Below are 72,089 nucleotides of genomic sequence, written 5' to 3'. Positions count from 1 at the left end.
GGTTTTCAGGGGGGAAACGAGCAAGGGCTTAAAAAGTCTGAGAAGCCGTTAGATGCAGATTTGAAACGTCTCACAGCCCTTGCTGCTCAACAGTGGAGAGAATCTCCTTAATAATCTCAGATTTAGCATCCTGGATTACAATGGGTTTAGTTTCTCACGGCCGTTGTGGCTATTTCTCAGGATTTTCCCGCCCCGTCAAGATCAAGTGGAAAAGCAGAGATATGATAGCACTCAGAGCATGTGCTGAATATGACTCTCAGATACTACCGCAGGGGCGATAATAGGATCTGAACTTTAGGGGGTGCTTAGCCCCCAGTACTGACAATGGCTCTTGGCTTGAACAATGCACTCCATGGTGTGGTTTGTGAGAAGTGCAAATATTCCCAGGCAGTCTCCCATCCGAGTACTAACCAGACCTGAACGTGCTTGACTTCTGAGATGTGATGAGACCAGGTATATTCAGGGTGGTTTGGCTGTAGACAGGAAGTCAGTCACAAATAGGAGTTTTAAAGGATCATAGCAAAGACTAAATTTAAGAAACCAGAAGTTGCAACATATATCTATACAAAACACGCAAAACAAGACACAACTAGACCAAAGTCCATGCTCAATAATCCAGGTATAAAATCCAACAATGTTCAGTCAGGTCATCTGGACAATTTCTTTTTTTGTGCTGAGACGTTTCATCCGTCATCCATCGGACTTCTTCAGTCTGTGGAACCACCAAACAAAACTGATTCTCCACCAACAGCGTACTCCAAAAAGGAAAAATCCAGTTTGCTGATCTTAAGATGGCCTCTGGGACACGTCCTCTCCCTCATCGACAATCATGTCCAAGTGGTTCAAAACACCAAAGTTCATGCTCATTAATCCAGGTTCTAGCTTTAAGCATTAGCCTTTAATTTAACCAGTAAGCATACAAAGTAATTATGACAGAAAATGCAGGATTTACTGTAACTGCTTTTTTAGATTTTTCTACTTGGATTATTGCGCATGCATCAAGATACTTGCAGTTACCTTCATACAGATGAACATGTGGTACTTCCTGTTTATAACTGTCGTATTCAGCTGATCATGAGGTCGGCCGCCGGCCTTTATCCATCTTTTACATTTTTCCAGACTCCGTTTAGGTTTTGGAAATGGAATAAACTGTATTACATCCTCTAAACACTCAGGGGTCACGTGTATGAATGACATGTTCCCCACTGACAACGTTTAACCATTTTTTTCTGATGATTTGTCACGAAATCCATCTGACCGCAAAGCGTTCGTAATGCAAAACCCCGACAACGTTGTTGGAAGAAAAGGGGGTGCAGCTCCTGGGGCGTTCACTTCAAGACAAATTGAGATCGCCGATTGGTCAGTTACTGACGAGCCTACTGGATTGATTGACAGGCGGCGTCAAGGATCAAATTAGTGCAAAAAAAATCATGGATTTTACTGGTCCATTAAAAAGTGTCATTTATTCCATATTTATTCAATATTTTGGTGAATCCAATGTTTTTTTTTCGTTCAACCTTTATTTAATTATTAAGGTTCGAGAATAGAATTTCCTTACAAAATCCTAATTATGGTTTCTTTACTTTTCAGAGGTGCCGAGTTAAAATTTAGGGGCCACTTCAACACAGTTTGGCTCAAAATCTACAACACCGACAGAATTGTAGCCATCTTTGTTTTAGCTTAAGTCAGTTATCTGTGGCTGACATCTTAAACTGAGCCCAGATCTTCTTGAGTAGAGGTTCAACATTCACTGATCACTTTCTGAGAGTTTCACTAACTTCTATCCAATGTTTCAAGAGATATTTTGCTAATACTACACACAAACGAACAGCGGCAGGTGGTAAATATTCTGAAACCTCAGCCTGGAAGATTGTGCTGGCCCGATTTACAGTCCTGAGGAACGCCTGTTATGTGGAGTTGGCCTGGATTTTCAGCTTTAAGAACAAAGTAGCTGAAGTGTGACCTGGATACTGGGTCTGCTGTGGAAAAAGCTCCTCGGGCAAATGTGGAAGGATCAGACCAAAGAATGACACTTAAACACATCATTTAAATTGTTCAGATTTGCGTCAGTGAACAAGTGGTGATAGCGTTTATTTTTTCTGCAGCGTTAACAAAATATCTCTCATCCCGGTGGATAAAATTGAATGAAACCATCAGAAAGTAATTAATGGATAAACATCTGCAACTGGTTAACTTTTGGAGTCAACCCAATTTAATCAGTTAACACAAAATGGTAATAACTCCATGAATTTTACAGATCGAGCACCTTTGGCAACCAACAGTCCGAGGACTAACACGGATCTCCCAAATTTCTCAAGATTGTGCATAACCTGTTTAGAAGGTTTGACTAAAACAGCTATAACTTGGTCCTTTCTAAACATAAGAGGATCTCAGTTTAAAACTCGCCTGAAAGGTGGCAGGCGATGTGCATTCTTTCAAGGATTGCAAGGCCGTAAACTGTTGCAGCACCGAGGAGACACTCCAGCACATCACACAAGAACAGAAACATGTTTATTCATTAGAAGATAAAAATACTTTTCCCTTTGTCGTGAAGGAAAACCCCTCATTTCTTTATGCGTGTTGCTGTCGGGTCAGACACATTCAGCTTCTGTGAGACGAGGAGTGAAGGTGAGGGAGACGGAGCCGTGTGTGCTTGTACGTGTGCATGTGCGTGTGCAGAAGTAGGATGGAGATGCTGTCACATCTCCACCCCCATTTACACACATACACACTCTGTACTGCTAAAAATAGAACAGGAGACAGCTGGAATGGCGAGTAAGAAACGCACACGGTGCATTGAAATGCACATTGATTTCCGCCGCACGTTTTAGTTCTTCCTCCTAATTTCATCCATGACTCCTCCCTCTTAGCCTCCCTCCCCATTTATTGAATCTACTCCTGGCCATTTCCTTTACAATGCCTCCTCCTGCGTTTTTAAAATTTTTTTTTTTTAGCCTTATTACCAATTTGCATTAAATATCTGATGCAGTTGCTCTTCTGCAAAAGACTCCAGGAGAGGGGAAAACCACTCCGATTGTGGGAAACGATGCCTTGGCGTTCCCCTCTTCATCTTTCTGCATAACATTTTCATTTATTGCTTTCCTTTTCTAAAAATGAGAGAAACCTGCCTTTGTTGCCCCCTTTCCTTTGGATACCCTTCAGAGCAGTCCTTGTGGACAGCACACCCATTCACAGCTATAAATAACTCACTCCCTTCCTCTTCACCTCCGACCAGCACCTCCCCCTCCTCCTCCCCCCATCCTCATGCATCCTATGCTCATCTCGGAGCACAGCCATTTGCTCCTGGACCTGCTGTTGGGGGCTCTCTCCTCCTTCCTTCTCCATGCTGTCTCTGTGGTTCGCCTCGCCGGCCCCAGTTTATAACCTGCCAGGATCTACGCTCCGCCATTGTTCTCGTCATATTATGCACTACACCAGGGCAAATCAACTGGCGGCCCGCGGGCCGTAACTCAAGTCTGGCTCGCCGATGAGCTCATTAATAAAAAGAAAAGAAAAACAATCAGAAAAAAAAAAATCCATGTGAGCGCTTTTAACAATTTGAAAAGCCAAATATAACAGCAAGGAAACCCCGTTCTGTCCATATTATAGTTCAACCTTATCACGAGCGTACAGACTCTTTAAGCAGAACCCCCCTCCCTGAAAGCTTGGACACGACACAATGCCAGACCAGGCCTCACCCTGAAACCTCACCCTGAAACTTCATTCTTCAGCGAGTATAATGCCATGAGTATAACGTTGCACAGATAATTTACACAAGGCTACCCAGCATGCTTTGCAGCTCACACAGTCTCTCTGGGACTCAGAGAGAGAACGTGGCGAGTTTGGGGTAAAATAAAATAAAGTTAAATAGAGGCGCACATCTTTGCTTTGATCGGTGGCCTACAAATACCTGCGTTTTTGTATTTATAATGTTTAATTATAAGAATTAAATTATTGTAGCAGCAACACGAGTCAAAAGGCTGCACGCTCTTTCTCTCTCCTGTTGTATGAGGAGTTCTGATAAACTGATCATATCAGCGTGTGATCACCCACAGATCAAACAACAACAAAGATGGAGGAATCTTGATGAGGACGCACAGCAGCTTTGTAGTTATTCTAAATAAAATAGTTAACCACAAATAGGATGGATTAAATGAGTTAATTCATTTTGGTTAACGACACGAAGGAGTCGTTCGACACACATGGTGCTCACCTTCAGCCCAGCTGAGTTCTGCTCCTCCTCTTTTGGTTCTGCTCAAAGCTCACTCCTGAGCGGGACGTGGACGCTTCACCTGTGATTTACGTTTGAGGAAGTTCTGGTCTGTGCAGAACTGGTTCTTAATGGACCCACCTGGAACAGAAACATGTCTGTCATCCAGGGAACATCTATCCGTTATCTTTGTTCAATCGGGCGACCTTCTCGCTGAGAGGCACCAGCTCTACAAACTGCAGCACCTGCGCCTCAGAGAACATCAAAACCATTTTTTTAAATTTTGAAAAACATAAAGATTTGTCATGTCAGAGATGTCAGAATAATATCTGTGTTCAGTAGGAGGCACAGTGTGTCATTTTGTTTTTAATATCGTTTCACAGAATATCACGACTGTTATTGTAAGGAAATAAACCTTGAAATGTAATTTTCTTTGAATGACACTGTTGGGTTCTGTTTATTGCATTTATAATTCAATGCAGCAAAATAACAAAATTATAAACAGATCATTGTAACACTTGGTTTATTTACATAATGACTTTAACTTTATTTATATAATTACTTTAATTCCTGGATGTTTGGCCCCTGAGCTGCTGGCTTACAGTAACTGTGGCCCCCTGATCAGTTCAGTTGAATAGCTCTGCACTACACACTCATAAAAACCTGCTGGGTTTTCCATCTGTAGTTATTTTGCTCTATTCTGATGGTAGAGAATTAAGCTGCAATCAGGACATTCCTACAAAACCACTGACTTTTTGTTTCAGTTAGAATGGGTCAGAACTCAGACAGGACAAGGCATAAATAAGTTCTGTACTTGTAACTCTGTGGGTCTGACTATTCTCCAAAGATACATAATAAATGTGATTAAGCCACCCCTGTACGGTTTGTGAGTCAACCACAACCTCTCTGACGGTTTATTTGTTTAAATCAGCAACAGCTGGCATTAGGCCTGTCACGATAACAAATTTTGCTGGGCAATTAATTGTCTCAGAAATTATTGCAATAAACGATAATATTGTTTGAAATTTGACAATAATTAGCAATTATTGTAAAATTTAAGAAGAAATGTTGGTTAATTTGTTTTGATTGTAGTACCTTTTTTGGACCACCGGATGGCAGTATAAGACTGAACCGAAGGATGGATAGTGAGGGAGCAAGCAGTGTGTCTCTTTAAGAAAAATGAGAGAGAGGCCCCTTGATGTGACATGGGCTGTCTCTTTCCTTTTTTTCAGTTCTCAAAACGACGACGGACGCTCGGTGTGGTTTGAGCTCTTTAGCATAGTATTTTTCACACAGAGCTTTTAATAAAAAAAAAAAAATCAGTAAACAAGTTCTCAGTTTCTTTTTGCTGAGAAAAACAACTGTTTACATGAAGGCACGGGATTCAACTATGAATTTTAGAGCTCGACAAGACGGATGTTTATTCCCAAGGTCAGCCTGTTGGCTTAGCTCGCAGCTTAGCTTCTCAGCTTAGCGGATTTTAACGATCCAAAAACACAATTTTGGACGGTTTAAACAGATTTTAAAGAGAAAATAGAAAGGGAGGGGTCTTCAGTAGAAAGAGAGACACGAAGAAACAATAAAGCCGATAAATGAAAATGAGGTTTATAATTTTTAATTTATCATGCGATTACCGGTAATTGATTTATTGTTTATCGCAACAGACCTACCTTACACCTCTAAAAGTGACATTTCAAATCTCTTAAAGTGGGGTTCTAGAGAAAGGTTTATGAACAAAAACATCTTACTTGTCGCACATAGCTCTTTGAATGCCCTCAGTTTGGAGAAATAGTTTAACTTGGACCTGATTCCCTTAGTTTAAAGTATTTAAAAAACAGGGAGAAATTGAAAGAAACATATCAAACCATCTCCCTTGTCTTCCTCCCGCAGATACTCCATCCTGGTCATGGTTGCCCCAGTTCTGCAACCTTCGAGAACTCCGTCGTCGAGCCCAGCTCAGGCAGCTCGAAGACTCCAGCGGAAACATGGTCCACATCAAGCAGAAGCTCTACCACAACGGCCACCCCAGTCCCCGACACCTCTGACTCTAAAATCAAGAAAGAAAAAGTAGTCCTCCTCCTTTCCTTGAAACTCCTTCAACACACCACAGCCCCTTCGTGCCAAACTTCCCCGTGGCCAAATGTTGCCTCAGAGACCTGGAAAACTGCCCTCCCTTTGTTTATAATGTGCCCCCCCTTTCACCCCATTGGACAGGGGTGAACCCTGTCTCTGTCTGCACTTAAAAAAAGTCTTAAATGGAACAAGATTATGTGTTGCCACTGAAATCTTGAGTCTATGTCCACCATTGTGGGAAGAAGAGGAAAAGCATTTTTAAAGGTGTGTTTTTCTGTATAGAGACATTTTCGGTGTTTATTGTTCAACTTGGCATGCTCTCTTAGAACAGGGTACGATTTGGGCAGCGTATGGAGCGGGTGGGAGGCGATACAGGTGTTTTTATTTTTCTCTATTGGGTGGGCATGGGGGGGGGGTTCTTGTAGGGTTGGGGTGAATGCGGCTGCCGGGTGGGTGAGTTTTCACAACGATTAGACTGCTGCTTCTGTAAATAGTATAAATACAGATAAGTTGGGATTCAAGAAAATGGGGGGGATGAGTGGGATGGAGAATTAGATGTGTGGAAAAAAAAAACCTAGACTGTTTGAGTAAAAACGAGAGGGAAGGAACAGAAAGTTGAGTGTTTGCAAACTGGATGTGAAATGTGATTTCTGCTAAAAAACAAAACAAAAAAACAAACAGATTATTAGCTTTGTTACTTAGTGAATTAACTGAATGTATTAATTTTTCCTGTAAATATGTGAGGGGGGGCGGGAGGAGGGCGTGTGAAGTGGTGGTCCAGGTTCTCTTTGCTAAATCACCGTTTTTGTTTTGTGCACGAGGAAGCGCGAATACCAACCAAAATGAGTCTGTTAGCTCCGTGTTTCCTCAAGTTAAGCTTCCTTTAATCCAATTCTAACTACGGTAAGCCCTTTGAGTATTTATTCCATGTTCTCGATATCAATCCTCCATTTCACCCACTGGTTCATGATGAAACTACACTAGTTACATATTTGCTGACTCTTACAACAAACACTCTTACTAGTAACACCTCTGATCAATTCATTGGAGCAAAAGTCATACTAGTTGGCCATTTTGCTCACTAGTAGCCCAAAAGTTTCAACTAGTGAGCTTTTTGTGGCATTAGTATTCCATTGGACCAAACTAAGCAACGACTGTCTCATACAAGTTAACTGCATCTTAACTAGTCAACAAAAATTATGTCTACAAATGAACTAGTGACTGGCAAATGGGCGTGCTAGTTAACTATTGAAATCAAATGAGCTTTACTAGTGAAATAGTAAGGCAAAATTTAGTTTCACTAGTGGACTAGTGTGATTACATTTGGTCTTAATAGAGAACAAGTCAACTTTTTAGGTGCAGTAATCGACTAGCTGACATTTTAGGCACACAAGTTCACTAGTTAAGCCAGAAAAGTATTAAATGGTTAACTAATGAGAGTTTTGGGTGACTTGTTAACTAATGAGGCTAAATTTAGTCACAATATTCTACTAGATATCCATTCATTCAATCAACCTTTATTTATACAGGCTACTCTCATTGAGCCACGGGGCCTCGTTTACAAGAGAGACATACAGAACATATAAAGTACAGACAACAATAAACAATAAACTATAGTAAAACATGTTTTAATTAATTTTTCAATTCAGTTTATTTATATAGCGCCAAATCACAACAAAGTTGTCTCAGGGCACTTTACAGGAACATTCACATACATAAAAAGCCAGTTAGTAAAGTTCTCTATCTAAGGAATCCAGCAGACAAATTGAATCTTCACTTTGTTGCAGTTTCCCATCCTGAGCAAGCACAGTGGCAACAGTGGAAAGGAAAACTCCCTTTTAAAAAGGAAGAAACCTCCAGCAGAACCAGGCTCAGGACAAGTGGTCATCTGCTTTGACCAGCTGGGTTTGAGAGGAACAGGAAGGAGAGACAAACGAACACAGAATGGTAGGTCCAGATACAGGTGCAGGTGTACCTGAAAGACAAAAACACATGTTAAGGATAGAAAAAATAATTACAAATGCAAAACAGGTCGAGCAGAGCAACTAAAGACAGTAGTATAGTGAAAAGATGTGGTCAGTTTGTCCTCCAGCAGTCTAAGCCTATAGCAGCATATCTAAGACACAGCTCAGGAAACCCAAGCCGACCCTAACTATAGGATTTATCAAAAAGGAAAGTCTTAAGCCTAGTTTTAAAACTGGACAATGTGTCAGCCTCACGGACAGAAACTGGAAGTTGGTTCCACAAGAGAGGAGCCTGATAACTGAAGGCTCTGCCTCCCATTCTGTTTTTGGAAACTCTAGGAACTTCAAATAAGCCTGCAGTCTGAGAGCAAAATGCTCCGTTAGGAAAATATGGAACAATTAGATCTCAAATATAAGATGGAGCTAGGTTGTTGAGAGCTTTGTAGGTTAGAAGTAAGATTCTTAACTAGAAGATTAACATTAACTAGTCAACATTTTAGGTGCGCTAGTCGACTGTCATTTTTTAGACCCACTACATAACTAGTGAGGTCAAAATCTTGTCAACTAGTCAACTCGTAAGCATTTTAGAATTTACTAGTATACTAACATTTGTGTGTTAGTCAACTAGTGTGCACATTTGACAGTCACTAGCTGACCAGTAATAATTTTTGTTGACTAGTTAAAATTAAAAAGTGTTTTTGCTGTTTACTAGTTAGTTTGTACAACAAAGTCAACAGCTAGGTTAGTCCAGTGGTCTACTAGTTCCCTAAAATGCCCCTAGTTTGCAAAATGAGTGACTAACTGGATTTATGCTGCAACTAGTTGTGCAAAAGTACCACTACTTGGCAAAAAACTAGTACAAGTAAAAGTGTTTGTTGAACCAGTGCGACCAAATGTGCACTTAGTGCAGTGTGGTAAACTAGTGGGTGAAAATGACTCTTTATGTCAAGGATAAGAAATAAATGCACAAACGACTTGTCATACTCTTTCACTTATCAGGAGTAACCAGCCTATGAGCAGAGGGAACCCTCACCCAGCACCCCCGCCCGCCCTCACCCTCTCTCTGTCAGACATTGCTGTTGTGAGGATGAAATGTCTGTTTTATTAAAAGTGCCACTGAAGCACAACAGTGACCTCTGATGTTTGATTGTGTCGTTCCCGAGCAGCGATGAGAGCACATCCTCCTCACACTGAGAGCTTCTTTCAGATTGCTGATTGTGCAGTGAGGTCCTGCAGGCGCTGCCTTTTTGCTTAATAAAATTCACAGAAAAACAGAGAGCTGCTGACCAGCGACACTTCTGAGGTGACTAAACCATGGCAGTGACTGGTGGAGCTGAGAAAAGCCCTTTGTTCCAGAGAGGGCATTTTAAAACATTGGTTTTTACTTTTCCTGGACATTCTTCAGGTAAATTCACGTTAAGTCAGTCATAATGGGGTGTAAAATTGTATTTAAGTGTGAATGGAAGGTGGAGCAGAAGGTGCATGGATTTCCAAAAAGGAAGAAAAAAAAAGAAGTTAAATCAATTCTAAGCCAGATTTTTTTTTTAAACTGTTGCATTTTTGTTTGGTAAATTAAAATTTGAAAGAATAACCATAGGTCAGCACGGTGGCGTAGATGGCAGAGCTGCCGCCTCTCAGCGAACAGGTCACCGGTTCAAATTCCGATCCCGGGGCCTTTCTGGGTGGAGTTTGCATGTTCTCTTTGTGCATGAGTGGGTTTTCTTTTTTTTTTTTTATTCATATGTTTATTGATATTTTGCATAAGGAACAAAGGTGTTCACATATTCCAGGGTGTAAAAGTGTTGAGTATAAACAACCTGATCACACTATTGACTTTAAGATACATGTCTTCAGGAACACTGAACATATACAGAACACCTCCTTTAGTAAAACATAGTAAAAGAAAGAAAATTAATAGTGAAAAAATACAAACACATGTACACCTCAGAAAAAAAACAACAAAAAAAAACAAAACAAAACAAAAAAAAAAAAAAAAAAAAAAACGGGATAGAAGGAAAGCTGGGTGCGCAGGGGGGGTTTATATTGCTACATTGAAGCAACAAACTCAATAAATGGTTGCCATTTAGAGCAAAATTTGTTTGAGTTTCCAGTTTTTGTATATCTAATTTTCTCCACTTTCAAAAAGGACATGACCTCATTTATCCACATTGTGCTGGATGGAGCTATAGTTGATTTCCAGTTACAGAGAAGGTGGCGCCTAGCAATCACAGAGGTGAAACCTATCACTTCCAACTCTCCTGCGGAGTATTGGGTATATTGCTCCGGGAGACCAAAGATACCAATGTGAGCTGAAATGTCAATCGTTCTCGAAAGTACAACAGACATGGTGTGAAAATAAATTTGCCAGAAATTTGTGAGAGCTGAGCAGGTGAAAAACATATGTGTAAGATTGCAGGGTGAGCTTCCACATCGGTCGCAAACATCTACCAAATTTGGGAAGATCCGTGTCAGCCTAGTTTTTGAATAATGACATCTGAATACCACTTTAAACTGTATCAAGGTCAGGCGGGCACATATTGAAGTTTTGTGAATGGCTGTCAGGGCAGCCTCCCACCAATGATCATCAAAGACCAGCCCTAGTTCACTCTCCCATGCTCTCTTAGTGTTCGTAGTTAGAAAAGCATCATATGATTGAATCGAGTTATAAATCTTTGAAATTAAAGACCTCTGCTGGGGGTTAAGTTGTATAAGTTCACCCCACGGCTGTTCAGGTGGTCGCCGAGGGAAGTTGGGGAATAAGGATTTTGCACAGGCTCTTGTCTGGAAGTATCTAAACAAATGGGAGGGTGGGAGATTGAATTTAGAAGCCAAATCAGTGAAAGAGCAAAACAACCCTTCCCTATAAAAATCCTTAAAACATTTTAGTCCCTTATCTTGCCATAAGGAGAAGGTTGGGTCAGAAAGAGCAGGTGTAAACATCGGGTTTTTTAAAAGTGGGGTTAAGACTATGGGGCCTGTAAATTTAAACAGTTTCCTAAACTGAAACCATATTCTCAGTGTATCTACAACTATGAGGTTGTTGGTTAGGCCAGAGGGATTTACAGAGGTTGGACCTGTAAGTAAAGCTAAGAGTGAGGCTGAAGGACATGAATGTGCCTCTAGCTGACACCAAGGTATATCAACTGAATTAGACCAGAAAGCAATTTTAGTTATGTTAGCTGCCCAGTAATAAAATTGAAAATTGGGTAGGCAGAGGCCACCATAAAACTTACAGTTCTGAAGTATTTTTAGTCTTACTCTGGGTGTTTTGCCATTCCACAAAAAATGACAGATAGCAGAATCTATTGATTTAAAAAAACTTCTTGGTAAAAATACAGGTAGACATATAAATAGAAACAGAAACTTTGGCAAGATATTCATCTTAACAGTATTTATTCTCCCAATCAAAGAGATTGGGAGGGACCCCCATTTTTGAAAGTCTTTTTTAATGTCCACCAAAAGCTGGAGAAAATTTTTAGAGTATAGAGACCTAAAAGATCTGGTTATGTTGACCCCAAGATACCGAAAACCTAAAGGGCACAGTTTAAAAGGAACATTAGATTGGGAGAGCTGCAGTGCTAAATGGTTAACAGGATAACATTCACTCTTGGCGACATTAACTTTATACCCTGAGAACCGGCCAAATCTGTGAAAGAACTTAACAATAGAGGGGCAAGTTCCTATTGGATCAGTGACATATAAAAGCAAATCATCTGCATACAACGATAGCCTTAGTTCTGCATGATTCCTGATGATTCCAGTAACACTGGGAGAGGTTCTCAGAAAAATACTTAGAGGCTCTATTGCAAGTGCAAACAAGAGGGGCGACAGGGGGCAGCCCTGTCTGCAACCTCTATTTAAAAAGAAGTGTCCCGATTGGTTGTTATTGGTAATAATACTGGCACAGGGCAGTGTATAAAGAAGGCGTATCCAAGATATAAAACTTTTACCAAATCCAAATTTACTTAAGACAGCAAACAGGTAAGTCCATTCAACCCGATCAAACGCTTTTTCAGCGTCGATTGATATGACAACCTCAGGCGCTATTGTAGTCTCCCTCGAATAAACAACGTTTAACAAGGTGCGAACATTGTAATAAAGTTGACGCCCCTTTATGAAGCCAGTCTGCTCCTTGGAGATAATTGTTGGGAGAACTCGATCAAGTCTCTGGGCCAAGGCCTTTGCAAGAATCTTTGTGTCCACATTCATTAAAGATATTGGCCTATAGGAGGTACAAAGGTCAGGATCCTTGTCCTTCTTTAAGAGAACACTGATGGAAGCCTGTCTTAGCGAGGGGGGAAGTGAGCCGAGTGACAGAGACTCAACATAGACAGAATGAAGCAATGGGATAAGTTTGGCTTGGAAAGCTTTAAAAAATTCAACTGGGAACCCGTCGGGTCCAGGAGCTTTATTGTTTTGCATATTTTGTAAAGCCGCTTTTAACTCTTGAACTGTCAGATCAGATTCTAGGTGTTCAATCAGTTCTGAGTCCAGAGGGGGAAACCGAAGCTCATCCAGAAACACATGCATATCAGTCAAATCCGGAGGGAGTTCAGATTTATATAGGGACTCATAGAATGATGAAAAAACCGAATTAATAACTTGCATATCCTCCTGTAGGACCCCCGATGCGTCTTTAATACGAGGTATTAAACGTGAAGCTGCTTGACGACGCAATTGGTGAGCTAGTGGGTTTTCTACGTGCACTCTGGTTTTCTCCCACAGACCAAAAACATGCATGTGAGGCTGATTGGCAACTCTAAATTGTCCCTAGGTTTGAGTGAGAGAGAGAATATTTGTTTGTCTCGTTTGTCTCTACGTGTCCCTGTGATGGACTGGAGACCTGTCCAGGGTGTACCCTGCCCCTCGCACAGTGACCGTTGGATATGGGCACCCATGACCCTTGCAACCCATAAAGGAAAGAGCAGGTATAAGATAATGGATGGATGGATGGAAGAATAACCCTAGAGAAGTTTGCCACCCAACGTCAACTTTGTCAACAGAACTTTGTTTAAATTTAAGTTAAGATCTTCACAAATCACTTAAGAAAAAGGTTTGGCAATAAAAGTTTTAATTCAGTTAATTTCAGTTCATTACTATAGCGACAAGTCATAGCAGAAGTCACCTAAGGGCACTGAACAGAAACATTCATGCATAGAAATAATAATTTAACACCATTTATCTGAGGAGCAGACTGCTTTGAATCTAACTCCATCACAGAACTCTCATCTTGATCAAGCATGAAGGCGACAGTGGAAAGGAAAAACTCCCTCATGAGGAAGAAACCTCCAGCAGAACCAGGCTCAGGACAAACGTCCATCTGCTTCAACTGGCTGCGCTTGAAGGAAACAGGAAGGAGGAACAGAAACACAATGGCAGGTCACATGTTAAATATTCACCGCTCAGCCTGAACTTCACTACGCAGCAGTTTTACATCCTGAATACTAAAAGGATAAATGCTTACAAATCAAGAAAAATAATTAGAAAGCTTGCAAAGTGTTAACAGTTGAGGTCATAAAGCTCAAGAGACTTTGAGAGCAAACAAAGCCACTGTTTGAATAAAAAAATAAAAATAAAATAAAAACTGATGAAAAGATCAGCAAGAGGTGGCGCTGCTCAATCCTGCTGCAGAAACAGCCGAATGCATCAAAGGAAAAAAAATGTTTCTACAATCTTCCCAGAAAGCCAGAGGTTTGTGAATGAAATGTTTAATTTTTTTTCATTTTCATTTAGCCTTTATTTATCCAGGTTAGTCTCATTGAGCCACGAGAACTCATTTTCAAGAGAGACCTGTGTAATAAACCTGGAGTGTTGTGAACAAATATAAAAGGTCCAATGAAAATGATGTCAAACTCAAAGTTTTTGTATCAACTTTTAATACATGCAGGAAAAAAACAGAACACACTATTCTTTGAAAAGGATGCCGAGAGCTTGTTAAAGAGGATGAAACTGAACAGGGAAAGTTGTTAAAGTTCAAAACAAAAGCAAAAGTTAGTAAACAGTAGCCAAAATGAGCAAAAACAGTAGCTAACAGCCAAAGTTTTCAAAAAACAGCAGAACAACATTAACAAAAATCACGCAATAAAAACCAAGACTACAACGGTTTAAAGCTAAAATGAGCAAATGTGTAGCTAAAAGCTAAAAATTAATCAAGTACACCTAAAAAGATTTCAAAGAGCATAAAGTTTAAGGATTTACGGGTTTCCCTTTTATATAAGTTACAAAGAACTCTAAGCTAAATGTTTTGAGATATGAATATGAAATAAAGTATGTTGTTATATTTAAAGGTCTAGAACACGTATGGAAACAAAAACCCGGTCCGGGGCCTTTTCTGGGTGAAGTTTGCATGTTCTCTCTGTGCATGAGTGGGATTTCCCCGGATACTCCGGTTTCCTCCCACACACCAATAACATACATGTTAGGCTGATTGGTAACTCTAAATTGTCTCTAGGTGTGAATGAGAGAGTGAATGGTTGTTTGTCTCTATGTGTCCCTGTGATGGACTGGAGACCCGTCCATCTCAGTCTGGTCTTTCTAACTTTATCTCCCAGTTGTTCCACCTGTGTTGTACCTCTGATGATCTCATTCATAATCTCATCCATCCTCGGCACGCCTAAGGAGAACCTCAACATCTTCATTTATGCCACTTCCAGTTCTGTCTCCTGTCTTTTTGTCCATGTCTCTGTCCCCAGACCATACAACATAAATGATCTCACCACTGTCTTGTAAACGTTTCCTTTGACCTTTGCTGACACACTTTTTTTTTTTTATCACAATTCACTCCTGAAACTTTTTCTCTATCCACTCCATCCTGCCTGGACTCTCTTCTTCACCACACTCCCCATTTTCCTGGACAGTGGACCACAAGTACTTGAAGTCCTGCACCTTTGTGACCTCTGCTCCTTGTAGCCTCACTGTTCCACCGGCCTCCCTCTCATTCACACATGTACTCTCTCTTACTACGCCTGACTTTCATTCCTCTTCTTTCAAGTGCATACCTGCACCTCTCCAGGTTCTCTTCCACCTGTTCCCCGTTCTCATCACAGATCATACTAAAATACAAATGTCACAAAAAAAAAAAAGAACCATGAACAGAAAAAGCTTCTATTGTATTTTTTAAATTGTAATTTTAATATAGTTTCTCATATCCGTGCTTTTCTAAATAAGAATGTGAAAGACAGAGGAAGGAAATCTGTCCTGATATGGCCATATAGTTGAATTCAAGGGATATTGTAAACTAATAATATTTATCAATAATCAAACAAGGGCTGACGTGGCAGCAAAACTTACATGTATAACGAGGGATCGTGGAGACATGGAGGAAGACAGAACATGACGCCTTAGAGGAGAATCCGCTGACAGACGAGCAATAAGGAAACACAAAATGCTAACAAGGAAATAATTAGAAACACCTGGAGGAGGACAACAAGGGACAGGTGCAGCAGGAGTTGGTATCATGACGGAAACACACTGAAGAAGACTGAATAGATGACAGAAGACAATCCCGCATAACACACAGCTCGTCTCAAACTCCAGATTAAAATAAGTTCAAACATACATTAATTCAGGTTCATCAGACAAGCATTTGTGGGAAATATGGTCTGAGAACCAGCCAGTGAGAAAATTTACATCCAATCCTTAATGCCCTCAACTTAAAAACAAAACAAGCAAAAATAAGTTTAATGTTCAACAATGTATTGATAAATTAAAAATAACTGGAGAAAGTCACCTAATCCAAAACTTTTGCACAAAAAAACATGTCAAGTTTTATTTAAAGGTTGAGGTGTTCAAAGAAACAAATCCAAGATGTTTCAGTAAAAGAGCAGAAAAGAACACACTTTCTCAACGGAGCTGATATTTAAATATTTTATATCAAAAACGTCAGTTCAGCCAGAAAGGCCCAAAAGCCATCGCTCCATCAGAACACGAGCTAAAAAACATCAAGTCTGTTCCTTTCTGAGCATCTAATGGGGACACAACATGTTTGACACCCCCTCAAGGTTATTAAAAGGTGTTATATCTCTGCAGATGCAACAGGGTGTGAAAGGGGGGGTGGGGGGGTCTGAAAGGAGCCTCAGGATGTGACAGGATTGACTCTACAGAAGGTACACCTCTAAATGAGCTCTTTCAGATTCTTTCTTTCTAATGTACCATCTTATTTTACAGTATTATTGTTATGATCCTTGTACTGTATACTGTTTCTTTCTATACTTTATATTAGGGATGCACAATATTATAGGCATGGTATTGTATCGGCCGATATTAGCGATAAAGTTAAATATCGGCCATCTGCCATTCCATCAAAATAACTCACCGATATAAAAGACACTCTTCATATATATATATATATATATATATATATATATATATGAACGACGCTGTTTTTCTATGACAACCCAGTGACAAGGATGTCTGCAGTGTCAGCACAGCATTATGACATCACACACGCCGTTGAGTTTAGATTTATGAAAATTTACAAATTTGCTCTGTTTGAGTGTTGTCATTATGTGTGTGTGTGTGTGTGTGTATTGTCATCATATGTTCCCATACAATGGAAAAATTGGCTCTCTGCATTTAACCCATCCACCACCAGGTGGAGCAGTGTGCAGCTATTGAAAGCGCCGGGGAGCGACTGGGGATAAGGTGTCCTGCTCAGAGACAACACGAGATGTGCAATGACCGGGGATCAAACCTGGGACCTTCGGGTCCCAAGTCGGCTGCCCTGTCCCTAGACCATGTGTTAGAGAGAGTAAATGCCCTGAATAAATTTGACATTAAACATAATCCAAGTTGAAGTGTTACATCATTTTCTGTCCATTTTTGGCATCTGCATTTGGTAACAGGCCAAACTGACAAAGACCATGCAGAATAATGTAGAATTTAATTCCACAGCAGAGAAAGCTCTGTAATCTCTGTAAGTAGGTCTAGGGAAAAAATTATCGGTAATGAAATCGGTTATCAGCCAAATAAATTTTAACATATCAGATATTGGCCAAAAATCTAATATCGTGCATCCCTACTTTATATTTTTGCTATTTTTGAGTGTAACTGGGACCTTGAGTACACAATTTCGTTCCGCCTGCATGCGATGCGAATGACAATAAAGAACCTTGAACCTTCTTGTCTCCTGAATGTACATGTAAGAGTTTGTGAAATCTTAACAGTGACAGAGGATGAAATTAAGGATTTTTAAGTTTAATATAATTAAACTCCTCTGTACTTTCGTTATGAAGGAGCTCACTTTCTCTAAAGGAAAATGTGTTGGTGAGGTCCTTCCTTAAAGATGGATTTATTTAAAATGTTGGATTTTGGCTCCATTTTATTCACATCCATGCTGCATATCAACAGGCATTTTTATTGCAAGTTTCCCACCTGGGCCTGCCATCTTCCAGCATTTTGTGCGTGTCGACTAAGACAGGTTTAACGTCCTGTTGAACAAAAAGCACAACAGGTTTGTGCAATTTTGACTTTGAACATACAGTATTTTCTGCAATCAAAGATGACCAAGGCACTCTGCTTACTCCCTCAACTATTAAAATGCCATTTCATAAAGGCAACTATAGACTCAGACACCTTTGAGGTTTGAGGATTGAACACTTTATTCACACCATTATGCAACCTGAGCCGGCAAAGCCATCTCTAGAGACCAGTGCTTTCCTTTGAGGTGCTAAATCAACTCTGCGATGGAGCAGCAGCGCTTGCATCTTAATGAAAGACTTACTGTCTTTCTGCAGAGGTAGACTCAACACTAATTCGTTGAAATATAAGCTGGTGTTTCACCGACCGATTCAATAACACTACGTTTTCAATCTCATCACTGTGGGCTGTCAATCGTCCTGTCACACTGTTCCTGCTGGTTGCCTGAAATAGAAATAAAATGACACTAAGCAGATCTGGGCTGTATATTTTTTAATAGGCTGTCCTGCACAGTGTCAGGTGTTGTGGAATTCATTTACTAAGGCTCTAAGGGTGTCTAATTTTCACCTGCAAAGCAAAACTCATGAGTCATGAATATATCTAAATTATAAAACTCAAGGCATCATGAAACTGAACTCACCGTGGCTCACTTATATAGGAACTTTATGTGCAAAGAGCTTCAGGGTGCAGGCAGGGAACATCAAAGAGAATAAACTTACAATCTCCCATGAAAAAAAAAAGCTTTTAATGTAATTAGATGGTAAAGTAACAGCAGATACCACACTATATCTAGTCTACACTATTGACCTCTCAGAGTCAATGTTTGACAGCTAATTCAGAGACTGTTAATGGAGCAAATAAAACTGCCTTTCTCTGGTCACCTGGTGTTTGTTGAGGCACAAACCTCATAACTCCATAACATCATCAATCATTCCTTGAAGGAATACAAATCGCCTGCTGCCTTTCAGGCCAGAGTTTTAGACTAAGACCATTTTATGGGTCAAATCTTGAAAATAACATGATGTTAGCACTTCGTATGTATTGAAAATGATTCTCAGCTACTACAGTACCAAATTTTAGCTCAGCATCTAAAATTATTGGCTGAATTTGAGCCATTTTTGTGTTGTCTAAGGTCAGCTTGCTTTAGCCAACATGGTGAATTTGATTGAGGCCAAATCTTAATCAGCTCAGATGTACATCTAAAGGTTGTTTTCTGGATTTAAAAAAAAATCTGATTCATGAGATATTTTGCTAACAGAGTTTACCCAAGTAGTTAAAACACATATCTCACGTGATTAGTTTGTGCTCAATGTATAGTTGGGAATCAGTCTCAGCTACTACCACACCAAATTTTAGCTATCTACAGTATATCTATAAATTTGACAGAGAACGTGCTACCTTTAAGTTGTGTCGGATATCTGCCCAATAAGGTGCATTAAGTCCGAAATGAATACGTGAAATTGATTATTAAAAAAACGACATTTCTCAAGAAAAAGATAAACGATAAAATATTCAGACTTGATTATTTATTTTTCTCTTGTATCTCACATATCTCCAACTCCTAAAGCATTTTTAAAACGTCAGTATTGGTAGTCTGCTGGATAACCGAGCTTTTGAAGTTATCAGTGAACGCAACACTAATGACGTATGCGGACATTCCGGCCGGCTTCGACCTCCGTTCACAAGTTAGCTTAAAGCGAAATCTGTCAGTCTTTCGCTGTCATCCATGAGTTATTACGGACAAATATTTCTATATTGTAAATAAATCCAGTCGGTAAAATGTCTGTGGCTTGTCTGAGCAGAAATGTTATGGCTTTTAGGCGTCCTGGTATGATGATGGTGAGTACAAAACAAATTCTGAGCTTGTTTTTTGATTGAGTTTTTCTTGTTTTTACATCTGTGCTTTAGCTTTTTGTGCTAAGCAAAAACAGTTGAGTTAAATTAGCACTGTAAACAAACTGAAACGTGACACGTTGCTCTCGTGCCTCAGTCTGCATCTGCTACAGTGCTACAAATGACCATAACTAGAAAATGACAGCAAAGTCAGGATTTTCTGCCCATTCCTATTCCATAATACATAGATATGTTTATTAAGCAGATGAGTTTTGATACACAAACATCGATCTGCACTTCCAAACCAAAATACTTAAGTCGCTGTCCTTCACGTGAATATTTTTGTCCTGGAAGTTAAGTAATCTTTGAACAGTTGTGACGTAACCTTTCTGTTGTTCACCCAAACTACCACTAGGTGGAGACTCTGCACTTTCTAATAGGTACCGTACACTTTATTATACCCAACAATGGGAATCTTTCTTTGTTGCAGCAACAGACAAAAATTCAACTACAGATTAAAGAAGATAGATTTGTAAGCTCAATCATCCAGGTAGATAACAAAACAAACAAAAAGTTAAATCATGTCACCTGGACCAGGTTATTTAAGGGAGAAACATTTCGTCTTCCATCCAGAAGACTTCATCAGTCTGCAGCCTGCCAACCAGATCTGTGTCATAAGTGGCCTTCATTGTAATGTTTCAAGACAACCTCTTGTTGGAATCTCAGAAGCAGGCTTTTAACGCACGCAAAAGGACCCATCTGCCCAAAACAACAAAAGTTTAAAAATTAAAACTACCGTACAATAGAAGTCAAAATGTGATTTAAACTGTGCAAAACTGAGCATTCATTGCAATTTGATGTGACCGATTTCGTGGAGTGTGATGGCTTAATGCAAAGGTGAAATAAAAGTTAACTTGGTGGTTAGTGCAGGTGGTGGTCTTATACTCCTGAGGCTGTGGGTTTGAGACCAGGTTGGGTCATGAAGGGCATCAGGTGTAAAACAATTGTCAAATGTTTCATGTGAGTTTGATCGCTGTGGCAACTCCTGCAGAAGAGAGCAGCGGAAAGTTATGTTTTCAAACATGTATATATGAAGTAATGCAATGCTAACATAGATAAATGTAATTGTTCCCCTTTTTGTGTGTAATTATTTCTTTGCACTTCTCTACAGACGTTTGGTTTTCTTGTTTGTGAAAGATTTAATTGATGTAAATAGATACTTTTATGACATTTTGATTGTTCTCTGCAAATTAGATGGTGCGGTACGCTCAGACTGCAGCCGCTCCGGCTCCTGCACCCAGGATCAAGAATTTCCAGATTTACCGCTGGGACCCGGACACCCCCGGAGACAAACCACGAATGCAGACATACGAAATTGATCTCAACACGTAAGTTATGACTGAATCAAGTAAACGGAAAGAACGCTGCTGAGCTGTATTTTACTTTATAGATTCTCACAATTAAATGCCACCGTTGTGTGTTTGACTGTAATCCTGTGAACACAGTTGTGGTCCAATGGTTCTGGACGCCCTCATCAAGATCAAGAATGAAATTGATCCCACGCTCACTTTCAGACGTTCCTGCCGTGAGGGTAAGGATCTCAAATCTATCTGATCTTGACTTGCAAAGGTTCCCTTCAGGTGAAATGTGAATCTGGATGATCTGAGTGTATTAAGGGTCTAACTATTTATGGGTTGCTTCAGGTATCTGTGGCTCATGTGCCATGAACATAAACGGAGGCAACACTCTGGCATGCCTTAACAAAATCAACACCGACAACGACAAACCCATTAAAATCTACCCTCTGCCACACATGTATGTCGTGAAAGATCTGGTGCCTGTAAGTTTTTATTTTTATATTTATATTACTAGTCATCTTAATGGCTTAAATGATTAAAACTGTCGTGTTCTTGTCATTATTTCCATCAGGACATGAGCAACTTTTATGCACAGTACAAATCCATCGAGCCGTACCTGAAAAAGAAGGATGAAAGTCAGGAGGGGAAGGAGCAGTATTTCCAGTCAGTGGACGACCGACAAAAACTGGTAAATAAACCAACTTCATACTGTAGTCCGAACAGATCCCGAACACGTCCACAACAATCGTAAATGCGATCAACTGGTGTTTGCTTTGGCTTTAATGTTAACTTGGCCAGAATGAAAAGTTAAATCACTGCTGAGGATTTTCTAATTCAATATTTGGTCTTGTACTCAAATTTCTCACGCCTCTAAAATAATTGCCACATTTTCCAGCGTATAAGTCTCAGTTTTTTGCGTAAATTAGCATGCCTGCGACTTATACAGTGAAGAGACTTTATTTACGTTTTTTCCTCCATATTTATAATCCAATTTTTGGTTGAGATCTGACAATTTCATTCATTCCGACATGGAAAATATTGAACACTACCATTTTCAGCCACTAGAGGGCCCTCGACTTATATGACAATTCATGTGTCTCAATCATTCATTCATTCAAATTTTATTTGTTAATAGGTAAAAGAGGCTATTAATGAGACACTTGGCTTGCCATACAAAGCCACCTTCGTCTCGCTCCGAAACTCCTGGAGCAAACGTCAACTCAGCTGCACTTTTCCTCTTTATTAGACATATTTGGACTGATGCAACTTATACCGTGGTGCGACGTGTATGGCAGAAAATACGGTATACTTAAAGTGATGGTGGGATACTTGGACTGTTGTCCAACTGGTTACTGGAGAGAACGTTTAAACAAGTGGCACTATTAACTGAAAAAACTTACTACTATTACTTTTAATATATGTAGTATAATGGTACAGAGAGCAAAGAAACGCTTTTTGTGAGTTGGTGTCAGTTAACAGCAGAAATTTTAAAGTATAATTTAGAGAATTTAGAGATTTTAATAGTAATTTAGAGTATTTGGAGCTACAGAAGGTTAGAAAAACAATCTTTAATTTGTGAGATTAGTGTCAGAATCGCTTTATTTCCAAATGCTTTTGAAAGATATAAAGAATTTGTCCTTGTGTGTGCTTACGTGTTCAGCTAGCAACAGATTACCGGGTATACAATATTTACGTAAACTAGCTATAATATCTAGATACAGTAAAGTACATATTATCTCAATAATATTATAGTAAATTAAACAATAGATAAGAAAAGATATAATGAACAAAAAAATGTTATTTATACCATAACAAAGAATTTTACAAGATATTTAATGGCTAATTTACTGTTAATTTTCCTCATATCTAAGTTTAAGATGAATACAATCTTAAACTGGAGATTTCTTTTGAGGACTGTGTTTGGGTTTATCAAATGAGCTTCATACTGGTATCACACTCACTTCCTGGTTTTATTTTATTTTCATGTTTGCACTCTGCGCCTCTGTTAAATTTCAGGAGGTAAATATTACGGAGCCACAAAAGGCCACAGAGAAAGCTGAAGGTTTGATGTCTGTGTTTTCGACAGGACGGCTTGTATGAGTGCATCCTTTGTGCTTGCTGCAGCACCAGCTGCCCCAGCTACTGGTGGAACGGAGACAAATACCTGGGACCTGCTGTCCTCATGCAGGTAGAGCATTTTTAGTCATGAAGTTTATATTCCAGTCGTTCAAATATAAAATAACCGTCATTATGCAACTATAGTTCAATTCACTTCCATTCAATTTATTGATAAAGCACCAAGTCACAACAGAAGTCATCTCAGGGCACGGAATAAAAACATTCATATATATAAAAAATAAGTTAACACAATTTATCTGAGGAGCAGACTGCTTTGAATTTAACTCCATCACAGACTCATCTTGAGCAAGCATGAAGGCGACAGTGGAAAGGAAAAGCTCCCTCATGAGGAAGAAACCTTTAGCAGAACCAGGCTCAGGACAAGCGTCCATCTGCTTCAACCAGCTGGGTTTGAGAGGAACAGATACACAATGGCAGGTCGAGAATCACATGTTAAGATAGAAATAGTATCAAATGTAAAGTATTCAGTTTTAGCAAATCGTTTAAGGAAATGAGGTCAGTTTGTCCTCCAGTTGTCTAAGCCTATAGCAGCATAACAAGCCAACCCTAACTATAGGATTTATTAAAAAAAGGAAAGTCTTAATCCCAGTTTTAAAACTGGTCAATGTGTCAGCCTCACAGACAGAAACTGGAAGTTGGTTCCACAAGAGAGGAGCCTGATAACTGAAAGATCTTCCTCCCATTCTGCTTGTGGAAACTCTAGGAACCACAAGTAAACCTGCAGTCTGAGAGTTAAGTGCTCTGTTAGGAAAATATGGTACAACAAGATCTCGATTTAAGATGGAGCTAGGTTGTTGAGAGCTTTGTAGGTTAGAAAAGAGATTTTGAATTCAATTCTGGACTTGACAGAGAGCCAATGGAGAGAAGCTAAAACTGGAGAGATATGATCTCTCCCACTAACTCCAGTTAAGACTCTGGCAGCAGCATTTTGGATTAATAGAAGATTTTTACAGACGTATTTGGACACCCAGATAGTAAACTGTTGCAATAATCCATAATCTATAGTTGAAAGCAATCATAAAAGGACTAGTGTTGGTTGAGTTGGTTCAGACTCTGATGGGTTTGTCAGCCTCAGATAATTTTGTTTTGAGTTTAAACCTAAAGTTTGAGTTAAATGTTGAAGATATTTTATCTTGCTGAGGCTGTTTATATAATCATAAGGCATATGTCAGTTATTAGAAGTAAATTAAATCTGTATCACGTTAAGTAGAAAAACCCTGAACTCTGTTGTTGTCTCCCAGGCGTACCGATGGATGATTGACTCCCGTGATGAGTTCACCGAGGAGCGTCTGTCTAAACTCCAGGACCCCTTCTCGCTCTACCGCTGCCACACCATCATGAACTGTACTAGGACTTGCCCCAAGGTACTTAAACCTCATTCATCTGCACTTTTCCCCGCATGTTCAAGAGCTTTGGCGTCTCATCTGTTCGTTCAACAAACTTCTCTGCAGGGTCTGAACCCAGGAAAGGCCATCGCAGAGATCAAGAAAATGATGTCGACCTACAAAGAGAAGAAAGCAGCAGCTTTATAAACATCTAGGAATGAAACCGGCTCAAAATTCTCTTCTTAAACTTCAAAACTGAGCTGGAGGGAAAAAAGACGAGCCAACCTCAAAGTTTTTTGCTACATTAGCACCTTTTAAAAACGTTTTTCTGACCTGTTTGTGTAAATGTTTTTCAGTGTTATTACCTAAATAGACTAAAAACACAAAGAGTGCTTTGTAAATTACCCCAAAGTGAAATGTATTTGAAATAAATCAACAGGTTTGCATGGTTGATGGGAGCTCAGTTTGTGAAATATGCAAATAATGTTTGATCAGAAAACTGCTTTTGCTAATTCTGTTCCACATTAAACATGAATACTGGAACATCTCACAGGAAAACTTTGGTTTCTTTAAATAATTTTGCATCTCATTTTGGTTTATCAAAGGAGGATTACAGGAAACACTGAGCCAACTCATGAATCTACATACAAATAAATTCACATAATGTGATTATAGACATTTATTGTATAAACAACTACACTTAACTGTGTTTTTAGAAACTTTTACTTGAAATAATATGAGTGATGATACTCATAAGATGATTCGTTTTTATATTTTCAGAGTAGTCAAAGGAAAAAAACATCCAAAAATTCAACTTTGGATGTTTGTTTTATAGCAATTTAATCCTCATTGGATGAATATTTAAACCAAATATTGAGAAATTTCAATTATATTTTCAGAAATCATAAACTACATATAGACCAAGTACAAACTGGTGACGTGTGTTAGTTTTAAACTTGTCTCTAATAAAAAACATGTTATTGAACATGATTTGTACAGAACCAACAAAAAAAAAACTACATGAGTACATGTGAAGTTTATTTTTGCAAGTTTACTTTAAGTTAAGTATAATTATATCAAGTATACTACACACCATACCTATAGTGTACTAGAAGAATACTGATTTAATACTTGCATGGACTAAATTGGGACATTTTTATACTATTTTTAAGTATATCAAATAAAGTTTATAAAAAGTAAATTTCAAGCACACTTCCTCATTTTTAATGTAAAATAAGTATACTTGAACTACTTTTTGCTAAGGGTATCCCATTTCCTGCTCTGGATCCAACAAACATAACTGGAAATATGAGGGTGAGGAGTAACAATAATATAATAAATGTTTTTAAAAATGGTGGTATTAAAAATATAATAAAAGGAATACATCTTTACATTTTGTGATTGTTATATTGTTATGACCATCAATATTGATAGTGTATTATAAATAGTTGTTTTGTATTATGCAGCAACAACTTTTTATGTATTTATAAGTTTATAGTACCCATAACAATATAACAATCACAAAATGTATATATATATACTTGACACATTTACTACTTTATATAGACTTTTGATTAGAAAATTAACTTTCCAACAGGAAATGATCTGTTCATTATTTTATTTGCTCATCACAATCGCATAAGTAATTGTTTAAAAAGTTTCTCTGTAACATCACTGTGAACCTCTTGAAACTATATAACCATGTTTAATGGCTGAAATGTTTGAAATAATCTATTCGTTCAGTTTAAAAGCAGAAAATAACGATTTCTCGATGAACGTCAAACGCGTAAGACCTTTTTGGACGTTCAGACTTGCCGTAGAGAGTGCTACGGGTGGCTGTCGTTTTTTTTTTTTTTTTTTTTCTCGAGGTTTTCGAGTTCTGTTGGGACACCGAGCTCCTTTTCCCGGAGGTATGTGGAGGCAGTCATCGTGACAAAAGGATGAACAAACATGGTAGGTGCTTCTGGACGCTTTTAATTCACATTTTTACCCCAGTGAACTGTCGGGACTGTCGTTACTAACCGTTAGCCGCCTGGTGTCGCGCTAAAGTGGAGGGAACCAGGCTGTTGTTCCAACTGTCTCTTGAACCCAGACAGTTATCAAGTGATTTTAAAACCATGACAGAAAAGCTCCTGTGTGTACACAGCATAATACAACTGAAAGAAAGCTCAAGCGTGGTGAAAAACCTCATAAAAACTAGTCAACACTACAACTTCTTGATTGTTTGGTTGTTGATTTAAATTTGATATTTTGATTTGACCTACAAAACAGAATATGATTTATTATGGCTCTACTGACAGCCTATTTTATATTTCATTCACTGATCTCACTACTGTTTGACTACCTTAAGTAGTTTTAATGGACTGTGTGGCCTTAACTAGCTTCCCTTAGTATGTGATCCACAATGTAAACAAAGTCATCTGCTCACCTTAACTATAATTGGCTCCAAAATTAAAGGTAATCATTGCAAATTTTGAAATAAAACATAAAAAAAAAGGTTATCCTGAGATATGTCAAACGGTGCAGTTTGACAGAGTTTGCTACGGTCGTTTTACAGATATATGGGATGCAATTTTGAAATGCGGGTCCACACTCAATATAAACAAAGCGCTGAATCCGTGAGAAAACAAACAAGCGTTAGCTTGAGTCACATGACTGGCCTACATTAAGCTGGCTGTAGTCCCTGTAGGTGAATAGATGTTGGAATTGGACGAGTAGCATCTATGAGATGTTTAGGTGTAAATGTCGGAGTCGATATGTTAATTTGAAGGAAAAGAGAACGATTAAGACAGCTGTGAAGAATAAATAACAGGAATCAAGCAGTGTGGAGCATCATAAAAGCAAAATATACTTTTTTAAAAATATAATATAACCAAGCAAAAATATCTACATATTACCCGACCGATATAGACATTTTGGCTATCATGATACCGATATTGGGAGGGGGCTACTGCTAATAACCGATATATTGGCTAAAAGTTTTGAGCTTTGTCCACCCCCAAGAATCTCTGTAAACGGCTACTTTTAAATCTGTTTTAACACTTGAAGTCTTGAAACGGTCTTCCTAACGTGTGTTCACATCTTCTATCCTCCACTGTTCACCATAAAGTTATCTCGTGTGTTATAAAAAAGAAACAAAGAAACGCCCTTCCCTGTTCATTGTTTAAACAGTCACGTATGGCATATTGACCGCAGCATCATTTTTTTGTTTCTTTGCAGAGAAGTAAAGCTTTCAGACAAACAACGTGTTGGAGAAAAATATTCTTGTTTTATCTCACTTACTCAAAAAGAGCCACGCTGGACAACAGAAGATTTGTAACCGGTTTTTACTTGCAAGGACAGATTTTCAGGACAGGTTACACAGATGTACAGGGAGTACACGCATGAAGCCCAGTCACAAGAATCTGCCACGGGCAGTGTGCGAAGCTTGTTTTTATACCTTATCAGTTCAGCCGAGCTCACACACTCGGAGGCGACCTTGAAGCAACAGCTGTGCCTGCAGCCTCAAATCAGCTCCTCATCCATCTCTCTCTGCTAACTCAAACATACGGTTCATGGGCAGAGTTAACATTCTCAGCCATAGTAGTTAAAAACATCCATAAACTTTGACCAAAAGTTCCCAAACACAATGCATTTCATTGAGGACGACAAAGATAACGTTACTAACACTGATATATGTTACTCTACGTTAGATTTATTGTTCTGCCTAAAGTTTTACGAGATCTGACCTATGATAGGTTATTTAAATATTAGCTTGCTAATGAGGTACGTAGCTAATGACAAGCGGGTTGGAGGAGGATTGAAGAGATTTTTATTTTTATTTTACAGATCAGTTACAATAAATTTACTGTGCTCTGTTCAGCAAAATACGCTACACAGTGTTGCTTCCTGCTTCGGCTGTGCTGTGAGTCGATTTGAAAGTAGTCCGCATGCACCCTCTGCTGGATACATTGCACAATTACGCCATTTGCAAGTAAGGACATGGCTCGTTCCCAGCATTTTACTGGTGAAAATTAGAAGTGTTTATATTGGCGTATACAGTAACAGGCCATTTATCCGCGATACCGATATTTACCTAAATGTCTATATTGGCCTAAAATATCGTTCTAAAATATCGGCCTAAAATATCGTTCTAAAATATTGTTCTAAAATATTGTTCTAAAATATTGTCCTAAAATATCGTCCTAAAATATCGTCCTTAAATATCGGCCTCAAATATCGGCCTCAAATATCGGCCTAAAATATCGTCCTAAAATATCGTCCTAAACTATCGTCCTCAAATATCGGCCTCAAATATCGGCCTCAAATATCATCCTCAAATATCGGCCTAAAATATCGTTCTAAAATATTGTCCTAAAATATCGTCCTCAAATATCGTCCTCAAATATCGGCCTAAAATATCGTTCTAAAATATTGTCCTAAAATATCGTCCTAAACTATCGTCCTAAAATATCGGCCATGTCGAAATATCAGTTGGGCTGTAACTTTAAATGAACTGTTAGGAGAACCAAATCATCAGAAATATTAAAGCTGCTGCCGGTGGCTTCATATGGTCACCATGGTAACCACACCTGTGCTTGTCACTCCCTGACTGTCATGTTAATGAGAGGCGGGAAGAAGCAGACTAAAATATAGGCATCAAACAAAGAGTCGTTATGCAAAGACTTTGAGGCAAATTGCACAAATTCTTGAGTTGTGAGCAGCAGAAGACTCTCAGGGTCAAACGTGGATTTTTATGTCTGCAGGATTTTATGTTAGGTATGACGAGTTAAACAAACCCTTAAGTTCCAGTTTTTGGAGAAAACAGTTTGAGCTCAAATTTAATTGAAGTTTGTGGAAGCGCGGGTGTACACACTGGGGCGATCTGAGAGAAAACATTAACTATGTAAGGAAGTGTGAAAGAATTTTTAAAAAGCCTGCATTTTGATGTATGAAATGTATATGTACTAAAAAAGTTGTGGAAGTAAAAAAAACTTTTTTGCAAAAGTTCAGACATTCTTAACGTTTCAAAAGTTATTATGACGTCGACGGTCAGTTGAACGACCCATGGAAAACTCTCAAAGAATTTATAAAACCCATCCGGTGACTGTAAAAGACATAAAAAACAAATCAATTATGGCATGTAATGTCCTTTTTTGTGTGACCCATTTAAACTTTAAATGTTTCCACTGAGAAGTGTGTCTGAGCTAGAGGGCTGGATTTTCATGTTTCACCAAAATCCCATTGATATATCTAACAGGGTTTTTTGGAGGTACTTTTTTTTAAAAGTCAGATCTTGTGTACAAAATTTACTCTAGTAAATTTGCTCTCCTTAGAATCACTAACACTCTTCTCATGGCAGCAGATTCTGGTTTAATTTCTCTTCTCATCCTCCTCGATCTCAGTGTGGCGTTTGATACCATCTCCCACAACATCCTTCTCTGCAGACTTTCATCCATTGGCATCACCCATACACCCCTCGCTTGGTTTCAGTCGTATCTCTCTGGCTGCACTCAGTTCATCCAACTTAAATCATTCAGATCCCACTCCTCCCCTGTCACTTCAGGTGTGCCCCAAGGCTCTGTCCCGGGGCCCCATCTTTTCATCATCTACTTTCTCCCACTTGGCAATATCTTCCGTAAATTTAACATTCACTTCCATTGTTTTGCCGACGACACCCAGCTCTTTTTATCCACTGCACCTAACTCTTCACTTCCTCCTTCCTCCCTCACTTCCTGCTTAGCTGAAATTAAATCCTGGTTTACATCTAACTTCCTTAAATTAAACAGTGATAAAACAGAGTTTCTACTCATCAACACTAAATCCACCATATCTAAAGTTAACAGTTTTTCCCTCACCATTGACAGCTCCAGGGTTTCTCCCTCCCCTCACGTCAAGAGTCTGGGTGTCGTTCTTGACTGCACTCTCTCTTTTCACTCTCACATCAATAATATCACATGGTCTGCATACTTCCACCTTCGAAACATCAACCGTCTCCGTCCATCCCTCTCCCCGCACTCTGCTTCCATCTTGGTCCATAGTTTGGTCATTTCTCGAATTGATTACTGCAACTCTCTCCTTTTTGGTCTGTCGCACAAATTACTCTGTAAGCTTCAAATGGTTCAAATTTCATCTGCCCGCATCGTTACCAAAACCCCCTCATTTCATCACATCACCCAGTTTTACAGCAACTTCACTGGCTTCCAGTCACTTTCAGAATTCAATTGAAAATCCTGTTGTACACATTCAAGGCCATCCATCCATAACCTCGTCCCTCCCCATCTGTCCGATCTACATTATCACCCATTCACGCTCCCTTCGTTGTTCTTATTAAAAGCCACAGCATTCTTGATTGATCCCCACATTATGGTGTTATACTTCTCCTTTTTAACTTTAAATCTGTGCTACAGGACACAGGACGAAACTTATTTACTGAATAGAAATGAGGGTGCGTTAATGTTTATGCAGTAATTATTTATCAAAACAATAAGATATACTGTTTATATAGTTCCAACAATACATACATATTTTTCCTAAAGTTTTTTTGTTATTGCTAGACTGGAGGAATATCAGTGAAATACCAGAGAAATCAACAAACAGAACCAGTATGGTCCAACATTTCTTGCAGTGACTCTTTAAGATAAGAGATAAGATAGAACTTTATTGATCCTGCAAGAAATGTTTGTGTTTCAGGTTCAGAGGCAGTTTGCACTGTCATGTCCTGTTTGTGAAGGAAGTCCAGTTTCGTGGTATTTGTAGTTGTATACTTTTTTTTTTTTTTTTGCTTTCTCAGCTCAGATGACTTCTCTTGTGTCTGTCTCACCAGCTGTGAACTTGTCACAGTTCCCTTTTTTATTTTCTTGTAGAGTTATTTCTGTGTAACGGTCGGGTTTAAGATTAAAACGAAAGTCTGGAGTGTCAGCGTTTGCCTCAAACCACTGAAACCAGACTGAAAAAAGTTGGGTTTTAATGTTATATTTTGCCGTAAAAGTGGTCTGGGAGTGGTCTGTGGCCTGTCACGATAACAAACTCTGCTGGGCGATTAACTGTCTCAGAAATTATCGCATTAAACAATAATATTGTTTGAAATTTGACATTAATTAGTAATTATTGTCAAATTTAAGAAGAAATGTTTTAATTTGTTTTGCATGTAGTACCATTTTTTGACCACTCGATGGCAGTATAAGACTGAACCGAAGGATGGATAGTGAGAGAGCGAGGTCTGCCTGTTAGCTTAGCTCGTAGCTTAGCTTCTCAGCTGAGCTGCTTTTAACCATCCAAAAACGCGATTTTGGATGGTTAAAAGAATTTTAAAGAGAAAAGCGAAATGGAGGGGTCAGTGGAGAGCACCGAAGTTGAGCTTTTTGTCATCCAGTGTCTTCAGTAGAAAGAGAGAGACACAAAGGAACCATAAAGCCGATGAATGAAAATTAGGTCGATAATTTCCATTTATCATGCGATTTATCGATTTATTGTTTATCGCGACAGGCCTAGTTGTGGCGCAGAGGTTAGAGACGGTGGACCTGTGATCGGAAGGTCGCCGGTTCGACTCCCTGGACTGACAACATCAAAATGTGGGTGGAAAAGGTGAAACACCCACACCTGCCTCCACCCACATTTGCCCCACTCTGGGCCCCTGAGCAAGGCCCTTAACCCTCAACATCGGTTCTCAAACAGGTCTCTCTTGAAAATGAGTCCTCGTGACTCAAATAGACTACCTGTATAAATAAAGGTTAAATAAAAATAAAAAAAGATTTCTGTCTGGGAAGACCTTACAGAAGTCGAAGAAGCATAATGAAGACTTTTACTTGCTTTAAATTTCCACGGTTGTTGACTGGCTGAAACGAGCATGGACTTTTTGTTAATATGTGACATGCGCAGACTTTACCGTGCGTTATAAATCATTTCTTAGAAGTGTAACACACTGCCGACCGTGGCGAATGGCTTAAAACTCAGCAGCGTTTGTTTAGAAAACTAATACTTTTGGCTGAGATTGGCCTTGAACAGAGCGAGCATGTGATCTGGTCAAAATAACTCAACCCAGATCAACTTTAACATGTGACTATTCGGTAGTTATTTGCATAAATCAGATGCTTTTTTGGTAGACATATTTCTAATGTTTACACAGGGTGTTGCTGTGATCTGTACTCAACACACAACCACTTATCAACAGGATCTTATTACCTGACTATTTCCTTGTTCCTTTTTACTTGAAGAGATATTTTGCTGACAGACAGAGTTGACTCCAATTGTTAATGGCAATATTTTAAAAGCAAATCTCAATGGGTTAGCATGTATCGGGGGGATCAATCTCAGCTACTACCACACCGAACTTTAGCTCAGTATCTGTAAAAATTGGCTGATTCTTAGCTTTTTAGTGTTCGCCAAGTTAATTGAGCTGCAGTGGCCTTCTTAAATGGGAATGTCTCTAAAAGTTAATCAGCTGCAGTTGCACATCCAGTGATTATTTCTGAGAGTTTCATTCAAATCAGTTCAGTGGTTCATGAGATATTTTGCTAACACGCAGCAACAAGCAATTTATAGTAATATCTGCGCAGGTTGTTGCTCAACTGAAGACAGCAGATCAATTAAAGTACTTTTATTTTTTTGCCCCCTCTCGTCATATTTCTAGACTTGTGTTTGCTGGTTGTCCACTGGTTTGTGAATGAGTGGTTCGTTCCTGGGAATATTTGTCATCAGAACTGGTTAAACCGGTTTGCTGCCGGGAATATTGGGCTTATTGTGATTTTAGCAGCAGGAGCAGCAGCTCAACTGAAAGGTGGGATTTATCAATCACAGCATCATTATTTCTCCCACTTCAGGTAAAGTTTGTCCGTCGGATTTAAGAATATAAGTTCAGTTTCAGCCTCAAGCGGGTTTTATTTCGGGAATTTGCAAATATTGGGAAGCGGAAGTAAGTAAGTATGTAAACAAACAAATATTAACGCGCGCCGTATTTTAATCCCTCGCTTTGTAAAATTGTTGAATTAACAAGCAATTAAAGTTTATATGATGTTTAATTTGTTGCCGTAAAGTTCACGTGCACCTCGAAGTCCAACGGGTTTCGGTCGGACTAAGATGCGTTTACTGACCGTAGTAAAATTACACATCGTTCATTTTCTTCTTGTTATTACCAAACATCTTGTAGCAAACGCGTTTATTGCTTGTGCTTCAACAAAGATTAAAGATTGTTTGATCCCTAAACAACAGTTTTAACAAGTCTTTCTTAAAATATGACAAAAATTAACAATTGTTTAATAAAAATGATGGTGCTCCTTTAAAAAAATGCAGAAGCTGCATATTTATCTAGTAATTTAAGCTTTTTTTTTTACAGATACTGGTTAAACAAAACAAAGTGATGGTGTGTAAATTTATAACCAAAACCCAATGGTTTTTTTTTATTTGTCTAAAATGCTTTATTGGCTTGATAATACAAGAACATCATCAAATAAAAGAAGCATTGCTTGAAGGAATGCATATACCATACCATACCAATTTATTTATATAGCACTTAAAACAGCAACAAGGCCAACCAAAGTGCTGTACAAAAGAACCAAACATGCACAGCAGACAGGAAAACATAAAATAGAAATACAGGTACAAATAGCAGCAGAAGCTAACTAAAATGGCCAACAGAGTAGATAACAGACTGGACCAAAACAAATCACACCGTGTTAAAGGCAAGCGAATAGAAGTGGGTCTTCAAGCGAGACTTAAAGACTGAGAGTGTGGGAGCCTGCCGGACACTCAGTGGCAACTCATTCCACAGTCGTGGACCTGCAACAGAGAAAGCCCTGTCACCTCTGAGCTTACGACGGGTTTCTGGGACTGAGAGAAGCATCTGGTCTGCTGACCTCAGAGAGCGCGGTGGGACATATGGCTGCAGAAGATCAGTGAGATAGGATGGGGCGGAACTGTTCAGTGATTTAAAAACATACATGAGAATTTTGAAATGGATCCGAAGGTGAATGGGTAGCCAGTGCAGGGAGGCCAAAACTGGCGTGATGTGCTCTCTATAGCCTGTACCAGTTAAAAATCGGGCTGCAGCATTTTGGACCAGTTGTAGACGAGCAATGGAGGACTGACTGATTCCAAACAGAAGTGAATTGCAGTAATCAAGCCTAGATGTTATGAAGGCGTGGATCACTGTCTCGAGGTTCTTTTTGGAGAGTATAGGCTTCAGCTTAGACAGCCGTCTCAGCTGAAAAAAACAGGATTTGACCATCATGTTTACGTGACTGTTGAGTTTTAAGGACGGGTCCATTATCACCCCCAGATTAGTGACCTTTTGTTTCTCTAGCGGGGCTAGAGAGAAAAGGTCAATGTCATGGTTCATGAGTGAGCCACTGGTATGGAACAGCATGACTTCAGACTTCTTCTCATTGAAGCTAAAGAAGTTTAAAGCCATCCAGTCCCGGATGTCAGCCAGGCAGTCAAGAAGAGGCTGAATAGAGCGTGTGCCTCTGTGCCTCAGGGGGAAGTAAATTTGGCAATCATCGGCATAGAAATGAAAGGGTATGTCGTGTTTGCGGAAGATAGCACCTAGTGGCAGCAGGTATAAAGAAAAGAGAAGGGGACCGAGGATGGACCCCTGCGGTACCCCCCACTGGAGTGCGGTCGATGCCGAACTAAAATCTTTGATATTGACACAGAAGGTTCTGTCAGAGAGTTAGGACCCAAACCATTTAAGGGCTGACCCTGTGATGCCCACCCACTGCTCCAGTCTAGAAATGAGGATATTGTGGTCGATGGTGTCAAAAGCAGATGTAAGGTCCAATAGGACAAGCAGCACAGAATCACCTGCGTCTGTGGATATGAAAATGTCATTAAAAACCTTCAGTAGAGCAGTTTCAGTGCTATGGAGAGATTTGAAGCCAGATTGGAATAACTCAAGGATAGCGTGATCCCCCAAAAACTGTTTCAACTGAGACTCCACAATTTTTTCCAGTAGTTTAGAGGTGAATGGGAGTCTGGAGACAGGCCGGAAGTTGGACATGACTGAGGGGTCAAGGTTAGGTTTTTTCAGGAGGGGCTGGACAGCAGCATGTTTAAAAGTCTTTGGCACCACACCTGAGGATAAACTGCTATTCAGAATAGCGAGAATAAAAGGACCCAGGGTAGGAAAAACTTCCTTTAGCAGTCGAGGGGGGACCACATCAAAGGGGGAACCAGATGGCTTCATATCACCCTATATCTTTCATGCCAAAGTTTTAGACTAAAATCGTCACAGGATGAGAAATGACGTACTACGGTGGCCCTAAGGTGTAAATGAACAACATTTGAAAAAACAGAATTACATTAAGCCAAAGCGGAAGTGGCCAAATTCTAATGTGATTCCGGCCACTTCCGCTTTGGCTTAATGTAATTCTGTTTTTTCAAATGTAATTCTGTTTTTTCAAATGTTGGTCATTTACACCTTAGGGCCACCCTAAATGACAGATTTCTAGTGCTTTGGTTAAGTAAAGACAACTAATAGTTTTAAATAAAGATTTTATGCAATGTGGTGTGCACAGAACATGTATTGGGTGCAACTTTTTTAGAACCACAGAAATTCTCAGTTCGATATCTCCAAGACTGGCTGTTAGAGCCGTCTTTATGTGTGCTAAGATTGATTAGCTATGGCCGCCATTCTGAAACATATTTGGTCAAAAAGTTAAAAGTAGAGCTGCATTTAATGAGTACTTTCTGCAAGGTTTTTTTTTTTTTTTTTTTTTTTAATTGAGTTGTTTCTGAGGTATTTTTTGTAATGAACAGCCACACAAGCACATTCACGAGACACAAGAAAAAAAAGGCAGTTGTCACCTTTAATAATAAACAAGGGATTCAGATAACTCCCAAAGATTCATATTCAGAGAATGTGGTAGGTTAAGATGTTAAGAGATAACTCAATACAGTGGTCAAAACAAAAAGCATATCAGTATTACATGCTGCCTTTGTTCATGTTTGTTAGATATGAAGTTCAAATTCTTTGTAAATCATTTAGTTTCCTCTTGCATTTTAAACAAAATTTCTACTTTTTAATTTTTGGAGTAGACTAATAAAAAGAACAGCCTCAGCTTTAGTTCTGTAAAAGCTAAGAAGGTTAAGTCGGGTCCTCTGGACAGATTCTTCTTGTTGAAACTTCTATCCAAAATATTCAGTCTGAGGAGCTGCAGTAAACTCAGTCTTATAAATAGCACCTTCAACCAGTTTGCTGGACACAGCCAGAACTTGTTCACATGCAAAAGGAGGACCAGCCTAACAACAGATCGTTAGTGTACTGATGGCCACTTGCTATTCACAGAGGGCTGAGTGATCTAGCTATAACAGCATTGTAAGAGGGGGATAATTGGACATGAGGCCCCTGTTTAATGACGGACTGTTTCTCTTCACAAAGATGGCCTCCTTCACTCCTCTCTCAAACCATCATTCCTCTCTATCAAGGATGTGAAAGAGTGACCTGACCGCTGGCCTGGAGATGAGATGGGAAGCTCAGTCCTTACCTCCTTCTACAAGTGTGCAGTGGAGAGCATCCTGTGCTCCAGCATCAACGAGTGGCATGGAGGCTGCACAGCTGAAGAAAGAAAAGCTCTGCAGGGAGTGGTGAAGGCTGCACAGAAGACTGTTGGAGTCAGCCTCCCCACCATCACAGACATCGACACCTCTAGATGCAAGAAAAGAGCCACCTGCATCATGAAGGACCCCACTCACCCAGCACACACACTATTTGCCCTGCTCCCCTCTGGAAGGAGGTTAAGGAGCATTAAGTGTAGAACCACTACACTGAGGAACAGCTTCTACCCTGAGGCTGTTAGACTCATGAATCGCTAACTAGAATAGTCAAAGTGAAGAATCACATCATGTTGCTGCTGATCTGTTTCATGTTGCTGCTGATCTGTTTCATGTTGATGTGTTCATGCGTGCTCATCTGCTCACACAGACTCATGTTCGTGCTGCTGTTGGGCGTATTGTTTTTATGCTATTAGTGCTTAGCATATTTTTAGCTGATGTTTTTCTGAGTTCATATCTTAGATCTTATTACTGTTTTTTATTTTACATTTTACTGTTGGATGTAAATGGAACCCTGTGTACATAATTTTGTTCCACCACATGTAACACATGGTGAAATAACAATGAAGAATCTCTGAATCTGAGATGAGTGTAGACCGCAGAGTCCTGGCCTGATGATGTTGATCTTCTGTGCTGGTCCATCCTTTTGGCCAGTGACTGTTTACTGGCAGTTTCCCCGATGTAAGACTGATCACCCTCCTGACACTGAACAACATACACAACATTACTCTGTTTGTGCCGGGGGACTGGATCTTTGGGATGAACCAGTCTTTGCCGTAATGTATTTTGGGGTTTAAAAGCCACTGGGACATTGTGTTTAGAAAATAAACGTCTCATTTTCTCTGAAACTCCCGCAACATATGGAATGACCACTGGTCTGGGTTCCTCCTTTTCACCTGATGGCTGACTGGAGTCCAGTTTGGATTTCTTCTCTGCTTCCAGGAAGGCCCAGTTAGGATATCCACATTGCTCCAGGGCCGGTCTTGTGTTGGATTTCTCCTTCTGCCTGGCTCCTGAGTTAGTGGTGACGCTGTCTGCTCTGTGGTACAGAGTCCTGATGACTCCTAACGTGCTCCAGAGGGTGATGGGAGTCAAACTGCAAATACTGGTCTGTGTGGGTGGGTTTGCAATGCTGCAATGCTAGCAGCATCACTCAGCCCTCTGTGAATAGCAAGTGGCCATCAGGACACTAATGTTCTATTGTTATTGTTGTTCTTCCGGATCGAAGGCGAAACGTTTCAGCACAAAAAAAAAAAAGAAACTCTCCAGATGACCTGACTGAAAAATGTTGGATTGTATACCTGGATTATTGAGCATGGGCTTTGTTGTTCTATTGTTCGGCTCATAGTCCTTCTTTTACATGTGAACAAGTTTCGGCTGTCTCCAGCAAACTGGTTGATCCACTATGAGAAGGTGACTGAATTTATTGCAGCTCGATTATACTACCTTGATTATAGAGCATCACCAAGAAAGTTCTGTTAAAGGTTTGTATCGTTACATTGATTAAATAAATGTCGATTATAGCCGGTTCCTCAGCTGCTGAGACCGATTGTTGTTGGGATTATTATTACCGCTACCTTGAAGGGCACAGTTCTCTGTGTTATGGCTCTAATCAGCTGCGTGTCAGGTTTCACTGTTACCTTTTTTTACTGGTTGTGTAACGCTGACTGATGTAGAGGGCAGTTGTTATCATGACGTTGTTTTTTAATTTTTTTTAACATGGTGGTAGGTCACTAGTCAGCATGCAAAAACAGCTCTTTGTAGAAGAATGTACATGATGCCATGGATTGAGTCAGAGCAACATGAGCTTACTGTAAATTAAAAACAAATAAATAAAACAAACAAGATTATCCAGGCTCACATTCACAGGTCATTATGCTAAAATCAGCAGCACTGATTACATACATTGGACATCATCTTATTCAGCTTATATTTGACTAATGTCCATTTTAACTTAGCTCCAAAGCAATGATGTCTCCTTTTTACAGACATCGCTCAAAAAATTAGAATATCAAGAAAAAGATGAACATTTTTTGTCATTCATTTCAGAAAGTTTCAGTCCTTGAAGCTTTGTGCTGACATTATAAAAGGTTCTGATTAATACATCCTGTCCTGCAGGTCGTGTTGTGGATCTGCAGAGCGGGCTCCCCTCACCCTGTCCACGAGACCCCCTCCTCAGTCCTGAGTCACACATGGTAAGATAAGATCCTCTTGTGCTTTTGGTAAATCGACAGTGATCTTCATTTTGGTAAATAATGTTAATTTTAGCTAAATCTTTGAAATGTGCAGCAGATAGAATGTAAAACGTGTCTGGAGTCATGTGGACACACCTGTGAGGTAACGACCAGTGAATTCTGGTCCTTGTGCCCTTTGACCCAGAGAAGCAAGTTGATTTGAATATTTTCTGTCACATATTTTTGACCTCACTGGTAAAACAGCCTAATGATAATAATATTTTCCATCAAAACTGTAATAAAACAAATCAAATCTATTGTAGTGGTCACGAATGGACAAAATAAGACATGTCTTGGTGTAGATTCACACTGCAGGTATATCCCAATAAATTAGATTACCGTGAGTTTATTTCAGGTAAACTCGTGTTTTATTTCTCAGTGATGTATTTCATGTGTTTACTTTTGTTGATTTTAATATCTATGAATTGCAGCTAATGAAAACCCAGAATTCTGTTTCTTTGAATATTAGATCATCATATAGTATCAATAAAAAAGGAGTATTAATACAGATGTAAACCTCCTGAAAAGTATGTCCATGGAGGCCATCAGTCTGTGGACCTGCTGACATCTTATGGTTGCTTTGAGCAGTCTTCAGCTTCTCTGCGATGTTGGCTCTCGTCGTCTTCGTGATAAAATCCCACAGATTGTCCATGGGCTTTAGGTCAGGCCAGTTTGCTGCCAGTCAAGCACAGTGAGTAGCTGAGAAGGTAGGTGTCAAGTCCTGATGAAAATTAAGCATCTCCATAAAGCTTGTTTGAAGAGCGAAGCAGGATGTGCTCTAAAATGTTCTGGTCTGTGCTGACTATGTTTGGACTTGATAAAACCCAGTGGGTCCACAGCAGCAGAGGACGTCGCCCCAAATCATCTCTGACTGAGGAAACTTCACACTGGACATCAAGAAACTTGGATTTTGTGCCTCTCCACTCTCTTGGGTCTTGATTTCTATCCATCCATCATCTTTACTTGCTTCTTCTTTTTTTTGGATCACGGGGGTCACTGGTGCTCACATCCAGCAGTGACTGCGCGAGAGGTGGGGGACACCCTGGACAGGTCTCCAGTCCATCACAGGGACACATACACTGGTGTACCCAGAGAAAACACACGCATGCACTGAGAGAACATGTAAACTCCACCAGAATGGCCCCCTGGCCAGAATTCAATCCGGCGGTCTTCTTACTAAGAGGCGGCAGCTCTTACTGCACCACCGTGCCACCCTGTCTTGATTTCTAATTGAAATTAAATAAATTACTTTATTCTGAAATGAGGAGGTGGAACAACTAAGCGTCGGTCGAGTCCTTTTCCTCCACAGCCCAGGTAAGATGCTTCAGACGTCTCTGCGTCAGATGTTGCTCGGCACATGGAGCCTGACAGTTTTCCTGGCTCTGTCCACGTCTTGTCGATCTGTTGGTCTCATGTGATATTTAACAGAGAAACTGAAGTTTGAGTTTCCATTAGCTGTAAACAATAATCATCCAGATTTTAAAAAAATGTATGCAGTTATTAATTTTGTGTGCACTAGATCAAAATAAAATATGAATTTCACTTTTTATTTTTGTTGACTTACTAGAATTAATTACCTTTTGATTATAATTGATTAAGATGTAATTGTGCTTCCTTTAAGTGTTCAACATGTTCAGCAGAAGACTGATCTGTCACATAATGTTTTTCTTTTCTTCTGGTTTTTGAAATGTTGACAGGATTTATGCCCGTTAATCCGTGTTGGATTATAAAACAAGACCATGTGTCTGACTCTTTGTTTCAGGATGTTCAGGGGTATAAGTGGGTGCGTTGGCGGGTGTGGTTGTGTCGTCTGGGGGCTGTGCTGTCGTTGGGCTCCCTCCTGATTCTGTTTCACTGGAGGCCTCGGCTTGGTGTCCTCGCCCGCTGCCGTTCCTGCCCGCTGGCTTTGGCAGAAGTTCTGCTGCTAAGAGTAATAAAATAAATCCCGACATCTTGTTTTATTAATATCTTGTTTTGTCACTTTATAAGAAACATGGAATAATTTTTATTTTAAACAAGTCTTTATCATTGCATTTATAGTTTGTATATTTGTTTCTGTCAGGACGGTTCTGGCGGGCAGCATGTGGTAAAGGTGCAGACAGTGGAGATGGAGGAGGGCAGGTGAGCTTCACGTCTCTGTCCTTCAACAGTATCATCGTCTTTAAACTTTCAGAAACGTGATTAAAAGGCAAAAAGTAAAAAATCGATACACATTTAGGATGTTTCCTTCTTGGTTGTTTCAGTTTGGAGATGTTGGGACATCAGGAGGAGGCTGAGTGGAGAGATACAGTTTATCTGCACAAAAACGAGGTACAAACAGGAGGTTTTTTTGTTTGTTTGTTTTTTTACAGATTTATGCCCAGACGGATCTTCTGTTGAGTCTTTGAACTGTATTTTACTGTGTTTCAGAAAACGCTGCTGCACTACTACCTGTTTGAAGGGCTGCGTTATGTTTGGCTGGACAGGAAGGGGTCTTTCTGTCGTGTCAGGTAGTCGAACAGGAACAACCAAAAACAGTCAACTTCTTGAAGTTACTCACTGCAAAGTATTAAAACATAAAAACTTTATCCTAAACTATTTCAAATGGTGGAGTTTGAAAGGGTTCACTCCAGTAGTATTCCATATATACTGAATTCAATTCTGAAATGTGGGTCCGCACTCAACGTAAATAAACATTCTGCACCTTTACTCAGTTTACAATCAAAACAGCAACTTAAATTACCTCAGCTCTCTTTTAATGGCTTGACCTTTTTCAGATAAAGTAGAAAATTATAATAAAAGAAAATACTCATGCTTTAAAACATTCTGATAATATTTCCAACATTTTTTTTAATCTCTTGTCTTCAGTGTCCTCAATGAGGACTGGACTTGCAAAGACTTGCACAGTTTCCATAAGGGCCTGAGTCCTGGGGAGCAGAGCATGAGGTAGAAGAAATAACAAGTGAGCTGTTTTAAACTTGAAGAGGATTAAAAATAATAATTTATCATGCTTTTTATTAATATTATTTCAGGAGATCCATGTTTGGAGACAACCTTATTGATGTGCCTGTGAAATCGTACAGGAGGCTTCTGATTGACGAAGTGAGTTGGAAAAAAGCTAGAAAGGCCAGGACGTTGTCTAAACACATCTACATAATGAAGTTTATTTAATAAGACACTAAACCTTGTCATTTATGTCTGATTTATGTTATATAGACTGAAGTACATGGCATTAATAAAATATTTTCTGGAAGTTTGGGTTATATTTGTAGGGTTTAAGTATTTTGTGAAAAACTTAAATAGTCAAATTAGATTTTTCTTCTTTTTCTGCTCCTGCAGGTCCTCAACCCGTTCTACATTTTTCAAGCGTTCAGTATTACCCTGTGGATCATTGATGATTATTATTTTTATGCCCTATGTATATTTATTATCTCCATTATCTCCATCAGTGTCTCACTTTATGAAACTCGTAAGGTAAGCGTTCAAAGAATTTGTCTCCTAATTCTGTGATTGTTTGATATTTTCTGGAAACAGTTTGAAAAACGTATTTTTTATCCTCACACAGCAAAGCGTCACTCTACGCAACATGGCTCAGTTTATAACAAGCGTTACAGTTCGCAGAGAGTCAGGAGGTAAGTTTATAAAGGAGCTTTCTGATCTGAACTTCAGCTAGCTTCAGAAAATCTGTGTGGAACTGATAAATGGTCAGATTTTAATAACAAGTGCTGCAGCTGAATGTATCAGAGCCCTGGGAATATTTTTATTTTTCTACTGAAAGAAAAAAAAAATCGAGCATTTCATCAAGATTAAAATATGCTTTGTAATATTTAAGAATTTTAATTCTTCTGTTTTTATGTCATGATAAAAATTTATGAGGGGGTAGAAACTAGGGATGCACGATATTGGATTTTAGGCCGATATGTTAAAACTTATTTGACCGATACCAATACCGATATTTTTCCCCCCTAGACCTACTTGCAGAGACTAGCGGTGCATAGCTTTCTCTGCTGTGGAATAAAAATACTTCTTTATTCTGCATGGTCTTTGTCAATCTGGCCTACCAATTGCAGATGCCAAAAAGGGGGCTGAAAATGCTTAAATATATGTCAGCCCAACTCAAACTGCAGTTGGGCCACCTCGTCGGGTTTGTTTGCCCATTTGAACTGTGACGTTTTATGGTCTGAGACTTTTCTGCATCATTCATATTATTGTCACTATTTTCAGTTCTCAGATTATCTGGAGTCACTGAATCTTGTTAATACACCTGAATCTGCCCATCACTGCAACTTTCACTGTTTTTGGGTTCTGAATGATCACGTCTTCATTAATGTTTCTCATGATTCAATTATGGGGGGCTAATTGTCACACTGTTAACTCCTGTAATTACACATCAGTCACAAAAAACTCAAGAAAATGTCTGATAATAATGTTGTTACTGCTCTCAGGGATTCAGCCCAACCCTGGGCCCTCCACTAATTACAGCACACCAAATGACTTTAAGAACGTGTCTGGGCTTCATTTTCTGCATGTAAACGCTCGTAGCCTTCGGAGAAAACTTGGTGCCTTGAAAATTCTGGTCAGTTCTTCTGGGGCAGATGTAATCTTCATCTCTGAAACCTGGCTCAACAAATCTGTACTCAATAATGACCTGACAATCATTGGATTTAACATCTACCGCTGTGATCGTCAAAAAAAAGGGGGGGGGGGGTCACTGTTTACATCAGAGATTCTTTGGTTGCTAGCCCTGTGTCTTCTAAAACAATTCCTAACCAAATAAAGGTTGAATGAATGAAAATATAATATATATATTAAAAAATACAGCACCTTTTATATTGATGAGTTATTTTGATGGAATGGCCGATGTCCAATATTTAACTTTATAGCTAATATCAGTCAATATCGATACCATGCTGATAATATTGTGCATCCCTAGTAGAAACAAAAGAAGAAAATGGAGGTCAAGGTTAAGAAGGCTAAATAAATGTGTCCTTTTGTAGAACCATTGTTTTAGAGTGTGTTTTAGACTTACGTCTTTGCGAACTTCAACAAAATTAGCTTGACAAACCTTACGGGAGGAAGAGTGTGAACATATGTTTAGAGATCTGCATGTTTTTTGATGAGGAACGCCAAAATACTGGAACTTTAACCCATAATGTTCCTCATAACATAAATCCCTCCTGAAGACACACCTGTACTCATTAACATTTAACACAGTCTGATCCGATTTAGTATTTCATTGTTTCTAATTATGTTTTGTGTTTTTATGCTTCTACTCCTGATTAGGCGTGTCACGATAAACAATAAATCAATTAATCGCATGATAAATGAAAATTATCAACCTCATTTTCATTTATCGGCTTTATCGTTTCTTAGTCTCTCTCTTTCTACTGAAGACACTGGATGACAAAAGGCTCAACTCCAGTACTCTTCACTGACCCCTCCCTTTCTCTTTTCTCTTTAAAATCTGTTTTAACGATCCAAAATCATGTTTTTGGATCGTTAAAAGCAGCTAAGCTGAGAAGCTAAGCTAACAGGCCGACCTCAGGGGAAAAAACCTCCGTCTTGTCGAAGCTCCAAAATTCACAGTTGAAACCTGTGCCTTCATGAAAAAAGTTGTTTTTCTCTGCAAATAGAAGCTGAGAACTTGTTTATTGATTTTTTTGATTAAAGCTTTGTGTGAAAAATGCTATGCTAAAGAGCTCAAACCACACCGAGCGTCCGCCATTTTCAGAACTGAATATGTCAAGGGGCCTCCTTCCCATTTTTCTTAAAGACACACTGCTCCTCCCTCACTATCCATCCTTCGGTTCAAACAGTCTTATACTACCATCCGGTGGTTAAAAAAAGGTACTACACTCAAAACTAATTAACCAATATTTCTTAAATTTGACAATAATTGCTAATTATTGTCAAATTTCAAACAATATTATCGTTTATCGCAATAATTTCTGAGACAATTAATCGCCCAGCAACGTTTGTTATCATGACAGGCCTACTCCTGGTGCTGTAATTATAGCTTGTTATTTTTATTTGATGCTGTGATCTTGTTGTTAAGCACGTTGGTAACAGTTCCTGTTTTAAATGTGCTTTATAAATAAATTTGACTTGACTTGACTTATAAGAACACCTTATTGTGTTTCATTCTCAGGGATTCATCCCCCCCCCCAAAAAAATACCACATCGGTTTTATTGTAGAACATTTTGCATTAATGAATGTAGGATGGTAGTTTCTTCTCATGACAGCAAACAATTTCACCATGTGTGAAAAAGAAAGAGCCTGTTGATACAATACAGTTAACTTTGGATGTCCAATGTGTAGAAAGGGGGAGGAGTTGAAAAGTTTGATAGCCACAGGGAGGAAGGACTTCCTGTGTTGTTCTGTGGAGCACCTTCAGTCATAGACTGAGACCACCAGTAAGAGTCCAGTGTGTCATGCAGGGAGTGTAACGTGTTGTTCAGGATCTGGAGCAGTTTCCTCAGCATCCTCTGCTCAGACACCTCTGTCAGAGACTGCAGCTCCTCTCCCAGAACTGAGCCAGCTCTCTCCATGAGTTTATCGAGTCTGTTTTCATCGGCTTTCTTTCAAGGATTCAAGGATTTTTATTGTCATTCACATCACATGTGGTACATGAGGTGGAACGAAACTATGTACACAAGGTCCCAGTTACATCCAACAAAAATACAGATTGTAAAGAAAAACAGTAGTAATATCCAAGACATGAACTAAGAATATACTACATTCGCTAAATTAAGAATACACAAAACTAAGAATACACTAAGCACAAGTAGTACCCTGCTGCCCCAGCACATCACAGCGTAGAAGATGCTGGAGACCACCGAGTGGTAAAACATCTGCAGCATGGTCCTGCAGATGTTAAGACTGTGTCTCCTCAGAAAAAATACGAACTACATATTCTAGTTTTAATGGTCTAAACTGTGTTGCTTTTTTCTCTACATGCTTTTTTTTTTTTTTTTTTTTTTAACTCCCTATGAATTATGGAAATAACCAAGAAATCAAGCTTTTGTTTTGGAACTCAATGAAGCAACAAAATTTTTTACTGAGGGTATTCTTCATTAAAGCAAGCACTTTTTAATCAACCCTATAATTGTATGTTTTGTTAGAGGAAGACAGTGTGAGCTCAGTGGAGCTGGTCCCTGGCGATTGTCTAATTATCCCTCAGGAAGGTCTGCTGCTGCCCTGTGACGCCGCCCTGCTGGCTGGGGAGTGTCTCGTCAACGAGAGCATGCTCACAGGTAAATCATTAAACCCCAACGCACCGCCAGAGACTAGACGAAAGTATTTGTTCTTCATTTTCTTTCTTTCAACGGTTTTGACCTACTTGCTGCTTTTTTATTAAAAATCTTAACCACATGGGTCATAAAACTTTTGTAGACTCTAAAAACTTTATATTATGAGGACAGAAATATCCTTGCGGTATGTGAGGGTCCAAACTTTTGATTTAACACCAATAAATGAAGGTTTGGGATTTGTTTTACATAGTTAGAATTTTTAATCATAAAGCTGGGCTTGCCATTTTAATTTTAAAATCGGTCATTAACTGTTTCTGTGGTGCTAAATTCATTTTACAGCTATCCTCATGTGTCTGAATTTTCTCAGCAAGATATCGGTCCATAAATTTGTTCTTAATGTCTTCAGGTGAAAGCGTTCCTGTGCTGAAAACCTCGCTGCCAGCTGATGACCGGACCTACAGCTCAGACACTGAGCGCAGACACACTCTTTTTTGTGGTACTCACATCATTCAGGCCAAAGGAGGGAGGCTCGGAGGCGGCGGTGCTGTTGCCGTGGTAACAAGCACTGGTTAGTAGAGAAGCAGTAACTTGTCTCTGTCTTTTTAAGGTTGATGCCAGTGTATGTGAATATGTTTAATGGGTTCTTGTTTTTTAGTTTATTTACCCTAGAAATCTTTATTAACACTAACACACAGATGTTAGCACTAACATGATGGCATGCACAGTTTTACTAATGACACCACATCATTAGTCCTTGCTTCTGTAAATATGTGGGAAATGCATGGAATATAAGGCAATACATATACAAGCATGGCAATAAAACAAAAAGCTTTATAACTGTCTTGTTGTTCTCCATCAACCTCTTGTTTCTGTTTGGTCTGCAGGGTTCTTCACAGCTAAAGGTGACCTGGTTAGCTCCATCTTGTACCCTCAGCCAATGAACTTTCGTTTTTACAAAGATGCCATGAAGTTCCTTCTCATTCTTGGTTTCATTGGTACGTGTCATCAATAACTAACCAACAGTTTTTTCTTTAATCGGCATCCGTCCATCCATTATCTTTTACACGCTTCTTCCTTTTTGTGTCGCGGGGATCACTGGTGGCCATGTCCAGTGATCACTGTACAAGAGGTGGAGGACACCCTGGACAGGTCTCCAGTCCATCACAGGGACACATAGAGACAAACGAAACAAACAACCATTCTCTCTCTCACTCACACCTAGGGACAATTTAGAGTTACCAATCAGCCTAACATGCATGTTTCTGGTCTGTGGGAGGAAACTGGAGTACCTGGAGAAAACCCACGCATGCACGGAGAGAACGTGCAAACTCTACTCAGAAAGGTCCCGGGCCGGGATTTGAACCGGCGACCTTCTCGCTGAGAGGCAACAGCTCTACCAACTGAACCACTCGGATCAGTGAATAAAGAGTGGCCTCTGTAATCAACAGTGCAAAAAAAAAGTTATAAAGTTTATTTGCAGGTGAAATAATCAGATCTTCAAAACGTTTTTCTTTTCTTTTTTTGCTTTAGCTCTAACCGGCACCATTTACATCTTTTTGATCCTCCTCAAAGCCAATGTAAGTAATACAGTGTAAGTACAAAATGTTTGTTCTGGCCTGCCAGTACTGTCAACACAGACCTGTGGCTCGGTGTGTTCAGGTGACCTGGATGCAGTTAGTTATTAGAAGCCTGGATATTGTGACCATAACGGTGCCTCCTGCCCTGCCTGCTGCCATCACCACAGGAACCATTTACGCCCAAAGCAGGCTAAAGAAGTGCAATATTTTCTGCATTAGTCCACCACGCATCAACATTTGTGGCAAGGTGTCGGTCTTTTGTTTTGATAAGGTGAGGCTGGAATCTGCTACATTTCAATGAGTCTTGTTCACATGCTGATGTGCAGAAGTAGAACTGACACGGATTTGTTTTCCCAGACAGGAACTTTGACAGAAGAGGGTTTGGATGTGTGGGGAGTGGTGGAGGGAGGATCTGCTGGTTTCTCAGAACTGGTCCCAGACCCCAAACTCCTGCCTCCAGGTTACATGCAATCTGCCCTGGCCTGCTGTCACACTGTCACACTTCTGCGAGGTCAGCCTCTCGGAGACCCTCTGGAGCTCAGAATGATCGAGTCTACTGGCTGGGTATGGTACTATGCATCTGATTTTATTTATTTAGAGACGTTTAAACTTAGTGCGTTAAACAAATACGCTGCCTAATTGTTTTTTTGTTTTTTTTTTCCAAAAGAAGCTGAAGATACCTATATTGATAAATTTATTTATAACTGATCATCATAACCTTGCATGCACATTTCATATTGTATATACCAATGTGAAAATCATTATTTCAACTTTGTTTCTAATTCCTCAGACTCTCCAGGAGCCAGAGGGAGATGGAGATGTTGTACAGGCAGAATATGGAGGTCACAAAGTTTTGACCGTCATGAGATCTCCAATTCAAAAGCTTCATTTTTATGGACACGTGAGTTTAAATTTTAACACGCATAAATAAACGCGTTTCACACTTCAGTGTCTTTTTACTGATGCAAAAAGGTCTTTGTCATTTAAAAACAACAGGTTTTATTTTGTAGTTAACACAAACCAAAGCAGTTCAGCAGCACTGTCACAAAATCAGAAGGGACAACAGCTGTTAACTAAGTTACGAGTCCAAAATAAACAAATCGAGGCGGATGTCTCTCTTTTTTTTTCCCAACTGAGGAAGCATGTGTGTTCGTTCCCAGACATAAACTCAACTGAATGAATCCCAGAACAGGATGGTAAATACTTCAGGCGCAGTCAGATGACAAGACCCAAATATTGCTTCGAACAAGAACTGAGGAATTGTTGTCTAAAAAGGCTGAAGGCAAGTTATAAAAATTCACTTTTAGTTTATGTAGCAATGCAAGTAACTGAGATGAGGTAATGCATACCAGAAGCTGCAGTTTAAACACATGAGGGAAAAACACTGACCCACCAGTTAATAATTAAAGCCCGTTTCTTTACTCTATTCACTTTAACCGTCTGTTTTATCAGTATTAATTACACTTGTTTATATTTGTTTTCACTCACTTTTATCTTGACACAAACACTTGCTGAAGTAGTTAATTTTGATTTAAAGTTGTTTTTTTTTTCCCCAGCTTATCAAACTTTACAATGTTATGTTTAGGTAACCACTTCTGAATCTTTTTAATTAATAATTTAATTTGTTGTCCATCTTTCGTAATTTATTCAGCTTCAGCAGAACTGCCAAGGAACGCGTCGCGTCCTGTCATCGTCTGCTGCTCGTACAGCATCAGCCACGCTGTTTTTGTTGTGAAGCGTTTTAACTTTTCAGCACCCATTCCTTTTCTCCATTCCAGCTTCAGTTCCAAGTTTTAGCTGCTCACTTTGTTGAAGATACTAAACCGGTTGTTTGATGCTGGCCTTCTATCACCCAGCTAATTTTTTTTTTATTTCTCAAAGGCTCATAATAATTTTGACGAGTCTTAACTTTGTAATTACGTAGTAGCTTAAAACAAAGACACATCTAGAAGCTAATGCAACTTAAACCTAGGCCTGTCGCGATAAATAATAAATCAAGTTAATCGCATGATAAATTAAAATGAGGTTGATCATTTTCATTTATCAGCTTTATCATTTTTTTGTGTCCCTCTTTCTACTGAAGACACTGGATGACAAAAGGTTCAACTCCAGTGCTCTTCACTGACCCCTCCCTTTCTCTTTTCTCTTTAAAATCCATTTTAATCGTCCAAAATCGTGTTTTTAGATCGTTAAAAGCAGCTAAGTTGAGAAGCTAAGCTACGAGCTAAGCTAACAGGCTGACCTCGGGGGGGAAAAAACTTCCATCTTGTTGAAGCTCCAAAAATCACGGTTGAAATCCGTGCCTTCGTGTAAAAATGTATTTTCTCTGCAAAAAGAAGCTGAGAACTTGTTTACTGATTTATTTATTTGTTCATTAAAAGCTTTATGTGAAAAATGCTATACTAAATAGTTCAAACCACACAGAGCGTCCACCATTTTGAGAACCGAAGAGAGACAGCCCATGTCACGTCAAGGGACCTCCCTCCCATTTTTCTTAGAGACACGCTGCTCGCTCCCTCACTATCCATCCTTCCGTTCAGTCTTATACTGCCATCTGGTGGTCAAAAAATGTACTACATGCAAAACAAATAAACATTTCTTTTTAAATTTGACAATGATTACTAATTATTGACAAATTTTAAACAATATTATCGTTTATCGCAATAATTTCTGAGCCAATTAATCGTCTAGCAAAATTTGTTATCGTGACAGGTCTACTTGCAACCTGTCCAGGGTGTCCCCTGCCTCTTGCACACTGACTGCTGGGTAATGAGCACCAGCTCTCCTGTGACTGCATGGAAGAGCGAGTAAAGAAAATGTATTGACCCTCTTTGATTTTATCAGAGTCAGAGATTCTTTATTGTCATTCGCACCTCATGTGGTACATGTGGTAGAGCGAAATTATGTACACAGGGTCCCAGTTACATCCAACAATAAAAAGAAAAACAATAATAACATCTAAGAAATGAACTAAGAAAAACATCAACTAAAATACATCATAAGAATCATTAGAACATCATAAGAATTGACTTCCAGCAGCTGTAAAAGAAGACACCATGTATCTTTTTTTTTTTAAATCCAGTTAAGCAGTGTATTTCTGGTAATCTTATTTTGAAGACATATATATCTGTCTGAAGTTATGCAGTTTGTCTTGTTTTTTCTTGTTGTTTTTAGGCCTCAAGTGAAGCAGTGGCCATTGTTCAGAGGTTTCCATTCTCCTCGGCCCTGCAGAGGATGAGCGTGGTGACGGTGGCCCACGGGGGGCGCTCTGCTCGGGCTTTCGTCAAAGGTTCCCCAGAGATGGTGACCAGTCTCTGTAGAGCTGATACAGGTTCAGTCAGAAGTCTTCCCTCACATGTTTCAACAGGCAAATCGTTAGCCCTTTTTTAATTTACAAATATAGATTTAAAGCTGCCTTTAGTCTATCAAAAATCTTAGAATATCAATATGAAATCAGATAATTTGTGCTTCCAGTGCCACCAGATTTCTCCAGCACACTGCATACGTTCTCCAGCGAAGGCCTCAGGGTTCTTGCACTCGCCTGTAAACCAGTAGATGTGAATTCTGACTTGATGAATATGAAACGGTGAGACCCACAAAGGTTTATCCCCTTTAAAAGTTGATGCATACTGTAAATCAATACAACTTTGTGATGGCTTTCAGTGCCGATGTAGAGAAAGACCTGCAGTTCCTGGGCTTACTCATGATGAAGAACCTTGTAAAACCTGAAAGTGCAGAAGTTATTAACATCCTAAGGCTGGCACAAATTCGCAACATTATGGTCACTGGTGAGAACATGTTGTTTTTTTATTTTTAAGACAATAATTGGCCTTGTTTTTTAATAGCAGACCATTTTACGCTGCATCTTTTACACAGGAGACAACATTTTAACAGCTGTTAATGTAGCCAGGAGCTGTGGGATGGTGGGATCTGATGAAAAGGTGATTTTTGTCATCGCATCTCCCCACACGACTCAGTCCTGGCCCACTTTGAGGTTCAGCCTAGAAGAGGAAGTTGCTGCCCAGTGGTCCGCAGAGGTCATGGGTCAGGTTGGTGTTTCTCAGACACAACTCTGCTGTTATGTATTTTACAAGGAGAGAGAGTGTTCAGAGAGGTTCACATCTGCGGTGGAACTGAAAGGAGTCTGGAAATATAAACGAGTTGTATTTCTAAAAAACATTTTGTCTTAAGCTCTACTCAGTAATAAATAGGATGATTGTACATACACATGGGTACATGCAAAACTGTATAATTATATTAGTTTTCAGTGATATTAATTAAGTTTCTTTTTATTTGTTTCTGCTTCTTCACAGAGTTTGTATCAGGGAGGTTTTGACTATCATCTGGCGATTAATGGCAAGTCCTTTGCCGCCCTTTGTGACCACTTCCCTGAATACCTTCCAAAGGTAATGTGAGCTGCAAAATCCCAGGAAACATACTTGTTGTTGCTAATCCAACAATGACATGACGTTATTACAGGTTTTAATGAAAGCCACCGTATTTGCGCGCATGTCCCCAGACCAAAAAGCTCAACTGGTGAAGGAGCTGCAGAAACTGAAGTAAGTTCATGTTTGAACCCAAAGGACACAACTTTGGAATAAAACGAAGTGTTGAATCAAAGTCTCGGTGGCTTTTATTCTTCTGCAGCCACAACATTTGATAGTTGGTATTTAATAGATGCATTGTTTTATGAAAATGCAATGTAGTCTTAACAGGAAGTGGATTTTAGAGCATGTTTCTATGGCTGTTCCCATACAGCAAGAAAATTAATAAATTCTTTACAATCTGATGCAGGAGTCAGTCTTTACCCAGCTCTGAAAGGGTTAATAATAGTTGAGCGTTTTAGAGTGCTTGCATGGGTTCATACCTGATGAAATCCCACTGAATGCTTAATTCATTGGTGTCTTGCCTTCGAAATCTTTTATAACTCCCAAATTGGTAAATTGGTAAATGAGAAAATAATGATCAGTGGTTGCTATGCCAGTTACTGAACTGGAAGATAAAACTAGAGAGGCCAGACTGAGATGGTGTGGACATGTTCAAAGTAGGGACAGTGGGTATATTGGTAGAAGGATGTCAGAAATGCAGCTGCCAGGAAAAAGACGCAAAGAGGAGATATGTGGATGCAGTTGGAGAGGACATGGAGGTAGTTGGAGTGAGGACAGAGTGAGGTGGAGGACTGAGGTGACCCCTGAAGACGGAACAGCTGAAAGAAGGAGGAGGTTGCTATGCTAAGCTAATAAGTTTTAACAAGTGAGTCATTCATCTGTGAGCTGAACAGCGGTGTCCTCTACATCCTCTACAGCTGTGAAGTTAGTTTTCAGTGAACGTTAATCGAGTTGTTAGCAGAAGTACACTGCAAATGTATAAATATTGAAGTTATTGTTTCACGTTTGTGCTTAATAGAGCTGACCTGTATAAAGCAAACCCTGTCTTGAATAATTCATTGTTAACTTCCATATTGTCTGCTAAAAAAAAAACAACCCACAAATATCTATCTGGAGCAAATGTTGTCGATAACACCGGAGCAAATGTTGTCGATAACACCTGCCTTAGATGTTTCTTTAGTGACAGAAAAAACGCATTTGTGTAGAATTGTAGTATTGATACAGTTGAACAGCGCCAGACAGCCTTGGCTTCTGTTTGACTTTCAGTAAGGTACCAACTATTTTTAAAAATCTTCTGCAGCTATCGAGTAGGCATGTGTGGGGACGGGGCCAACGACTGCGGGGCCCTGAAAGCTGCTGATGTTGGAGTTTCCCTGTCTGAGGCCGAAGCTTCAGTCGCTTCACCTTTTACTTCCAAGACTGAAAACATCAGCTGCGTGCCGCTGCTCATCAGGTGAAATAAACAGCACAGAAACTGAGTAAATTTGATATATATATATATATTTTTACGTCTAACCAAAACGTTTTAATTCAAACACTTCTACTTTCTTTGTTCAGAGAGGGCAGATGTTCTCTGGTCACATCCTTCAGTCTCTTCAGGTACATGGCGTTGTACAGTCTCATTCAGTTCAGCTCCGTCCTCATCCTAAACACAGTAAGTAGCAGTGAAGGAGCTCCTCACACCATGAAGTAGATTTAATTCTCTGTTTTACCTGCTGTTTTTTAATGGTTGCCATATTACTACAACTTTATTTTGACCCTAATTACATTTGTAGGAACATTTTTAGAAGCATTTGTTTAAATGATTGCTTTATATTGGTGTTCAGGTGAGGACAACTTTGGCTGACTTGCAATTCCTGTTCTTCGACTTGTTCTTTGTGACACTGCTGGCCTTGTTTATGGGAAAAGGAGGCCCCAGTGAGGAGTTGTACCCCAGCAGACCTCCAGCCAGTCTGCTGTCCCTGCCTGTGTTCGGCAGCCTCTTCATTCACACCTGCCTGATTGGTCTGGGCCAGCTGTCTGCATTCTTCATCACCAGAATGCAGGAGTGGTTAGTTCAAAGACTGAAACCTTTTATTTTCAATCAAAATGTTGTTCATGTGTCCATCCAATAGCTTTAGCATAAATTTCCAGACCTCTTTCTCTCTACCTACCTCCTCCTCCAAGGAGACGTAGAGGAAACCACCCACAAAACAATATATCTAGTGATTCCTGGGTCTGCTCTGAGGTCTTAAACTGAGGCATGTGTAAAACATTTCAGGAAGGTGTCTAGAAGGCATCCTTACCAGACGCCCAAAACACCTCAACTGAGCTCCGCAATCACCTCTACGCTGAACTTGTTGTCCCGTCCCCATGGCAGAGTCAAGACACTCTGTGGAGGAAACCATTTTCAGCCCCTAATAGTCACTATCTCATTCTTCAGTCTTTTGGTTATTATCAGCAATCCAAACCAAATTCTCATTCTTGTTGCACAGGGGTCAAATCATTCTTAGTAGGGTACCCCAAACCCCATAATCCCAAAGTACTCGTCACAGGACACCCCCAGCTGACACGGTTGTTCTGCAAGTCATTTAAACCCATTAGGGCTGGTTGGAGAAACTTATGCACCCTGAAATCACTGAGGCTTCAAATGTTGGTCCATGACCAAAATGAAGCTTCTTTTGAATTTTTGGTTCTACAGTCAGTATGATTTTTTTTTCCAGCACCATAGTGTAGACTATCCAGGGAGGTTGAAGTGTGATACGATCACACCCTCTGGTTCCCTTTTTTAACGAGGAACCACTATCGTATCATTATCAGCCATTTCAAGGGCACTGTGCCCAACCTCCGCTCATTGCTGCACAGGCATATCAACCAGATAGCACAACAGCAGCTTTTGAGGAACTCTGGGTAAAACTCATCCATTCCCGGAGCCCTGTTTGTTTTTGGACAACCTTAACAACCTCCGCTCCAGTGATGTGAGAGTTTCCCTCCTTCCATTGTCCGTTGTGTACAGGAGCAACTCAAATTACACCACTTGACTATCCACAGTTCAACAAGACTCTCCTCTTGTGAACAGGTTTGACAAAGCAGTTTCCTCAACCTGAACTACTTGACGTTTTGACAAAATCGCTTTTTGAGACTCACTGTTGGATAAAAATATCCTCACATTATCTTACTTACTTAAAGGAGCCACGCACAACGACAGGAGAAGGTTTTTAACCGAGTTTACTTGCAAGGACAGATAGTCACAACAGGCTTACACAGATGTACAAAGTCACATGCTTGAAACCCCGCCACGAGGATCTGCACCGGACAGTATACAATAAGTGCTTTTTATAAGGCTTATCAGCTACTACAGGTCACAAAGACCTTGGCTTCCAGCTTACAGACTCTGAGCAACCTTGGAGTTACCAGCTGCACATGCAGGATCAAATCAGCTCCTCATTCAGCTCTCCCTGCTAACTCAAATACACGGTTCATGGGCAGTTAACATTCTCAGCCATAGTAGTTAAACAATGACCAAAATTCCTCTGACACTCACCTGAAGTCCTGCTCCACAATCTGACCAAACTCTTCCCCCATACTAGCGTTTTGCTTGAGTCGGAGCCGAGGTCCACTTTGTCCACCCATACCTATCAAGCTGACCAAACTCATGACTCCTCCTTCAACCTGACCACATCAAGTGTCCATTACAAAATTGGAGGGTTACTCCTATGACTGTCACAGTTCTCTCAAGGCCATGAGGAATGAGTCCAAAGTGCAGATCCCACGTTATGTACAGAAATATCTTTATTAAACAAAAGCATAAGTCTGGGAGAATATCACCGGCCTCAGATATCTAACTAAAAAAAACACAAATATCTACAGATAACCCATCCATCCATCCATTATCTTTACCCGCTTATTCCATTTTGGGTCACGGGGGTCGCTGGTGCCCATGTCCAGCAATCACTGTGCGAGGGGCGGGGTACACCCTGGACGGGTCGCAAGTCCATCACAGGGCCACATAGAGACAAACAACCATTCACTCTCTCATTCACACCTAGGGACAATTTAGAGTTACCAATCAGCCTAACATGCATGTTTTTGGTCTGTGGGAGGAAACCGGAGTACCCGGAGAAAACCCACGCATGCACGGAGAGAACATGCAAACTCAACCCAGAAAGGCCCCTGGACCTGGGTTTGAACCAAGGACCTGCTCGCTGAGAGGCAATCTACAGAGAACCCATAAACCTAATTAAAACTAACCCTTAACATTAACACGGGCGTTCAACAACCTAGTGTAGTCGATGCTGCTGCGCACAGGAAGGGAACTGAACACAATAAATAGCCGACAGACATAATCACTAAACAGGAACACCTGGGGAGTGTGCAGCATCATACACTAAGGAGGGAACACAGGAAACCTGAAACTACAATAAACGGGTAAACAAGAATAAGAATAAACACAAACACAGAAAAACTGAGGAAACCTAATCCTCACAATGACCTGCACTCACTGACCGCTACTCTCTACAGCTTCATCAGCAATGGAGGCTTTGAATATTGACCATTCTGACTTTATGTCCCCTTACTCCCTCAGAAGGCTACAAAAAAAAGTCAGCTGGAGGTGGGATTTGATCTGCCAGATATTCCAAACACACCCTCACTAGACTGTTGGGTGCATTGTATCAATATAGTATCCTCTTCTGATGCCTGATCCTGATCTATCCTTTTTTTAATGGTGATCATTTGACCGCTCAGCTCTGATCTTCTGATGACAAAGTTATAAATTTAAACAGGAACCCATGGTGTCCTGATAAAACATGCACTTGTGGATACTTTTATATTAAAACTTGATGTTCCTGAAGGACATACCACGAGTAGCACAGAAGTCCATCAGACTTAGCAGGCGGTTCCTCTGATTCACGACCATCCAGGTCACACCGTCATCTTAAAGCAGACCAGTAACTCCATAAGCTCGGAATTGTGCCTCCTGCAGGTGTAGGGTCCACAGGAGGGTTCACAATGTTGTAAAGAATTTTATTTGTAATTTTCTCTGAATTAACAATCAAATCCAGTGTCTCCAGTTAAAAAAAGAGCAACCACCTGATCCACACTTGACTTCATTTTTCAGGTATATCCCACTCAATTCAACAGTGTTTGGAAAAGAAAATCTTCCCAACATGGAGAACGCCTGTGTGTTTAACTTGTCCGGTTATCAGTATATCTTTATAGCAGTGGTGGTCACCAAGAGTTACCCTCACAAGAAGCCTCTCTACCACAACGGTGAGTCATGTTTAGAAATTAGGATTTAGCATAATGAGACATTTTAGGTTTATACTTTGAAAACTACTTATTTATTGTCATTTTGTTCCATTTACCACTATAAGTAATTATTCTGTCATCCTTCTAGTGGTCTTCCTGTGCATCCTGTTAATCCACTTTGCTGTGATGACCTGGCTGGTGTTGTATCCAGGTCCCTTCTTCAGCCAAGTACTTGAGTTGTACAACTTCACCGATATGAACTTTAAGATGCTGCTCGGTGCTGTGGCAGCTCTCAACTTCCTGATTTGTTTTGTTGTGGAAGTGAGTGACATTTTATATTTGTGGCTTGTCCTTATTGGACTGTTGCTGATCTCATTATTGTCTTATTGTCAACTTGTCTTGGTGAGTTGGCACTTAAGAGTACTTTGCTTACTTTATAATTGCCACTTTGCTGTTATTGTCTATTTACAAGTAAATGTACATAAAAAAAAACTGCAACTATTTTCTTTGTGTTTTCGTAAACTAACATTTTTTTACTTGTCCTCCAGTTGCTGATAGATTTGGGTTTGTTGAACTGCCTCCGTCTGCTGCGTGGAAAGCGTCAGTCGAAAAAGCAGTACAAACGTCTGAATGCCCTTCTGTCTGACTCCACATCATGGCTGCCACTAAATCAAACTCTGACCCCCAGAGATCACACAGTCATCAATTTCACCTAACATCTACCTGACCCTCTGCTGGACTCGTCTGGTCTTAACCAGAACAGTGTCTGACCAACAATGCAAAGCCATGTTTACCTTACTATAATAAACTATTTTTATATTGCCTATTGTTTGGTTTTTAAGTGTTCATGTTTGCTATGAAGTAAATTTTTATAGAAATATTCTGAACAAACATCAATCTGAAATTATATTTCTTAGTATATCATATTTATCAAATTAATATTTACAGGCATTTTGTGTTTTGAGCTCATCATCTGTTCCTGCTATGCCACTAATTTCTTGAATCAAAATGCCAAAACATTAAAGCATTTTAAATTTAACTTGCACATCATTTTAGGGTCGAGTTATTATTCATTATATAAAAATCTTATATTTTATGTATCTCATCAAGGTAAAACGAAACATGCATTGCCTGATGTGAGGGTTGTTTACGTATGAACATAATCACAGTTTTTTGCCAACCAAAATGTTGAAAGGCCAATAAGCAGACTAGAAAAGAAATTAAAGTTCATTAGTTCTTGTAGTCTTTGTGAACATGCAGGCAATATGAGTCATCAAATTCTATTTTGTGTGCAATTAGTTAATTTGTTACAGTTTTGTTTAGTATGGAAATTATATTTATATTCTCTACGTTATTGTAAAAGTTGTATACCAGTTGTGAAACAATTCAAATTGCTGTAAAAAAAAAAACTAAATTGGTGTCAGAACCACAATAATGATGGTCATTTAGAGATAAACACAACTCAGAACATTCAGTCAACTGTAAATAAATTGGCAGACCAACAAATATAAAGTAGAGTTGATGATCCTATTCCAACAACAGCATGGGTTTAAAGCTTTGTGGAGAAGTGAAAATTATGGAAGATCGTTAGTGGCATGAACACATAAAAAGTTGTGTATATTGCCAAGTCACAACAGAAGTCATCTCGGGGCACTGAACAGAAACATTCATATATAAAAATAATATTTTTTAACATTATTTGTCTGAGGAGCAGACTACTTTGAGTTTAACAGAACTCTCATCCTGAGCGAGCATGAAGGCGACAGTGGAAAGAAAAACTGTCATGAGGAAGAAACCTTTAGCAGAACCAGGCTCAGGACAAGCGACCATCTGCTTCAACTGGCTGGGTTTGGTAGGAACAGATACACAATGGCAGGTCAAGAATCACATGTTAAGGTAGAAATGATATACAATGAAAACTATTCAGTTTTAGCAAATCATTTAAGAAATGAGGTCAATTTGTCCTCAAGTAGTCTAAGTCTATAGCAGCATAAGAAGCCAACCCTAATAATAGGATTTATCAAAAAGGGAAGTCTTAAAACTGAACAATGTGTCAGCCTCACGGACAGAAACTGGAAGTTGGTTTCACAAGAGAGGAGCCTGAGAACTGAAAGATCTTCCTCCCATTCTGCTTTTGGAAACTAAGAACCACGAATAAGCCTGCAGTCTGAGAGCGAAGTGCTCTCTTAGGAAAATATGGAACAATAAGATCTCGAATATAAGATGGAGCTAGGTTTTTGAGAGCTTTGTAGGTTAGAAGTAAGATTTTGAATTATATTCTGGACTTGACAGGGAGCCAATGGAGAGAAGCTAAAACTGGAGAGAAATGATCTCTCCTACCAACTCCAGTTAAGACTGGCAGCAGCATTTTGGATCAACTGAAGACTTTTTAAAGAAGTATTTGAACACATGACAAACCATTGCAATAGTCCAGTCTAGACATGACAAATACATGAACCAGTTTTTCTGCATCATTTTCAGATAAGATGTTTCTAATTTTAGCGATGTTAGGCAGGTGGAAGAAGGCGATTCTAGTAACTTTTTAATGTGGGGGTTTAAATACGTCCTGATCATAAATAACACCAAGATTTTTAACATTAGAGCTGGAGGCCAGATTAATGCCATCCAAGAAGGGCTAAAGACTGAAAAATGTATTCCTAAGATGCTCAGGTCCACTGCGAACCGAAGGCTAACCGTAATGACCAATGAGAGATACTCTGAAGGACCCATTCCCCCAAGATCGACGTGAATTAATTTCTTCAGATCGTTACTGTATTTTGCGCCACATGCACAGACCTGTTCATCTGCAACAACAATGGAAAACGCACAGAGAATTTCTTTTGTTGCAGCTTTCAAGTTAAAAGTGATCGATCTGGCTGTCGAAGAAGGAAACAGCTGCCAAGAGCGACACAGAGACGGTGTTTGATTACGGTTTTCTGAACCTCGAAGAGAACTTTAGTTCACAGGAGGAAAAAATGTTTACAGGAGGACAAAGAACATAGCAATGAGTGGTCGACTACCAGTACTTTTGTTTTTGGGCCGTGTTGAAGGCATTTTCAGAAAAAAACAAAACATTTATTGGTTGTTCCCCTCCGGGTCAAGTGGGCTCCACTTATCAGGAGTCGTCAAAATTTATTTTTAAAGCAGTCAAGTCTGGTACGTATTTTAATAAAAGTTTTTTAATTATTTCTGTGTGACATCTTTCTGTGTACGGTAGATATGTATTTAAATACCAGTAAATCATTTAAGCTCACATCCGAGCACAGAGCCGAGACAACGAACGGGAGGGGATCTTCCTCCTCCCCATGTGGGCTCCCCTGATGTGAGAGGTTTAAACTGTATTAATCAACTGATGTGAGTTAAATCTGATCAGTTAATAAGTGTTTTACGTAGAGTAGTTACAAATCGTTGCAACATAAAAAATGGGGAGCCTGCTTAATGAAAGTAGCTGTGTTTTGTGTTAGCATGACCTGACTGAAAATTGTTGGATTGTATACCTGGATTATTGAGCATGGACTTTTTTGGTTTTGAACCAGTTTGACATGACTGTCGACGAGGAAGAGAGCCGGCATGCCAAAGACACCATCTTAGCACCAACATAACTGGTTTGTTCCACTTTTCAGTAAGCTGTTTGGGGGAAGATTCAGTTTTCTGTAATGTGTTTCCTTGATTGATGAAGCCTACCGAATGGAAGGTGAAACGTTTCAGCAAAAAAATAAACTGTCCAGATGACCTGACTGAAAATTGTTGGGTAGCTGTGTTTAATTAAAGCAAAGCAGAAGGGAGTATACAGATGTGCAAGCTCTCTGATAACACCATAGGTCCTGTGATAACGTCATAAATGTCTTACGGATTTATAGTGGCTTCCTGTTAGCACCTGGGAAAGTAACTTGAGATGCACGGTGCCAAATGTCAGGATGGCCTCTAAGAAGGTAGAGCTGACCAAGAGCACAAAAGACAGCATCTTCATGTTATCCTTAATTGCATTGGGGCTGCTGCCATTAGGTCAATTCCCCAGATCTGTTCTTATATTCTGTATATCTTTCCTGTTTAAAATAAAGTTGTTTAAAAAGTCGTCCTAGTTTCCCTCCAACCAACGGACCTGGGTGAGAGCGACGAGAGAGGCTCTTAACACTGAGCAGAAATCACGTCAAATGTATTTAGAAAGTACATTTAAAAACAGCCACTGTCACCAAACGTGATTAACAATAAAAATCAATGGTACTAATTTAATGAATATTTAGCCTTATTTTACCGGTACTATCTATGTTACTCCCGGTCACATGACTTCGATAAGACTTCTGAGGAACATTTACCAGTATGTAAGTTTTAAATAATTTCAGTTACATAGTTTGGCACTGTTCTGTCCATATGCTTAGATAGTTCTTGTGTTCATTTTGTAGGTTGAATGGTTTTAACCATGAGTCAGTCATGAAAACTCATGACGATCACCAAGCCATAATCTAAGAAACGCCGTCCGGTGACTGATTCTTGTGCTACAACAAGAGCTGCACATGATGCCAGGAGCTGGGCACAGATTCTGATAATGAACAGTGGATACACATGGATTAAAAAAAATGGTGCATCATATTTATGTACAAAATTATGATTTCTCTTGAATTTAATATGCACGGCTCACAGTTAGGTGTGTTCTGTACCTGGCAGTTACAGTATATATGGGACTTTTTATTTATGTTCATATTAGTGTTGTTAACTTGTGTTGCTGTTGGACATGCATTTTTTTGATATTTTGCACTATATATAATTATGTAGAAAAGCCAAAATTTCAATATTTGATTTCTTAAATATGATGTATTTGTTATATTTTGTGTTCTGTAATGTTCTTTATACAGAATGGAAGGTTACATAACTGTATAGTAAATAAAAGGGCTTTACTTAAAGATGTATGTGCATTTCATGTATTGTATTATTGTGTTCGGCCCATAGCCCTCTGATAGGTTTTAAAATTGGCCCTCAGGGAAAAAAGTTTTGGTCACCCTTGTTCTAGAGCCTGTCTTGTGTGGGATTTGTCCTTAGTTAGTGTTCTGTGGTAGAGTCCTGATGACTCCTAAATTGTTCTCCAGAGGGTGATGGGAGTCAGACTGGTCTGTGTGGGTGGGTTAGCGGTACACCTCTGTTTGCAAATGTCCTCCATCAGAAACTGAGACCTCACAGTCCAAGAAAACCAACCTGCCATTATTTTACATCTTCTCGTGTGAACTTTAAATATTTATCTACAGAGTTGACGTGGTTAGTAAAATGTTGGACTTCCTGAGATTTCATTCTAACCCAGCTGTCATCAACATACCTGAACCAATGACTTGGTGGTGTCCCTGAAAAGGACGTCAAGGCTCTCTTTTCTACCTCCTCCATGTACAGGTTGGCAACAATAGGAGAAACTGGAGACCCCATAGCACACCCATGTTTTTGCCTATAATATTGACCCCCCCATATGTGAAGTAGGTTGACTGCAGGCACAGTTTCAAGAGTTGACACAGTTGTTCTGTGGAAAGCGTGGTCCTGCTGCTCAGAGTGGTGTCTGATTTTAACCTTAAACTGACCACCTCTACTGCATCATCAACAGGAATGCACGTAAAGAGTGATGTGACATCAAAAGAGACCATTGTTTCATCAGTCTCCATGATGACATCCCTCACCTTATCCACAAAGTCCATGGTGTTCTGTATGTGGTGTTCTGAGCTGCCAACTAAAGGGATGAGTACAGACGCCAGATATTTGGAAACATTGTAAGTGACAGAGTTAATCATGCTAACGATTGGTCTTAAAGGTACGCCTTGTTTGTGGATTTTAGGTAAACCATACAGACTAGGTGTGGCCTCCCCTGGGTACAGTCTGTGGTACAGAAAACGGTCAATAGCCTTGTCCTGCTCCAAATTTTCAGGCAATCTATTAACTTCTTCATGTAACCATTTCGGATCTCTTTTCAGAGGTTCATAAGTGGTTAAGTCACTAAGAAGTGTCATAACTTTCTCATGATAGTCTTTCTGGTTCAAAATCTCTGTGCACCTTCCTTTGTCTGCTGGGAGGATAATGATGTTTTTGTCCTTACTGAGAGTGGTGAGTGCATCCCTTTCCTCTCTACTGATGTTGGAAATGCTGAGGCTGGCTGAAACTTTGTTCCTGAAAATTTTAATGCATTGGCCGGGAATCGGACCCGGGCCTCCCGCCTGCGGTGCAGGTGAGAATTCTACCATTAAACTACCAATGCTGCTATAACATCAACAAACTGGTTGATCCACTATGAGAAGGTGTTATTTATAAGACTGAGCTTAGTACAGCTCCTCAGACTGAAGCAGTCTTTCGGATGAAAGACGAAACGTTTCTGCAATTTTTTATTTTTAACCCATCCAGACGTCCCAAACGTTTTTAGATTTTTCTTCTTGGATTATTTGAGCGTTGTTCTGGGATGAAACCGGAGTTCCCAGAGAAAACCCACCTCCCCCACCCCCCCACCTCAATTGCATCAGCCTAACATGCATGTTTTTTTCTGGGATGAAACCGGAGTTCCCGGAGAAAACCCACCTCCCCCACCCGCCACCTCAGTTGCATCAGCCTAACATGCATTTTTTTTTTTCTGGGATGAAACCGGAGTTCCCGGAGAAAACCCACCTCCCCCACCCGCCACCTCAGCTGCATCAGCCTAACATGCATGTTTTTTTCTGGGATGAAACCGGAGCTCCCGGAGAAAACCCACCTCCCCCACCCGCCACCTCAGCTGCATCAGCCTAACATGCATGTTTTTTTCTGGGATGAAACCGGAGTTCCCGGAGAAAACCCACCTCCCCCACCCGCCACCTCAATTGCATCAGCCCAACATGCATGTTTTTTTCTGGGATGAAACCGGAGTTCCCGGAGAAAAAACCCAGAAAATCTGTATGCCTCTTTTATGATTGTCTATTTTTGTCGCTGTTGCCCATTGTTGTCATCACTCTGTTGAAATCAGCTCTCTCTTGTATATGAGTCCTCGAGGCTCGATGGGATTATCCTGTCTAAATAAAGGTTGAATGGATTTAAAGCACATCAACTTGACAGCAACGTTTGCAGGGATTGATTTTGCGAACAGCCTCGAAGAATCTTTTCATAGCACAGGGTTGAGCCGATATGTGTTGCTTGAAGAAGTCAGCAATAATTTCTGCTATGGGCTCGCGTTTCAAGCACAATAATGGGATTATCTTTGAAGAGGAACAAAGTTTTTTCAGATCTTTGTAAATTTTCTTATCAAGCTTTTTGAACTTTTGCGAAGGGATTTGAAAATTTACACTCTCCACTTCATCCCAGATGTAATCATATAGACTTTTCCTTAGGGTTTCCCTGTCTTTTTTTGTACATTTGAGTGTTCCTCTTCCCAAAATCTGAGAAACCAGTTGCTGCACTAATGTGTTGACAGACATTTTACAGCGTTCCACCGTGGCTTTCTGTTTTTCTTCAGACTGACTGTTTGGGTCAGAACAAGTTGCCAAAGTGTCCTTTACTTCTAGAGACATCAGCTTTGAATCTTTATTTTGAACAACTTCAGTGCTCGCAGCTTGTGTTTCCTCAGACAAAGAAGTTTGTTGGCCGTGTCCTGGCATGTTTTCAGAAGAGCCGAACAATTCTGACAAGATGATGGGTTTCGTTGACATCCGCCTGTGAAAAGAGATGGCAACAATTTTCTCAAAAATATCCGTTTTGAGATCCAAGCCCATCATACAAAACGTCTGAGTGTGGTTTACAGTGTTACAAAGGTCTTCGTAAATACCCTTTTCAAGATTGATCAAGCATACTGGGTATTCGTTATCACCTTTTATAATCATTTGACTCCAGATTTTGTCTAGTCTAACACTCAGTCTGTTCCTTAGGTGAATGTAGTCCTCTGGTGAGCAAGTCTGCTTTGCTTCCATAAAGATCAATGAAATCAACTTTTTAGCAAGTCGCTTCATCGAGCGTCTGCACGTTTGGTATTTTAGATCCCATTCATCTTTTGGCAAATAATCACTCTCAGTTTTTGGGAATGATCCTTCTAGACTGGTTGCCCAGTGCACGCGTTTTTTGTCAGGTCGTTTTAAGCTCGACTGAAGGTGGTCCTTGCCGCCTTCTAATGTGGGTGGAAGTTTTTCCTCAGAAACTGCTTGAAAGCTTTCCATTTTATTGGAGACTATTTGTCGTATCACTCCTTCAAACTTGGACAACAGTTTTTCCACAACACATTTGTCCTCTGCGTCTTTGCCATGAACCATATTTTCGCTCTGGTCCTGTGTGATTTTTCTCAAATGCATTTCAACAAGTGGCAAAACTCTTTCCATCAAAATCTCCAAAGGCTTTTCTCTTTGCAGCTTTTCATTTGACCTTTTAGGAACTGCACCTGTCTTTAGCACTTTGGTGATTGCGTCATTAAACACAGAAAGAATGTCACTCACAACAGTTTGAAAACATTCCCCAGTGCTATCCGATTTCACTTTTTGCCAGTAGTCCTCTGTGATCATTTCCAGACGTGATTCTATCAGCGGATAAACCGTTTCCACTGAAATACCCTGCGGGTTTTCTAAGCTATCCTTCTGGTAACTGGTAGACGGTTCCATGCTCTTTCCGACCTTTAAACGAACAAATAATAAAACAAATATTGAGAAATTTTTGAATTTCACAATGTGTTGCTTCGTTGTACTCCTGGAAACAAGTGAGAAACGATATGGGTAGAGCCACTTATATAACCTACTGAGAAGGTTGCTTTGTGATGTCATCATGATTATGTAAATGTATCCTTTGATGCATAAACATCAAAAGGGGTTTATGATGTCAGATTGCATTTGCATTCAGATGTAAGAGGAGTCATGACTCTTAACCCCGCCCCCATAAAAATTCTGTTGCGTTCTAATGTGACGTCACATCCGGGCGCATTTTTCGCTACGCAGCGTTCAATCAACCTCTTCTGATGACGTCATCACCAATTTCGGGTTAAAAATAAAAACATCATAACACGGGTTAACAGCTTGCTCTGCATTATGTATCTTCGGTAGTCGCCATTTTAAATTCATTACGTTCCTGCCACCGTGTCTTATCAAGTTTTCACGAAGCTGTTGGTTTTTCAAAAACAAGGTGAGTTTCAACCCAAATTTTAAAGCTCTGTTCCTCCCGTAATATATCTAGAAGCACTTTTAGCACACTGTACAGGTTGTACTATTTAAAATCAACAAGATATGATGTGCTGTACAGCATCAGCAACCATCTTTAAAGGACCCGCGGTTCGGGAGGAGCGATCCTCCATTAACAGGTGTTACACGATGTTCTGTGACCGCCGTATATTGTGACCGTAGGGGGCGCTGTTGCGTTTTTTTTCACCAACTCATGTTCTGTGACCATGTATATTTCCATCATGTCATCATGATTTTTGTGATCAGATTTTACTTTTATGGAGGAAGGAGAAAGTCAGCCTCCTTACTCCAAAGAATAAAAATTAACATCTGCCCACTAAAATCATGACTATTGTGGAAATATAGACGGTCACAGAATATGATGGAACACCTGCTTAAACAGCCTCATTATTTTTGAGAAATAACCACAAATAATATAAGATTTAATGTATATAATATTTTAAGTGTTGCTGCTTTTATTTTATGATGAATAAAATCAGGTTTGGATGATCGGTTTCTATCTTGTTTTAAAATGTATGCCGAATGTTCAGTAAAAGTTGAAGTTCTAGAACTGCGCCGCTCAAGGTGGCTGCATGTTGGAGCAGCTCTGTTACTTTCATTCTGAGATTTTGCTTTTGGAAACTTTAATTCCTCTTTTTCTGGATGTAAATCACATTTTTGGGATGATTGTTTCCTCTGGTGTCAGATGCTGTGCAGCTGGAAGGATTTTTACTGAAACTTTTTTTAGTTTTGGACATTTGTTATGATGCGTAACCATGGCAACAAGGCAGTTTCTACAACCAAAAGCAGCCGATTAACATCTCAAAAGCTCAAATAATATCTCAACTACAGCTCCAAATCTCAAATGAGTTGAAAAGGATGTTCTGTGGACGCATTCTCATCTACCTGCCAGCTGTGCTCGAGTGCCTGACCACTGAGATCCTGGAACTAGCAGGAAACACAGCTCATGACAGCGGAAGGACAGGATCGTCCATCAGCACCTACAGTTGGCTGTCCGCAGCGACGAGGAGCTCAACAAGCTGCTGGGAGGAGTGGCCATTGCCCTGGGAGGAGTTCTGCCCAACATTCAGGTGATCCTGAAGCCCAGGAGGCCAACCAAGTGCAAGTAAACGGATCAACATCTGTGGCCAGTTTTTTCAGATCTGCTATAAGACGGACCATCACAAGAGATCCTTCCCACCCACAACCATCAACATCTAGAACAACTCTTTTATGAAACAAGGAAAATGAGCTACAACAACATTTAATTTCCCTCTGGGATTAATAAAGTATTTTTGAATTGAATTGAATTGAATTGAAAACTTAATTTTGGGTTTATCATTCAGTGCTTTAAGAACTGATTAACAATGTTGTGCTGGTAAGCATGATTAAGCATTAATCATAATGTTTATTTATATTTTTTGACGATTTTTTTAATCAATGATTTATTTTTCAACTTTGAGGGCTCAATATATGCCTTTTTTTTTCATTCAGCTGTTACAGGTTAGTCTCATTGAGTCACGAGGACTCTTTTACAAAAGAGACCAGTTTTAGACAGACAACATATAAAGTACAGACAACAATAAACTACAGTAAAAATGCAATCAAAATAAAAATGGTGTTATTAAACAATAAATCAAGAATGGATGACTTCATCTTCTGCTGCAGATTTCTGGTGATTTTGTATATACAAAGTATATTTTTGTTGACAAATTGGGGAAATTTACACAGAGGACAGCTATGAACTTAAAGGAAGGTCCAACGAATAGTATACCAAGAGGATTTGTTTACACACACACACATACACACACACACACACACACACACATATATATATATATATAATATATATATATATACATATATATATATATATATATATATATACACACACACACACACACACAATGCCTATGATAATTTTTGAAAACGACAACATTGTCAAACTAAAACTATCAATTTGTTTTGTTTTGTGTTCCCACCTAAACTAATGTGTGAATAAAACATTGGGATACCAAGTCTGTACTGAAAATATTCCATAACACAAATTAATATTTTGGTTATTTCTACATTTGTAGCATTTGTTCTATTAAATTATTTCTTTCTTCAGGAAGGCCTGCAGACTTGTACGACAAGTCAAACCCAGACTGGGCTCCTACACTGAAGTTAACAGATACCCTCCGCGACAAAGGAACATCAGCGATCGAAGTCAAAGCAGAACAGGTAGAAAATATCCTGATGCATGCTCAATAATCCAGGAAGAAAACTCTAACAAAGTTAAGTCAAGTCCTCTTGATCAATTAAAAAAAAATAAAAATCGTTGAAACGTTTTGTCCTTTATCCAAAAGACCGTCAGTCTGAGGAGCTGCACTAAACTCAGTTTTATAAATAGCCCCTATAGATGTTCCATCATAAATAGCAAGTTGGTCATCTGGCCTAAAACATTTGATTGTTATGCATGATGATTGATTGTTCTGATGTAGATAGTTATTTACTTTACCATTTTAGGTTATTGAAATACAATGATACTCCTGGGAATATTTGTAAGCTAAATGAAAATTAAGAAGAATGTTCCTTTAGTTTTTATGAGTGTTCTACAATAAACAAGTGTATTTGTATAATTTGAAAAAGACCACAACTGATAAAGAATGGAAAATGGGAAGATGTTCCATATTCAATTTCTTGTAAATCTGTAAATTAATAAAAAGAAAATTGGATTGGAACACCTGACCAGACTTTTTTTTTTTTTTTAACCAAAACTTCCAGTCTGCAGAACGCACGGGTTTCTTGCAAAAGCCACATCAGTGTTCAACCGCTTCATATGTGACATAATTTTACAAAATTTTACTGGACCATTAAGGAATTTCACATTCCAGCTTACACAATTAACTGGACAGCCACTAGAGTGGCTAACGTCTTTAACGCTGGTCATAATAGAACAACATGAAATAATTAAGAAATTAAATTAAGAAAATATTATTAAGAAATAATGATTAATAATGATTTAATAATGAAGTCAAACATAAGCTTGAAAAGAGAAGGGAGTGGTGGCGCAGAGGTTAGAGAAGGTGAGCCTGTGATTGGAAGATCGCTGGTTCAACTCCCGGTACTGACAACATCAAAAGGTGGGTGGGATAGGAGACGCTCCCACACCCTCATTTGCCCCAATCTGGGCCCTTGAGCAAGGCCCTTAACCCCCACCATCTGCTCCCCCAGGCAGCCTAGATAGCAGCTCTCTGCTCCACACAGAAGGCTGTGGTAGCTCGGTGGTCTGTGGTTGTGTCAGGAAGGGCATCTGGTGTAAAAGTAATTGTCAAGTCTTCATGCGACTCAGTTCGCTGTGGTGACCCCGATGAAGGGAGCAGCCGAAAGAAGAAAAATAAAAAAAGCTTGAGAAGAGTGCTGTTTGAGGGAAGCCGATCCTACGGTTTATTTTGATCCTCGCCGTCCCTAGCTGAAATTATATTCCTACTGACGTATTCCATTGCTTTATCCGAGTCGACAAACACTTTGTCTGTCCCTCCATGTGTGATGTGTGAAGTCGTGCAGGAAAAAGAAGACTGTAATGAACTTCCTATTGGTTCCGAAGGAGTCTCACCTCTGTGAACTCTGCTCGTGACTTTGCCACGCTTGGAGTATAGTCAGCTGTGATCATCATCAATGACTGATGAGGTTGCAGAGCATTAAGTGTAGAACCATTAGGCTGAGGAACAGCTTCTACCCTGAAGCTGTTAGACTCATAAATCCCTAACCAGGACAATCACTATAAGGAGAAAAAAATCACTGTACCACTTTATTTGGTGATATGTGACTTATCTGTGCTGCTGATTATCCATGCTGCTGATCTCTTGCATTTAAGCTGCTGTATTCTTACCCATCTGCTCACTACAGACTCATGTTCAGGCTGCTGTTTAATATACTGTATTAGTTTACATTATTAGAGTTTAGCGAATATCTTGGATCCTTGTATACTGTTTATTTTTATACTTTATATTTTGCTATTTTTGGGTGTAACTGGGACCTTGAGAACACAATTTCATTCCACTTCATGTACCACATGTGATGCGAATGACAGTAAAGAGACTTGAACTTGATTCCCAGTGAAGCGAGCCACAGGTCTGTGCACGTTGTAATATCTCCACACACTCTTGGTAATAATTCAGTTTGGCCACAATAACTCCGTCGATCAGCGGTGGTTTGCTCAGCTGCAGCACCTCTGTTAGCATCTTAGCTATCGCAGCAGGGGTGCTCCACTCCGGCGATTCAGGGACGCCTATGATCCTAATGTTACTCCTTTTCATATTGTTTCATGTTGCTGCTGATCTGTTTCAATGTTGCTGCTGATCTGTTTCATGTTGCTGCTGATCTGTTTCAATGTTGATGTGTTCATGCGTGCACATCTGCTTACACAGACTCATGTTCATGTTTGTGCTGATGTTTGACGTAATGTTTTAATGCTATTAGAGCTTAGTGTATATTTAGTTGATGTTTATCTTAGTTCATATCTTAGATTTTATTACTGTTTTTATTTTACATTTTATTGTTGGATGTAACTGGGACCCTGTGTACATAATTTCGCTCCACCACATGTACCACATGAGGTGCGAATGACAATAAAGAAACTCTGACTCTGATATGCCCTTCCACAGCCTCACACCTCTTCTTCAGCCCATCCACATTCTTCAGTCCTGCCATTGTACCGTGCAGAACTTCAACTTCATCTGACCAGTTAGACATCCTGTTTTCAGCTTCCTTCACATTCAGCCTCACTTGCTGCTCTGAGGGCCATGATGCTGTTAATGACTTCTGCATTCACCGCTTGGAGCTCACTCTTGATAAAGTTAAAATCCTCTGTCAGTGCAGCCTTCATCTCCATCCTAATTATCACCCAAACTTCAGTTTTTATTGAAGCCAAAATGTCTGACTTCAGGGCCGACTCATTTGTCTCTCTGGAGCCTGGCAAAAGCGGAGCCGATTTTCCTGTTCCAGAAGCATCGTGGGCCCAGCGGGCACAGAGCTCGCAGGCTTGCAGCCTTCGATTTCTTAAATTTGGACTTAGGCATCGCAACCATTATATGTGAAGGGAACAAGTCCCCCCACATTAAAAAAAGCATTCATTTGGAACCCCCACCCCCCCCACCCCCCCACACACACACCCACACACACACTTTTACTATGAAACATTAGTTCAGGCGACGCAGTTTCTCTTTCTGCGTGAACAAATCCATTCCACTTTATTAATAGGAGAATACTCAAGCCACTAAAACTCCACTCCAGGTTTTCCTGGTTACCTCCAACTCTCCACCGTCCCTTCCTGCCTCTTGCCTTGGCAGAAAACTCGCACAGGTGGAGGAGGTGGAGGTACCTGTGTTACTCACTCGCAAGTTTAGCGCGCTTAGTGCGGGCAGTTGTTGACCAGGGGGTTGATCATAAACATATAATCATGTTAGGAGGAG

The 72,089-nt window shown here is 39.7% G+C and overlaps 3 protein-coding genes across 4 annotated transcripts in view; all 3 read left to right on the top strand.

The window, feature by feature from the left end:
• The window catches only part of tmem240a (transmembrane protein 240a), a 19,348-nt gene extending 12,713 nt beyond the window's left edge, over positions 1–6,635 (top strand). For both annotated transcript variants that reach the window (XM_037684356.1, XM_037684355.1), the window contains exon 4: positions 6,101–6,635. In XM_037684356.1, coding sequence (XP_037540284.1) covers positions 6,101–6,255 — 155 coding nt within the window. In that variant the 3' untranslated portion in view covers positions 6,256–6,635. The remainder of the gene's footprint in view (positions 1–6,100) is intronic.
• Positions 6,636–19,320: 12,685 nt separating this feature from the next.
• On the top strand, positions 19,321–24,840 carry LOC119417143 (succinate dehydrogenase [ubiquinone] iron-sulfur subunit, mitochondrial). Its single transcript, XM_037684353.1, has 8 exons — positions 19,321–19,503; positions 20,752–20,885; positions 21,003–21,088; positions 21,201–21,337; positions 21,427–21,543; positions 22,942–23,043; positions 24,236–24,358; positions 24,446–24,840. Exons 1-8 carry the CDS (start codon positions 19,444–19,446, stop codon positions 24,524–24,526), a joined length of 840 nt encoding a protein of 279 aa, XP_037540281.1. The 5' UTR covers positions 19,321–19,443; the 3' UTR covers positions 24,527–24,840.
• Positions 24,841–26,259: 1,419 nt separating this feature from the next.
• On the top strand, positions 26,260–58,327 carry LOC119417142 (polyamine-transporting ATPase 13A2). The gene is made up of 29 exons (XM_037684352.1): positions 26,260–26,272; positions 38,966–39,042; positions 40,844–41,011; positions 41,144–41,202; positions 41,325–41,391; positions 41,491–41,570; positions 41,929–42,006; positions 42,093–42,162; positions 42,400–42,534; positions 42,626–42,692; positions 46,183–46,314; positions 46,718–46,879; positions 47,196–47,306; positions 47,842–47,888; positions 47,971–48,159; positions 48,246–48,452; positions 48,679–48,789; positions 51,063–51,219; positions 51,363–51,474; positions 51,552–51,676; positions 51,765–51,937; positions 52,202–52,294; positions 52,368–52,447; positions 53,577–53,729; positions 53,834–53,930; positions 54,103–54,326; positions 57,375–57,526; positions 57,654–57,826; positions 58,054–58,327. The coding sequence occupies exons 1-29, from the start codon at positions 26,260–26,262 to the stop codon at positions 58,219–58,221; spliced, it is 3,480 nt and encodes a 1,159-aa protein (XP_037540280.1). The 3' UTR covers positions 58,222–58,327.
• The last annotated feature ends 13,762 nt before the right edge of the window (positions 58,328–72,089 follow it).

Source organism: Nematolebias whitei, chromosome 11 (genome assembly GCF_014905685.2).
Source record: "Nematolebias whitei isolate Nwh7 chromosome 11, NemWhi1, whole genome shotgun sequence".
Lineage (NCBI taxonomy): Eukaryota > Metazoa > Chordata > Actinopteri > Cyprinodontiformes > Rivulidae > Nematolebias > Nematolebias whitei.
Note: the sequence above shows the minus strand (reverse complement) of the source record. Positions and strands in the feature narration are given on the sequence as shown.

What these genes read in the sequence shown, in the direction of transcription:
- LOC119417143 (XM_037684353.1), top strand. Translation starts at nt 19,444, where the DNA reads ATGTCTGTGGCTTGTCTGAGCAGAAATGTTATGGCTTTTAGGCGTCCT. An exon ending in CAGACGTTCCTGCCGTGAGG is followed by an intron (nt 21,089 to 21,200) that starts GTAAGGATCTCA and finishes GGGTTGCTTCAG; the next exon opens with GTATCTGTGGCTCATGTGCC. An exon ending in TGGACGACCGACAAAAACTG is followed by an intron (nt 21,544 to 22,941) that starts GTAAATAAACCA and finishes TGTTTTCGACAG; the next exon opens with GACGGCTTGTATGAGTGCAT.
- LOC119417142 (XM_037684352.1), top strand. An exon ending in TCAGTCCTGAGTCACACATG is followed by an intron (nt 39,043 to 40,843) that starts GTAAGATAAGAT and finishes TCTTTGTTTCAG; the next exon opens with GATGTTCAGGGGTATAAGTG. An exon ending in TGCCGTGGTAACAAGCACTG is followed by an intron (nt 46,880 to 47,195) that starts GTTAGTAGAGAA and finishes TTTGGTCTGCAG; the next exon opens with GGTTCTTCACAGCTAAAGGT.